General features: G+C 35.7%; 1 protein-coding gene across 4 annotated transcripts; it reads right to left on the bottom strand.

Moving 5' to 3' along the window:
- Positions 1-27340: 27340 nt before the first annotated feature.
- LOC121996343 lies at positions 27341-54548 on the bottom strand. 4 transcript variants are annotated; one of them, XM_042550278.1, is made up of 14 exons: positions 54072-54548; positions 53906-53992; positions 53095-53151; positions 52851-52924; positions 51910-52081; positions 51471-51776; positions 51157-51360; positions 50595-51074; positions 50287-50496; positions 49497-49688; positions 35120-35283; positions 32227-32379; positions 29418-29496; positions 27341-28015 (listed from the first exon to the last, which is right to left on the bottom strand). In XM_042550278.1, exons 1-14 carry the CDS (start codon positions 54483-54485, stop codon positions 27578-27580), a joined length of 3030 nt encoding a protein of 1009 aa, XP_042406212.1. In that variant the 5' UTR covers positions 54486-54548; the 3' UTR covers positions 27341-27577. The 4 variants fall into 4 exon arrangements, with proteins under 4 accessions (XP_042406212.1, XP_042406210.1, XP_042406211.1 ...); XM_042550276.1 differs by having other exon boundaries at positions 52851-52901; positions 53042-53151; XM_042550277.1 differs by having other exon boundaries at positions 49497-49685; positions 52851-52901; positions 53042-53151; positions 54072-54547.
- Between the last annotated feature and the right edge of the window lie 17541 nt (positions 54549-72089).

Below are 72089 nucleotides of genomic sequence, written 5' to 3' on the forward strand. Positions count from 1 at the left end.
CAAGCTAGCTTGGAACCCAAGCTAGGGCCGGCCAAGATCAAGTGGATGAGTCATGTAGGTGGCCGGCCAAAGCTTGGGTCCCAAGCTTAGGTGGCCGGCCACTAGAATATTAAAAGGATTTTTATTAAAATTATTTCTTATGTGGATATCATGATTTTACAAGAGAGTTTAAAAATTAAAAATTTCCTTTTATAGTTTTCTACAAAAGATTAAGAGAAGAGATTAATCTCTTTCCTTATTTGTAGTTTAAAAGGATGGTTTTAATTTTTGGTAAAAACTTTCCTTATTTGTAAATCATCTACATGTTTAAAAGAGAGTTTAAAATTTGAAATCTTTACTTATTTGTTAATTAAAGGAAGATTTTAAATTTTAAGAAAACTTTCCTTTTTAATCATGTTCATGATTTAAAAGAGAGTTTAAAATTAAATATTCTCTTTTATAAGTTTCTACAAAAGATTAAGAAAAGATTTGATATCTTTCCTTATTTGTAGATTAAAAGAGATTTTAATTTTTAGAGATAACTTTCTTTTTATCCACATGTTTAAAAGAAAGATTTTAATTTATTAAATTTCCTTTTTATAAACCAATCATGAAGGGATAAAAATTATTGGAGAAATTTTTTATAAATTTCTGGAGACAAATTAGGAAGTTTTAATTAATTAAAACTCTCCTTGTTTGTAGCTTTTATATGGCCGGCCAAATAAAATTGAGAAAGAAAATTATTTTTAATTAAATAAATTTTTCTTTTCAATGGAAAAAGAATTAAGGAAGTTTTTATTAAATTTTCCTTATTTGCCAAGACCAAGGATTATAAAAGTGGGGTAGAGGAGGCTTCAATGCTAACGACTCTATTCTATTTTTCTTTCTCTTTTCTTTGGTAGTGTGGCCGGCCCTTCCTTCTTCTCTTCTTCTTCTCTTTGTGGCCGAACCTCTTCATGCTCATGGAGTTTTAATTGGTGGCCGGATCTAGCTTGAGGAAGAAGGAGAGAAAGCCTACATCCCTTGGAGCTTGGTTGGTGGAAAAGATCTTCATCTTTTGGAAGCTTTGTGCTTGGCCGAAATTTGAAGAAAGGAGAAGGTGCTTTGGTGGTTTCTCATCTCGGAAGATCGTTGCCCACACAACGTCCGAGGTTAGAAGAGGAATATGGTAAAAGATCAAGAGGTTTTTCTAAAAGGTATAACTAGTATTTTTCTTTCCGCATCATACTAGTTATTTTTGGAAATAATACTAAATACAAGAGGCATACGATTCTAGTGTTTTGAATTTGTTTTCGATATAGTGTTCTTTTGTTTTTCTTTTCCTTGTGATTTGATTGTTCTTTTCGGTTAACCTAAAGTTATTTTAGGAAATTAAATATTAGATTTCTATAAAAGGTTTTGTCTAGTCGGTGGTGGTTGCTCCCATATCCAAGAAGGTCATGTGCCTCGCCACGTCAGTACTGGGAACCAATTATGGAAATTAATATTTAATGGAATTAATAACTTAAGGTGATTTGGGTCGAACGTGTTAAGTTCCGCAGGAGATCCAAGTCAAAACCTAAAAGAACAAATAGATTAAGTTTTGGATCTTACGTGTTAAGTTCCGCAGGCGATCCAAAATTTAATTTAAAAGAACACATGGTAGCTAGGAAAAGGTTCAGACCTTTGTACAAAATTTTTGTACAGTAGAACCTCTAGGATTTCCGAGTAGCAACCAACAGACTCCTTACTAGTAGTCGAGCATAGTAGTGTCATAGTAGAGTAGTAGTAGGAAGTCGAAGCAGTCGAAACTCCAAACGGATGCGTACAAGCTTGTAGAAGAGTTATGTCTTGAATACTACTCAAACAGAGCTTATATAGGTTATGGAGGGCTCCTTCAACCTCCTCCAAGGTGCCTCCACAAGTAAATTGTATCCCCCAATCTTCGATGATGATAAAATCTGCAAACTTTAGGGTTTATCCTCTAGAAGGTGCCTTCAAAGCTCTTCAAGGTGCTTCCATCAAGTTCAAGGTGCCTCCAACTACTGGTTTAAACAACAATCTTCTGAAGGTCATAACTTTTGATTATGAATCAGAATCAAGCTCTGTCAGTTGCCACGCGTGTAGAATTCGAAGGTCTATGCTTGTCTCTATAACATAGAGTTAGAAAAATATATGCATGAGTAGTTTATAAAGATTTATGAGTTAGATCTTGTCTTCTTGAGACCAGAATCTAGTCAGGGTCTTAATTTAGGTTTCCAAAATGGACCTAAATTGGACTGATGTCTACTGTCCCCTCAACCGGGATGTGTCCTCATTGAGTAACTCTCCTCTTGTGACTTATCTTTACTTACCAACTTATAGTCAGTTAACAGCCTCTTGACCCACCAAGTCTTCATGCTAGTTATCATGTTCACAGACCCAACTGAACTTCTACCAGTTGTTAGATCCCACGGACCCAACCAGACTTACTTCCAGATATCAGGTCAACCCTTTGACCTATTTGGGCTTCACACCAACTATCAGGTCCTCATACCTAGATTTCAACCTAGTGTCAAGTCCTTCAGACCTATCAACTCATGCACACTTGGTAAAGAGGTTAGACAAGCACCACATCTAACTTTAACCAATTTGACATATATCAAAACTTGATTATCAGTGCAACCTGCACCAAGACTTTTGAGTAATAAACCTAACAAGTGGTCATAGGGTATACATCTCCTCACAAGGAGCGATGAATCCTCTATGGGATATCCAAACACCCTTAGGCACTTCGACTTATACCCAATCATCTCGGGTCCATATCTCCAAAGATATGCTTGCTTAAGATGTCAAAGTATAAGTCTTCATAACCAAGATGACTTGAATACCTCAAGTCGAATGAAACTCGCACTTAAGCTACAGTAAAAGCTATATTGATATATCCATATATGTAAAGAATCATATGAAGTCTTACAGTAGGTTACTCTAATAAACTAGTTACCATAACTAGCATCCATGTTTAACTCTCGACATCCCAATATCTCCAGCCAATGAGGAGCAACTGCTTGGATAAACTGTTGGAGAAATCCCAATGGTCCGTGCGACCATGTGTTTTAGTGTTTGGGCAAAGGATTTAAGTTAGGTTCAACCTTGTTATTTGATATGTGTATGTGAGTGTGTAGGTTTGCAAGATACACATATGACTCATCTTGATGGCTTCGAGTCCGATAAAGAATGGAGCATGCAAGGGACCGTAGACAAGGCAGCAAAGACAAGGGCCGAGAGAAGCGACTTCGAGGCATACACGAAAGATAACATTGGGGACGAGCCACGGGCTTGAATACATCTGAGGGGCAAGAGCCAAAGGAAGTAGGCTTGAAGGCAAGAGGTCCAAGCTGTGAAGAAGAGTTGAGTCGTGAGGGTCCAACTGCGAGAGAAATATACTCGGGAAGGGAAACCCTAAGTTTAGGGTTGTGCCAGACAACTGGTATTGGGACCAGTCGACTGGGGGTGAGCACAGAGAATTTCTGTGCCTGAACAGCAGGGATCAGTCGACTGGTAAAGAGTCGTTGGTCAGGCACCAGTCGACTGGTGCAAGGACCAGTCGAATGGTAATGGTAAAATAACCTTGCTGTTTCTTCCCAAGTTCTATAAAATGGAGCTTAGGATGACTAACTAAGGTGACGAAATTAGACTTAGTTAAAGCCTAATTAGTAGTCACTAAGTGCTCAAGGTTTCCATTGTAATCCAAGAGGTCTTAGTTGGTGTTGTGGTGAGGTTTCACCACCCATAAGGAAACTTGAGATAGCCAGAGTGCTGGAGGCTAATCCACCGACGGATAAGGATCGCCCATCTTACGAACAGTCGTGGAGTAAGAGCCCTAATCTCCGAACCACATTAAAGGAAACGTGTTAGTGGTTTGCTTGTTCTTTCTCTTATTGTCTTTAGATTAGCTTTTGTATTCATATTAGTATTGTATTTTCGTTGCGCATGCTAATGAATATGTAGGGAGCAATCAATTTGGGGGCACCATCTATTCAACCCCCCTTTTAGCCGGCCATACATATCCCCAATATAAACTAAAGAGTATAACATGTGTTAGTCTCACAAAATCGATGATGTTTGAACTCATCAATTCACCAACTAGGGATTATTTCAATATATTCATAATTACATATGTAGAGATGCTCATAAGTTGTGATACAATTATAAGTTCTCTCATGCTATGAATCGTATTACGGACATTCAATAAATGAATTTAAGATCCAATTATACACATAAGGAATACACACTCAAATAGTGAATTTTATTTATCTAATAAATGATATAATATCTAAGGTGATTGCCTTGGGCACCTCTTAAATATAACAGGTGACTAGCACTAGCTAGCTCTGGTCTTTCAAGATCAGCACCAGCACTGGTTTGAAACTAGCATTAACGTGATGGTCACCTTGGTACTGGTTTTTTAACGTGTGTTGGTTTTGAAAGACCAACACTAACATGATGCTAGCTAGTATTGGTTTCAAACTAGTGTTGGTGTTAGGCTTTAAATATCAGCACTAACGTGATGCTGATTTGAAACTAGCGTTGGTGTTGGTCTTTAAAGACCAACACCAACGTATTACTAGCTGGTGCTAGTTTGAAACCAGCATTGGTGTTGGTATTTAAAGACCGGTACTAATGTAATGTTAGCTAGTGCTAGTCTCAAATCATCGTTGGTGTTGGTCTTTAAAAAGTAGCACCACTTTGCATGTAGAAGAGAGACTTGCATGCAGGAGAGAGAAAATCATTATATATAGATGAGAGAGGGAAATAAAAACATTAATTTTGGATGTGTCAGATGATACACGTCTAATGTCGCCTACCATTTTGTAGTGTAAGTTGTGCGGGGCATATTCTTTTATATATATATATATATATATATATATATATATATATATATATATATATATATATATATATATATATATATATATACTTTTACTAAAACTCATTAACTATTTTTATTGAGGTTAGGAGTAAGTTATATAGATATGTAATCTATTTTTCAATTATAATTTTTTTAAGACAATGTTAGCCCTAATATACTTTTATTGAGCGATGATAATAATATGGGAAAAAAAAATATTAATATAGAAAATGTCTGATCTTTTAATGGATTTGGGTATGAAGATCAATATTTAATACCTGATAGATATGGAAATAGATGAAATGAAATCCAATCTAAATTTGACTTATTATCATCCCTACTCAAAATGGGTTGACTACATTGCACGGGTTGGTCCGCCCATTTACTTGTTGGGCTAAAGTATGGAATAATATTAAGAGTGCGTTTGGTTGGAGGTTATCCTTGATAACTTTGGTTATCCATCCAAGGTTATCAACAAAAACCCTGTTTGGTTTAGGTAATCGATGATTCCCGAGTAATGTTCCATGTCCGACATGTCAGCAAAAGGGGCATGCAACCAGGAATCGGAAAACTGAGATTTTTCTTGATTCCAGGGTTATCGAATTTTTTTTATCCAAAATACTCTCGGATAAAAGAAAAATGGGGGGGAGGGGGGAAAGTAAAATGTAAAGAAGAAAATGAAAAATATAAAAAATAAAATAAAAAAACGTAAAAAAATTTTTTAAAAATAAAAAAAATATAAAAAAAATAAAAAATGGTAAAAAACTTTAAAAAAATAGAAAAAACATTAAAAAGACAAAAAAATATACAAAAAAATAAAAAAAATAGAAAAAAACATAAAAAATTAAAAAATACCAAAAAACATAAAAAATAAAATAAAAAATAAAATAAAAAATGTAAAAAATTTTAAAAAGTAAAAAATAATAAAAAATGTTTAAAAAACATTAAAAATAGAAAAATGTAAAAAACCCTAAAAAATTAAAAAACCTAAAAAATAAAAAAGTAAAAAAGTAAAAAAATTAAAAATTAAAAATTAAAAATTAAAAAACATAAAATAAACAAAATAAAAAAATTAAAATATATATATATAAAAACATGAAAATGTAGTAAAATATAATAGAGTTTAAATAATAATAATAATAATAATAATAATAATAATAATAATATTATTATTATTATTATTATTATTATTATTATTATTATGTATAGTTGGTTTTGTAACTAAGGGTAATCTAGTAAAATACTAAATTAGGTTATTCATTAAAACCTTCAAACAAACATATTTTTGTTGCATTACTTAGATTGAACCAAACAACATTTGATTATGTTTTATTCCCCATGACTTTGGTTATGTGATTACTTGATAATCATATAACCAAGATTATACATGATAACTTGAACCAAACATATCCTAAGGATTATACTCGTGGTTAAGGATTACAGGTCTAGCTGATTCATGCTCTGGTCTAAACCCAATAAGTTTGATATATATATATATATATATATATATATATATATATATATATATATATATATATATATATATATATATATATATATATATATATATATCTTAGTTTTAAAATAATATTAAGTAATAATTTTAAAATTATTTTTTAAAAAAATTATTGGATTAGGCAATGTCTAACTTAAACACATAGGAATATCAAAATGTAGAGTCACTAAATTATACCTAACTTAAACTTATTTTATTAAATATCAAAATAAAAATTCACACCAAATCACTTAATGCACAATTGCATTAAAATAATAATAATAATAATAATAAATCCAACTACTCCTGGATGACCAATCCGACTCTATAAAATTTTTCCACCAACTATTAGAATAAATTAAGAAGTGTTCATGATGGACAGTCTAAAAATCCAGCATCCTTTTGTTGCTCATCTCATTTGGAAAAAAAAATATTATAAATTCATCATAACAGAGGATCGAACCGATATCTGGATGATAATTTAAATACCTTACCATTATACCATATTTTCAAAGATAAAAATAATAAAAACTTAGCTAGCCTTCAAGTGACCGAACAGGTCCCACAGATTTTTTTTTTTTTTTTATTAACCACTAGGTAAATAAACATTCACAACGGGTGATCAAGAAATCCACAATTTCATTAACACTTTCGTATTTAGAGGTGCCCTCAAGAATATTAAAACTAGAAGGCATCTACAACTGTGATTACTAACGTGGCGGAGACAATAGGGGCATTTGGCAAGTGCTGGACTACAAAGGGGAGCCACATTGGTCAAACTCAACAAAAGGCTCAAAATCAGGTCTGTCGACATAAGGGCGAGGTCACATGACTGCGTTCTGACCTGAAGTGGGCATGAAGGAGGGCTCGGCTGAGTGGATGGGTGAGTGGGAGCAGTGGGATGGACACATTCTGCAGGCGTGGGCTAATATCTGAGGAGTGTGCAAAGTGCATAATGAAATCCTCTCCCACTCTCAGTTTGGCCAGTATAAAAGAATGTCTAATAGGTGGATGTAGGTATGCCACTGTTTCTACTAGTTAGCTACTTCGTTTTGTTATCTTCTTCTTCCCTATATCTGACTGGAGCATTAGAGGGGTTTCACCAAGGTCCATCTTGACCTCCCTTCTAATTCTACAAGTGGTTCTAGCTCGTCCATCAATTGTAGGAAAAGTTCTCGATACAATTTTTGGCGATCACCACTTCTATCAAACCTCATCGGAGCTAGACCTATCTTTAGCGGTCATATTTCTTGTTAGAGTTAAGAAGATAAAAGGGAACCCCTTCTCATTCATCTTCTAGCCTATTCAGATTTCTCCGATAATAGAGGAAGAGGAAGAGACATCTTCCTCATATAAAATTGCATCCAAGGTCCAAGAAGTAAGCCACAAGCTACGTGTGAGGTTTGTGCAAGGTCAATGAGAAAGGGTTCGTCCCGTGTGTGAAAGGTCTCTATGCAAGATTCATCTATGTGCGCAAAAGATAAAGAAGGGGTTATTGCGCAAAAGATAAAGAAGGGGTTATTGCGAAGAAGTTGGTTCGTCCGTTTACTAAAGAGAGATTTGGTTTGTAGAACCTTAAAGAGTTTTTTGATTCATTCATGATCGTTCTTCTGACAGTAAGTTATTCTTCGATTCCTTCTTAGACTTCTTCTCCAAGAACACTATAAGTTTTTACATTTTATAGATTTTTGTATCTGTATTTCAAGTATTTAAGAACAATAATGGTATTAGAGCAGTGAGGTTCTAAATTGCATGAAACCTGTCGTCTGGAAATCACGACTTTGTATCGGTGATTTCCTTCTGAGCTGGCAAGCGCCTTGCGATCGCCGCTAGAATCGACGAATGCAAAGCGCGCTGGCAACCACGTCGTGCGCCGATTGCTATGTTGTGTGTCGGAGATTGGGTCGGAAGGCCAATGATTGGCCGCCATGGTTGGCGATCTCACATTCATCGTGACATAGAAAGAGTTTGATTAATCGATTGGCCACCATCATAGGGAGTAGTTGTGATGTAATTGTTGATGTAAACACTATGTATTTAATAATTTCCTATTCTATGACATGTGAGTGCCTTGTTCATATTTGATTAAATATTTGTGTGAACTTTGATTATGAGTAAGTGTTGTTTGATGAACATGTTGTATAGATTGGCTACCACGTCGAGGGAACATTTGAGATCGTATGACTTGGGGGCCCTTCTTGATAGAGGGTATCCCTTTAACCGGACATCTCAAATATTACTTTGAAATGGAGGTTAATTCTCTACAAGAAATTGTCCATATTCTTAATGGGCTTCTCCTTATCTAGTGTTAGAAGGAATTTGGGTAACCTAGAGACGCATGACCGGGGAGCCCTCATATGAAAAGGGGTATCCCTTTAACCGGACTCTCTAAGTTACCCTCTCTATTTTGGACATTTGATACTCATGAGGAGAGGCACTTCGGAGCATCCATTCAAGAGGATCATGCTGATACATAGTAGGGAATTCCTACAAGTCATACACGTAAAGGGTAGGGGCTTACCAATACTGGGGTACATCAACTAGTATTACAATAAAACCGAAGTCCTAAAGTTGTCTTCCCAAACCAACCACAATCACTTACACCTCTAGATCTCTACCTATATCTCTCTCTCTTTCTCATTCCTCAGTACTTAGGGTTTATAATTAACTTTCGTGAGTCTAGATTACTTTCTTCATATACTCGACTAGTGTTTAACCACAGTCCCTATGAATCAATATTTTTATTATCGACGATGTAGCTATGCACTTCCAGCAACGTAATAAGTTTTTAGCACCATTGCTGGGGATTATACACTTAACATTAGTAGAAAGGGAGATTTAGTTACTCTAGGCATTCTTTTTTTCACTTTGTAAATCCGTTTTCTTTTATACATTTCTCATTTCTTTTCTTTTAAATTTCTGCATTTCAATTGTTGCATTTTTTTTTTATAAAAAAAACTAATTGAAGCATTGCTCTTTTATACGAAGGTCTACTGCTACGGGATATCTATTGCCTATCGATCCTGAGATTAATAGAACATTCAGAAGAAGAAGAAATCTCCAAAAATTAGCAGAGGAAGAGCAAGAACACTCGGAGATGGCTAATAAACCATTAAAAGACTATGCTGCTTCATACTCCATAGGCCTCAGGTCTAGCATCACTAGACTTGTTAATGAGACTAATAATTTTGAGATCAATTCAGCGGCTATATCTATGGTACAGAAGAATCAATTTGGGGGAGGATCCATAGAAGACCCGAATCAACACTTGGAGACTTTTTATGAGATCTGTAGTATAATGAAGATGAATGAAGTACTTCCCGAAGTAGTTAAACTATTTTTATTTGGGTTTTCCTTTAGAGATAGAGCCAAAGCATGGTTGAATTCCTTACCTCCTAATAACATTACCTCATGGGAGCAATTCGAACATATGTTCTTAGAGAAATTCTTTCTTCCATTGAAGACAGCTCACATGAGAAATATGATCGCCATCTTCTGTCAAAATGAAAGTGAGTCATTATATGAAGCATGAGACATGTTCAAAGGAATGCTCAGACTCTAACCCCATTATAGTTTGGAGACATGGTTAGTTATACATGCATTTTATAATGTCATTAATTTTCAGACTAAAATGTCTCTAGACTTCACATCTGGCTGGGCACTAATGAATAAATGACTTGATGATGCTGAAGAAATCATTGAAAGTGTAGCACCAAACCACCATCAATGGGTGTCTGAAAGAAGTGGAAATCCAATCAAAATCCCTGGAAAGTATGATGTTGATGCTATGAACTTTATTTCTACAAAATTGGATGCTCTGACAAAGAAGTTTGACACAATGGACGTCAATCTGATGAATGCAATTGTTACAACATGTGAAGGATGTGGAAACACTGATTATAACAAGGAGAGTTGTCCCATTGGAGCTTTCTATCCACATTTGACTCAAGTTGAACATGTGGATGTAGTGGGCAACTACAACCAAAGGCAGAACAATCCATTTTCAAACGCTTACAACCCCAGTTGGAAGAGTCACCCAAACTTCTCATACCGAAACAATCAAGATCAAGGGCAACTAGTAATATTTTAGCAAAGTAATCAATCATCAAGAGTAGAAAAGCTCCTTAAAGAAATACTTGCAAAGAATGGAGAAGTGAAAAATAATATCAAGAAACTCAATACAAGATTGGACAACACTAATAAACACTTCAATATGCTTGACATTCAGGTAGCACAATTGGCAAGTTCTTCTTCAAGAACACAAGAAAGTTTTCTAGGAAAGCCCGAACAAAACCTAGTGGAGTACCAAATAAAATTTAGCTGAGGAGTGGATGGACCTTGGGGGAGACCCAAGTGACCGCTAAGAACAAGGAGAATGAACATAATGAGGAGCCATCCCCTTCTACCTCTATTGATGGAATTGTGCAAGAGGAGGAGGAGATTACCAAGCTGGTTGAAGTGCCTCCATCAAAGAACACTATTCTACCAATCCCTTTCCCTTAGAGAATCTCCAAAGCTATAAAAGATGCAGAATTTGATAAATTTCTAGAAAAAATCAAAGAAATATGCATCGACATCCCTCTCTTGGATGCTTTCCAACAAATACCAAAATTTGCAAAGTTTATGAAGGAGATCATATCAAACAAAGGTAAAACAGAAGGATATGAGATGATAGCCTAGACGGAGGAGTGTAGCACTCTACTTATGGACACGCTACCTCCTAATTAGCTTCAAGATCTGGGGAGCTTTTGGATACCTTGCAAGATAAGTACAATAATTATTAGTAAGATTTTTTTCAACCTTGGTGCTAGTGTAAGTCTTATTTCCTACTCCATGTGCAAGAAATAAGGATTTAATGATTTAAATCTCACCACCATGGCACTGTAGTTAGTAGATCATTCTTGTAGATACTCTTTGGGTATTATAGAGGATGTACCGGTGAAAGTAAGGAGCCTCATTTTTCCTACTGACTTTATGGTCTTAGAAATGAAAGAAGCCCCGAAGATCCCCATTATTTTGGGAAGGTCTTTCCTTGTCATAGCTGAGGCAGTGATTGATGTTAAAAATCATAAATTGTCTTTAGGTATAGACGAGAAGAAAATAGAATTTATTTTACCTAAGGCCAATAACAAACTTTGTTAAGAATGCTTGGTTCAGATTAGATGATCTCCAATTGCAGAAAAAGGAACACAACTCAATTGGAAGTCCACCGGATGCTACTCCAAGTCTGATAAACAAGGAAAAGAGACCCCACAATGCGAACACAAAATATATCATTATGGTGAGAGCCTGAAAAAAGGGTGGGAGCATAACTTCAAGTTAAAGGAGTCCGGATCAAATTCTGACCTTAAATGAGCGTTGCTTGGGAGGCAACCCAAGAGTTCCTTTGCATTTTCTATTCTAGTTTATTTTACCTATTTTCATAGTTTAATTCGTGTTTGTTTATTTTTGTTTTCAAGTTTTTTGTCTCCATGAGCTAGCCATGGAGTTATCCATGGTGTTAGGACCAAAAGTAGCTAGAGGGGGGGGGGGGGGGGGGAATAGCTCGTCGCGTTCGCTCGGTGCTTGGCGTTGCTCGGCGTTGCTTGTTTCTTCAAGAATATGCAGCGGAAAATACAGAAACAAATACAACCACGCTAACACTAGGATTTTACTTGGTATCCACCTCCAAAGGAGGTGACTAATCCAAGGATCCATACCACGCACGCACCCTCCACTATGAAACACTCCTTTTCGGTAACTACCGAGGGCGGAGAAGCCCTACAAGACTCTCGGTACAAGAAGAAGGAAAGGGAAACAAAACACAAGCACAAAGCTTACAATGAATGCAGAAAACCCTAATCCTAACTTCTCTTCTTGCCTTTGATCCGCCTCTTGACTCGGAGAGCTTCCAAGAACCTTCAAGAACTGGCGATCACGAGCTTTGAGAGTGCTGTGGAGGAGCTAGCGAAGATCTGAGATGAAACGGTGAAGATCTACCGAAGGAATCGCACGCCAACAGCTATAAACGACGCCAACGGTCGAATCCCAATCGATTGGATTGCTCCCAATCGATCGAGGAGGCTTTGGATCGATCCACGGATCGATCCAGAGCGCCTCTGTGCTCTGGAAACATGCCTGGATCGATCCACGGATCGATCCAGCGCTTATCGCGCGAAGCAGCCGCGTCCCAATCGATCCACTGATCGATTGGAACATCTCGATCGATCCACGGATCGATCCAGAGGCTCTCTGTTCGCTTAGGAGAAGCCTGGATCGATCCACTGATCGATCCAACACTTGGTTTTTGCCCAAAACCAAGTTCCAAGCCTCTCAAACTAACATCCGGTCAACCTTGACCTGTTGGTACATCATGCCTAGCATCTAGTCACTTCTTTGACCTGCTAGGACTTCCCACCAAGTGTCTGGTCAATCCCTTTGACCCACTTGGACTTTTCTATTCATGCCAAGTATCTGATCACTCCCTTGACCTACTTGGACTTCCATCAGATGTCTGGTCAATCCCTTTGACCTATCTGTATTTCCTCGTGCCAAGTATCCAGTCAATCCTTTGACCTACTTGGACTTCCTAACACCAGATGTCCGATCATCCTTGATCCATCTGGATTTTCCCTTGCCTGGCTTCACTCACCAGGACTTTCACCTAGCTTCACTCACTAGGGTTTTCCATCCGCCTAGCTTCACTCACTAGGACTTTCCTTCTGCCTGGCTTCACTCACCAGGACTTTCACCTAGCTTCACTCACTAGGGTTTTCCATCCGCCTAGCTTCACTCACTAGGACTTTCCTTCTGCCTGGCTTCACTCACCAGGACTTTCCTGTCAAGTATCCGGTCAACCTTGACCTACTTGACTCTTCTTCAATCAATTTCTTATTGTCAAACATCTAAACTCAAACCAAGACTCAGCTTGGTCACCCAGGTCATCCTTGACCTGAGGGATGTTGCACCAACAATCTCCCCCTTTTTTGATGTTTGACAATACCACAATTTCACTTACAATACCACATGTAAGTTAGGCTAATCCTATAGCCTCAATCTTCATGCCACTAGGTAATGAACACATAAATTAAGCTCTTCATTCTCCCCCTACGAGGGCAAACTCCCTCTAGGTAATGAAAGTCTAACTTACACCCATTCATAGGTCCTTTCATTCTCCCCCTATTGGCACACATCAACCCATCTTTGGGCACACTTCAACCCATGCCCCAATTTTGGTTACACATCAACAAATCCATTTGTTGACGACTCTCCCCTTGAAGAGTTGCTCATCGTTGTTCACAACATCACTCGTTGTGATCAACACGATAATGAAGGTCCCATACCCTACATTTATCCTTAACATCTCCCTCAATGTAGACAAATACCCAACCTTGAGCATTTTCTAACCACTTGAGTTCCCACTTGAAACAATGAGGATATCCACTCCCCATTTCAAGTTCAAAAGCTCATACATGAGCATTTTCTTAACGGAAGGTTGACCACCTTCCAAGGTTCATGAAAAATAATTTTTCATGTCTTTAAAGAGTCCCTCCCCCTAAAGACATGGTGGTAACTTCTGTCATTGCACCAACAATGACTTGGAATTCCTAAACCTTTAGGAAACCCAAATTTAGAAGTTTTGAGATTCAAATATTCAAAATTTGAAACAAACCTCAACCTAAACTTCAACGAAGTCTTTCTTAACCATTCCATCCTTGTTTTCAACACGAAAACACCCTTGTATTGTATACAAATGTATTTTAGGGGTTTGGAATGGTTGCATAGACTAACCATGGTTCAAAGATGCTGAAATCAGGCCTTCCCAGCCAAAATCAGCAACTTGGATCGATTGGAGTTGGGATCCAATCGATTGAACCTACCGAATCGATCCACTGATCGATCGATCGGCTGATCGATCCAGCGAGCTTCTGCTCGCGGGAGACTTGCCTTCTGAATCGATCCACGGATCGATTCAAGCACTCCAATCGATCCATGGATCGATCGGAGCTCTGATAGTTGCTGAAATTCCATTTCAGTCAACTTCAGAAACCCATAGAAAATTCTACAAAAATTCAAAAATCATGAGATTTCGTGTAGACATTATTTAGGGCATATACTATCAAAGAAAAATAGTTTTCTATGAAAATACTTCATATTTTCAAAGATTGACACAAACTTGAAAACTTGCAAAAACCTTAGTGTTTTCTTCAAGTTTGTGTCTAACTATTCAATGGTGATTATTATCAAAAGATAGCCTTCACCAAGGTTTTTCAAAAACATTTTAAAAACCTTTTAAAAACCAATATCCCATCATGTTCCTTGGGCTTAATGCACATGACTTGTACATTAGCTTTCCCAATGATGGGAACACACATAACTATGTGTTTTGATGAACCTAAAAACTCAAAAGAATGCACTAAATCAACATCTTGAGCTTTGTTCATCATCCTAACATCTCACTTGTATCTAATGTGCACTAATCACATACAAGTCACCTTATAATCTTTGTGAGATGTAGATTTTGGTTTTTGCCCTAATCTAGGGATCATGCATATCTCTAGGCATTTTAGAAATATTAGACATCCACCTAGGATGTCACTTGTCAATAAGTGTTGTTAAATGCCATTTGTCCTTAATTACAAGGAATTAAATTTAACGCATGATTATGTTATGGCATACATCAAAATAAAATAATTTTCAAAAGAAAAATATTCTATGATGTATGAATGTCATGACATGGTATTTTTGGATTTTTCATAATAAAACATGAATGCAAAACTAGACATGATGTCATGGCATATGATGGGCAAACAATCATGGCAAGATTTAGCATAAATAAAATATACCTAGATTAACTATCTAAGTATCCTTAAAGTCTTAGCTAAACTTACAACTTAAACCTAGATTGCCCTAAAGTGCTTCAAGAGAATGCCAAAGCCTAAATTGGCATTTCTAATTTCCTTGATTTAATGTATGCCAATTGAAAATAAACATGTCCTCAAATGTTGGCATATTCCATTTTTCTTCAAGAGTGATTACATAAATCAAGGCCCGGATTGCCTTAAATTTCCAAGAGAATACCAAAATCCCAACTTGGTATTTCTCAAGGTTTTCCCAATTTGTGCCATTTTAAGATAAAATCAATTTTTCACCATTAGACACATTTTACTCTTTCAAGGAGTAATCAATAGGTCCATTTCATTTTCAAAGGTTAACTAAAACCTTGAAAATGCTCCTTGAGTGTCAATTTCCTCAAAGTTGGGTTAACTACCCTTCTAATCGGAGTTGACACTCTCTAACCCATCTATGGGGTAGAGAAGATGCTCCTAGGAACCCAACACCTATTGGTGCTCCTTGGATGCTCTAGGTACTCACTAGGGATAACTTCCCTAGATACCTTCCTAGTGACCTTGTTGGGCTTCTTAGAAGCCTTGGTCACATTTTCTAGGTCAACTCTAGGGATAGCTTCCTTGTGACCTTGTTAGTGACTTTCTTAGACTTCTTAGAAGTCTTAGTCACTTTGGTTGCAAAGATACTTCTAGGGATATCTTCCCTTGTATCTTTGACTTGACCTCTAGACTTAGGGTTTGTTTCATAGCTATATGGAACCCTATGATAACTAGGCACATCCTTTTTAGCTTTGGGTTTGTATCCCAAACCTCTATAGCCATTGGATGACCTTTGTGCTCCTAGCCCTAGGTATTGCTCATTTTGCCCTTTAAGGATATTCTCCATCCTTTTTAGGGTCTTTTCTAGTTTGTCAAGTCTTGACCTCAAGACTTGATTTTCTATCATTAAATCCTTAGGTTTTGGTCCATGAGCATTTTTGATCTTGGGCATGTGTCTATTTTCCTTAGTGTTCCCGCCCAAGTGTCTATCTACCTTCCTAACCTTAGGTTGGGTAGTTTTGGCATGTAGGGCCACATGTTTTTCCTTAAAGCCCTCATGCTTTCTATTCTTATGATAAATTGCATTAAAATGATAAAAGTTAGAACTATCATGCTTTTCACCATAATGTAAGGGGGTAGGCTCAATAAAAGATACCTTCTTCTTTACCTTGGAGGCTCCCCCTTGACTAGTGCCTCCTTGAGCCTTGACCACCTTCTTCCCCTTGGGGCATTGACTTCGGTAATGCCCCTTTTGATTGAAAGAGAAGCATATAATATGCTCCTTGCTCTTCTTTGTGTTGGGGATGATCTCCTTGGGCTTCGCCTTGCCCTTTTGTGCCACTTGGCCCTTCTTCTTGGCCAATTTAGGACACTTGCTCTTGTAGTGCCCATGTTCCCTACACTCAAAGCATATAATATGTTTTTTATTTTTAATTGAAATATTTATACCTTTGCTTGTAGGGGTGGCATCTTTTCCTTTGGATCCAGAGGTAGAAGCTTCCTCTTGATCCGATCTTGATTCTCCTCCATTTGATTTTTCTTGACTCGTGGAGGTAGAAGCTTCTTCAATCTCTTCATCTCTTGACCCGGATGTAGAAGCTTCTCTTTCTTCTTGATCTGGCGTCACCAAGGATTGCTCCCCCTCAATCCTAGAGGTGGAGGCTTCATCATCTTGGATATGAAACAAGGAGTATGCTCCCTCCTTGTTCCCTTCGTTGCATTCCCTTGAGGATGAAGCTTCTTGGATTTCCTCTTCTTCGGAGGTTGAGCATCTCTCAACCTCGGAGCCCTCCTCTTGGTCTTGCTCCAAAGAGTCACCCTCTCTGGATACTTCTTGCTCTTGTACAGTGGAGGGGATCTCTTCATGAAGCTTGGCCAATTTGCTCCATAATTCCTTTGCATCTTCAAATTCTTCAATTTTGCAAAGGATGGTGCTTGGCAATAAATTTACCAAGAGCTTGGTCACTTTATCATTGGCCTCGCACCTTTGGACTTGCTCTTGGCTCCACTTGCTCCTCTTGAGAACTTTGCCCTTTGAATTTCTTGGAGCCTCGAAGCCTTCCATTAGAGCAAACCATTGCTCTATCTCCATCATAAGAAAATTTTCGATTCTTGATTTCCAAGAATCGAAGCTTGTGGATGTGTACGGTGGAGCCACCCTTGTGTCAAATCCAAGTCCATCTTGGAATTGCATCTTGAAGTTGAGCTTCTTGAAATCTTTGACTTTTGATGAATTTTTGCTTCAACTTCTTCACCCTCTAGCTTTCCTTGTTATGCTTGACCCTTCCGGTGATGATTCCGGTGAAGAGCGGCCTTGCTCTGATACCACTTGTTAGGACCAAAAGTAGCTAGAGGGGGGGGTGAATAGCTCGTCGCGTTCGCTCGGTGCTTGGCGTTGCTCGGCGTTACTTGTTTCTTCAAGAATATGCAGCGGAAAATACAGAAACAAATACAACCACGCTAACACTAGGATTTTACTTGGTATCCACCTCCAAAGGAGGTAACTAATCCAAGGATCCACACCACGCACGCACCCTCCACTATGAAACACTCCTTTTCGGTAACTACCGAGGGCGGAGAAGCCCTACAAGACTCTCGGTACAAGAAGAAGGAAAGGGAAACAAAATACAAGCACAAAGCTTACAATGAATGCAGAAAACCCTAACCCTAACTTCTCTTCTTGCCTTTGATCCGCCTCTTGACTCGGAGAGCTTCCAAGAACCTTCAAGAACTGGCGATCACGAGCTTTGAGAGTGCTGTGGAGGAGCTAGCGAAGATCTGAGATGAAACGGTGAAGATCTGCCAAAGGAATCGCACGCCAACAGCTATAAACGACGCCAACGGTCGAATCCCAATCGATTGGATTGCTCCCAATCGATCGGGGAGGCTTTGGATCGATCCACGGATCGATCCAGAGCGCCTCTGTGCTCTGGAAACATGCCTGGATCGATCCACGGATCGATCCAGCGCTTATCGCGCGAAGCAGCCGCGTCCCAATCGATCCACTGATCGATTGGAACATCTCGATCGATCCACGGATCGATCCAGAGGCTCTCTCGCTCAAGCTCCTGGATCGATCCACTGATCGATCCAACACTTGGTTTTTGCCCAAAACCAAGTTCCAAGCCTCTCAAACCAACATCCGGTCAACCTTGACATGTTGGTACATCATGCCTAGCATCTGGTCACTCCTTTGACCTGCTAGGACTTCCCACCAAGTGTCTGTCAATCCCTTTGACCCACTTGGACTTTTCTATTCATGCCAAGTATCTGGTCACTCCCTTGACCTACTTGGACTTCCATCAGATGTCTGGTCAATCCCTTTGACCTATCTGTATTTCCTCGTGCCAAGTATCCAGTCAATCCTTTGACCTACTTGGACTTCCTAACACCAGATGTCCGATCATCCTTGATCCATCTGGATTTTCCCTTGCCTGGCTTCACTCACCAGGACTTTCACCTAGCTTCACTCACTAGGGTTTTCCATCTGCCTAGCTTCACTCACTAGGACTTTCCTTCTGCCTGGCTTCACTCACCAGGACTTTCACCTAGCTTCACTCACTAGGGTTTTCCATCCGCCTAGCTTCACTCACTAGGACTTTCCTTCTGCCTGGCTTCACTCACCAAGACTTTCACCTAGCTTCACTCACTAGGGTTTTCCATCCGCCTAGCTTCACTCACTAGGACTTTCCTTCTGCCTGGCTTCACTCACCAGGACTTTCCTGTCAAGTATCCGGTCAACCTTGACCTACTTGACTCTTCTTCAATCAATTTCTTATTGTCAAACATCTAAACTCAAACCAAGACTCAGCTTGGTCACCCAGGTCATCCTTGACCTGAGGGATGTTGCACCAACACATGGGTGTGGTGGCATTGGGTAAGAAGACACCATGAAGAGAGGGCGAGGCAAAGTTGAGGCGGATTTTCACATGGCCTGCCCGTGCCTGTAAGGCATGGGCTATGCCCTCAAAAAGTGCCGAGGTCGTGCCTATTTTGTTCCCCAAATTTTTCTCTTTTCTTCTCCAATCCTTTGATCTCCACCTCACCTCCAACCTCCCCTTTTCTCTTCCAAACTCTCAAATCTACTCCTACAAGTCCTTATCTATACACTCTCCACCTCTAGTGACAAAATTGGACAAACACTCCCTTAAAATCTCATCTCTTCCACCTAATTCTTCTTAACCCCCTCTCTTTCATTCCCCTTAGCTTGTGACCATGTCCAACATTCTTAAAAAGTTCTGAAAGAGTGGAAGCTCAAGTGGCGGTGGCAAAGATCTCGGTAGAGACAAAGGCAAAGGGGTTGATAAGGGCAAAGGGCAAGCGATGTAAAAAAGTAATGGCATCCACCAAGGGAAAAGGGGTTTCACATGATAAAGGTATCGATGAATGTTATGATATTATTTTTTGTAACAAAAGTAAAAAATCTAGATATGATTCTCTTGCTAGTCGTAAACTTATTTGCACCCGTTATCTTGATCATTATTCTATGGACTTGTTGGGGATTAAGGATGACATAGATTGGATCTTAAACAATATAGGTTGGACGGAAATAATGAATATAAGTTATCCAACTTACCCTCAAATCACTCTTGAATTCTTTAGTTCCATCGAAACTCACTTTCGGCATATTTATAATGATAAGGGTAAAATAAATTTTCGATTGATAAATACTAAGTATGAGTAGACCCTTCAAGAATTTAATACTTATTTTTATTTGCCTATCAATTGCACCCATGAGTTTGATGAATCTTTTGATCCTAATGAATTCTAGGAGGAGATAGCTGTATCTAGAGAACCCTATGACCCATCAAAATCTAAGGCATCATTATTCCAAAATCTAGTCTTTCATTACCTACATCACACCATGAGTAAAAGCATCTTTGGTAGAGCGGAGAGCGATGGTGTAGTATGAAAGGTAGAACTTTATTGTTTGTGGGCCATGTTGAACAATGTCTATTTCAATTCTGGCTTCTATTTTTTGCAACATCTAACAAGATCAAGCAAGGCTTCTTTGATAAGTTTTAACTTGGGGGGTTGATTATGCACATTGTGATTTATTTAGGTTGCGAGTTGCAAGGGCTAGAGGTTTTGCATGGCAGCCCCAAAATTGACATAGATACATGCTTAGCGATGAAAATGATTGCTAAAGAGGATGGAGGCTACAATTTCATTAGGAATAATGGATTTCCTATCCTCTTACCTAATCTTGAGCATACCTCAGTTATAAACCCTGACAACTAGATCATTAAAATCCTCATGATTAACCTTGCACCTACTCTAGAGGCTCATCCCAAGTCCTCATCTCATGGACCTGAGACTTACTGAGAGTTTGCTAGGCATTCATGTTCTTATAGCGATATGAGGGGCTCTAGATTCAATTTTTTTTATTTTTATTCATCTTTGGATACTCTTCATGATGAGCATAAGACCTTCCACCAAACATTAGAGGGTCATACTGCCTTGACTTAGGAGCAGTTCTAGGAGATCCGTGAACACTTTTAGAAAACATCAAATTTTCAAGGTCAAGTCTTGGAGTTTGTGAGTGATTGGTACTCCGAAAGGGTTGATAAGAGGAATTTTAGGCACTCTATGTTGGTTACTAGACAATAGATGGCTACTTTATATGAATATCATGAGCTTCTTGGCCATCTTCCAAGGGTACCTAGATTTCTTCCTCGTGCACAATCTACCAACCCTTGAGACTGACCACCTCCCCCGTTTTATCCTCAGGGTCAGCCATCACCTAGATATCACCCCCACTGCCTTACTGATTTCATTAGGACAATGAAATGTCCATATCTAGGGAGAACATTTTATAGTGTACAATATTATCTGACTTCTTATAGTTGTTTTCTTTTGTAGTTTCAGTTCCTATCAATTTTAGTTGAGTTTTGTTGTCTTCATGTTGAGGCTAGTGTTACATCATTGATCATGTTATTGTTGACTTATTCTTTAGTAAGAATTCTAGCACATTGATTTTTTATTCATGTTGTTTGACTTGAGTGCTAGTATGTTTGATGATTGACTTTTTTCTATTGTTAGTAGCATGAAATCAGCATAACTTTATTAAAACTATTTGGATTATGGCCTAATCTTAGGATCTCTCTTCACTTTACCTAGTTTGGATAATTGATAACTTTGTAAATAGGCATGATTCATGAAACTTGTTAATATTTATGGTTCCATGGTGATTTCTTAAACTATATTTTAGTTACTGGATAAAACTCGAATCACGTCAACTCACTCAAAAAAATAGTTATCCCTACATTTATATATATATATATATATATATATATATATATATATATATATATGCATTTGTGTAAGTGCTACTCTCAAAGTACTCATGAAAATAAATAAATAAATAAGAGATTAAAAAATAGTTTCATGAGGGAAATTTAACAATTTACTCCTTTAAGACCGAGTTAGATTATTGAAAAAATAAATACTAAACGTCTCTTGATACTGAGCTTGCCTTTGAGACTATGGGTAGTTCAAGAGGGATAAGCTAAGCATGTGACAGGTAAATGTCTATCGTCAAAATCATGGGAAATTTAGTTGGATGACGACTTGACTAGGCATAGAGTTTGAAACTTGTGAAACTTAGGTCACTCATCGTACTGCGCATGGAGAACTAATATTTAGGCCACTTTCGGATTGATTTGATATCATACTAATCAATGAAACTAATTGATAGAGTGGGATTATTTACTAAAGATTATGATGCACTTTATTGACACATGAGTTTAGATTGTAAGTTTTTACTTGAGGGCAAGTAAAAGTTTAAGTCTGGGGTGTGATGCGCATAGTTTATATGTGTTTCTAGATACTATTTGACATACATTCACATGCATTTCTTATATATGACTTACATAATTTCACGCATTTCCATCATTTATCGACATAATTACTCTTGTTTATTCAAAGATCTATTCTTTCTTGGTTTACACTTTCAGGGCGCAATTGGGAGCTTAAACAGAAAAAAAAAATCCATCGAAGTAGCTTCGAACAAAAAGAAGGACAAGAATGCTGGTGCACACTGTTTTAAGCCACAAACTGTGTGTACCAGACACAGTTGTGCCATGTATCCTATGGCGAGGAGGAACAAACGACCACTATTTTGAGGCACGACCCGTGTGTACCAGACATGTCATGTCGTGTATCCTGTACCGAGTGAACACATGGTCGTGCCTCCTTCTAGAGACCCCAAGATCATAGAAGAAGTCTTACCTAATCATGCTTGGATCTAGTAATGCAAGAAGAACTAGACTAGTTTGAGAGAAATCAAGTGTGGGACTTAGTACATGTGCCAAACAATAAATCAGTCATTGACACTAAATGGGTCTTTAGGAATAAATTGAATGATAAAGGAGAAATTATTAGGAATAAAGTCTGATTGGTAGCTAAAGGATTTAGTCAAGTAAAAGGACAAAACTATGATAAAATCTAAGCACCTATAGCTAGACTTAAATCCATTAGGATGTTTCTAGCCTATACAGCACATTAAGGATTTAAATTATATCAAATAGACATAAAGTATCTATTTCTTAATGGGTTCATTAAGGAAGAAGTCTATGTAAGCCAACCACTCGGATTTGAGGATCTAGATTATCCAAATCATATTTTTAGATTAAAAAGACCCTGTATGGATTAAAACAGGCTTGATATGAAAGGTTGTCAACCTACTTAATCTTAAAAGGGTTTAACTAAGGATAAACTGACTCAACCCTATTTGTTAAAACACTAGTGATACGAGTTATGTTGAGCGAACCCTTTAGATAACGGGGAAGGCTAAGTCGAGAGGATGGGGACGCATCCAAACCTAGTCGAGCATAAGACTCTTTGCATATGCCCGGATGGGAAAGGCTGGTTGGGCTCAAAGATGCTTAGCCTTATCAAGTTTGTGCCATACAAAGGGATAGGTAAAGGCTGACTGACCGAGGGATTCTAAGCATCCACCCGGACGGACATAAATTTGACTAAGATAAAAGGCATCCAGCCTTACAAATCTTCTAGCATACAATCAGCTGAGTGAAGACCAAACAAGCGTAAGAGTGCTTGTATGCGCTCGACCGAGCAAAGCCTGGCCGAGCTTAAAAGCACTCAGCCTTATGAAGTTTCTAGCATACGTTCGGCCGAGCAAAGACCGAACGAGCGCAAGGGTGCTGGTATGCATTGGACCGGGCAAAGCTCGATCAAGCTTAAAGACACTCAGCCTTATAAAGTTTCTAACATACGTTCGGCCGAGCGAAAATCGAACGAGTGTGAGGATGCTTATATGTGCTCGACTGGGCAAAGCCCAGCCAAGCTTAAAGGCCCTCAGCCTTATAAAGTTTTTGGCATATGTTCGGTCGAGTGAAGGCTAAATAAACATAAGGGTGCTTGTATGTGATCGACCAAGCAAAGCCCGGCCGAGCTTAAAGGTACTCAGCTTTACATGAATTTTAGCATACGACTGGCTTAATGATCGACCGAGAGGTATTCAACAGAAGGTGTTCTCAATATATGATCGGCTTAATGACCAGTCGGGAGGTATTCAATAGAAGGTATTCTCAATATATGACTAACTTAAGGACTGGTCCGGAGGTATTCAATAGAAGATATTCTCAATATATGACCAGCTTTGGACCGATCAGAAGGTATTCAACAGAAGGTGTTCTATCATAATTCCCTGAAATTTGGATAGGTCTGTAGAACAGACATTATTGGTAGCTTCTATTGAACAATAGGCTAATCTGGAAATATAAAGTGGTTAGAGGACACCAATCATTCTATTCTTGCAACAGGGCATTCTATCCACTGATGGAGAGCAAACGCATTACTCAAGAAAAGAGTTGGATGTTTTACTATGATTGGAGATCATCTTTATAAAAGGGCTTTCTCCTATCATTTACTTAAGTGTATAGGACCCGATGACAAACAGTATATCTTACAAGAAGCACATCAAGTCTCTTGTAGTAATCATATGGGAGGTCATTCTCTTGCTAGAAGAATATTATTAGCAGGATATTTTTGACTCATTTTGCAAACAGATGCTGCTCAACTTGTGAGAACATGTTTATCTTGTCAAAAGCATCAGAATATTCCTCATGACCCCACTGAATTATTGAAGACCTCTATTGTATCATGTCCTTTTGATCAATGGGATATGGATATAGTAGGACTGTTCCTTATTGCATCCGCTCAGAGGAGGTTTTTATTCATAGTTGTGGATTATTTTTCAAAATGGGTAGAAGTTGAACCATTGGCCAAGATTACTAAACAAGCAGTAATTAAGTTTTTATGACAACATATTATTTACATATTTGGTATTTCACAAAAGCTAGTTTCTGATAACGGAAGGAAATTCCAAGGTAGAAGAATCTGGGAATGGTGTTTGGGATATGTCATTACACTAGCTTTCACCTCTGTGGCATATCCACAGAGTAATGGGCAAGTTGAGATAGCCAACCGAGAAATTATTAGAGAACTAAAAACTAAGCTGGATCACATTGGGGGAAGTTGGGTGGACGAGCTACTAGTGTATTATGGGTATATCGTACAACTCCTTGGGAATCAATAAGTATTAACTCCTTTTCATTTAGTATATGGTGGTGAAGCTATAGTCCTGATTGAGATGGGCATGGAATCTGATCCGATATGTTTATATGATGAGGATAATGATGACCGACATCTTATGGAGCTCGACCTAATAGAAGAAGTGCGAGATAAGGCGACAGCTCAGCTCATGTCATATCGCCAAAGAATGAGCCAGAACTATAATAGAAGAGTTATTCCTAAATTCTTTCAAGTGGGTGATTTGGTGTGGAAGCATGTCAAGCCAGTCAAAGATGTTAATAAATTAGAGCCATAATGGAGAGGACCCTTTAGGGTGGCACAAAAACTCGCCTCAGGTTCTTATTATCTCGAAGATGTTGAAGGCCAGAGATTGGATAGAACTTGGAGTGCTAATCATTTCCAACCTTATAGAACCAAACAATTACGCATTCATGTATTTTGTTCTATTTTCCATCAACAGTCGATCGATCGCTCAGATGGTCGGAGACTTTAAACTATCAATAGTCGATCGGCGACCTTAAGGGGCAAAACCATCAATAGTCGATAAGTCGCTCGAATGGTCGGAAACTTTAAACCATCAACAGTTGATCTGTCACTTAGACAGCCGGAGACTTTAAACCATCAATAGTCGATCAGCGACCTTAAGGGGTGTCCGGATAGGCAACCTTAAGGGACAACTGGAGACTTTAAACCATCAACAGTCCATCAATCGTTTAAACGGTCGGAGACTTTCAACCATCAATAGTCGATTGGTCGGTCGAACGGTCAGAGACTTTAAACCATCAATAGTCGATTGATGACCTTAAGGGGTGATCAGATAGGCGACCTTAAGGGGTGATCAGTGACTTTAAACCATCAACAGTAGATCGACGACCTTAAGGGGTGATCGAATAGGTGACTTTAAGAGGTGACCGGAGACTTTAAACCATCAACAATCGATCGACGACTTTAAGAGGTGACTGGATAGGTGACCTTAAGGGGTCACCAGAGACTTTAAACCTTCAATAGTTAATCAGAGAATTCATTATCAACTCTGCTTATATTATGTATGACTGGCTTATTCTGTTCGGGATTATATATCCGATCAATCTATTATGTAGTCCGAGAATTCATTATTAACTCTGCTTATATTATATCCGACTAACATATTTCGTTCAGGATTATATGTCCGATCAATCTATTACGCATTCCAGGAATTCATTATCAACTCTACTTATATTATGTCCGGTTGGCTTATTTCGTTCAGGATTATATGTCTGATTGGTCTATTACACAGTTCGGGAATTCATTATCAACTCTGCTTATTATATTCGGCTGGCTTATTGCGTTCGAGATTATATATCTGATCGGTCTATTACGTAGTCTGGGAATTCATTATCAACTTTGCATATATTATGTCCGGCTTGTTTAGTTCGTTCGGGAATATACACCCGACTAGTTTATTATGTAGTTTATGAGTTTATTATGGAATGTTTACATGATATCCGACTTGCACATTTCATTTAGCCCTATATGCTTAGGTGGTTTATGATTCAATCAGGAAGTCATCATTGATTGCTTATATAATATTCGACCTGCTTATCCCACCTGGTAGTTTATATTCATCCTGTTCATTATTTAATCGAGGAACTCTATGAGTGGTTGTTTGTTTAACGACCAGATATTCAAGATTTCCTTATGTTATCAAACATTTTTGTATTAAGTGTATCTATATATATATTCAAGACTTCAATTTGTATCATGAGATATGGATGGTTATGAAGATACATGAAGGTACACAGGACAACGGGTGATAGGTACTAATGCGGTGATAAGGAGGGGCCCCACCCCGTTGCCACGGTGGAGGTCAACGAAGGTTAGAGTCAAGACGGTCAACGGACGGAGAGTCTTGGCCAGTCGGGTGGAGCATAGCCCGACCGAGGGTTAAACACCGACCCACCATCTCCGACATGAAGTAATCAAATCGACGCTCAAGGGATGCGTAGAAGCCGAACCGAGCGGCTCTTCCGCTCGGCGCGACGGTAGACGACATGGATCCAGGACTTTCAGCCGAGCGGCTCTACCGCACGACGCGACAGTGGGCTTCCGGCTGAGCGATCATCTCGCTCAGCCCAGCAACGGATGACACTTGGATAGGGGACTTTCAGCTGAACGGTCATTCCGTTCGGCCAAGCAGCAGACACAGCAGGATATTCTTCGACATCTTTTTGAGAGTTAGTGCCGCCGACGAACGGCATGGTCTGAGGAAGAGGAGAAATTTCAAGAAAAAACCGCGACAACGAAGAAATGATGAGGTCATCAATTGCTCTGGATCTCCGCCCTAATTTTGTGAAGAAGAGAGACGAAGGAGGAGAGATGCGAAAGAAAGCTTGTAAATTGCGAGGGAAGAATTTTTGTATCCACTCAGACCAATTCATTTACCTACTGCTGACTTGGTCTCATCCACATGGGTCTCCAGCTGGATCACGGATGCAAGTCACGGAGAAGAGTAGATGCAAGTACCATTCCTCTAAAAAAATCATAAAGAGAAGTACCAATTTGAGGATTGATTTGGACATTTTAACTGATGAATTTCACTGAAAAAATTTAATTACTTATTTATTTATTACAAATAGTAATAACACTTGGTTAAGTAGAGACCATTAATTGTCTAATAAACAGGCCAACAGTTGATAGGCTAACTCGCTAAGATCCCAAAGCCAAAAAAAGAAACAAAAAGAAAAAAAAGAAAGAAACAGAACCCACAATGAACAGAAAAAAATTTGGCAAAATAATAATAGCCAAAATGGTTTCTTCGCATGACAATGGTCACCGGACTTCAGTAGTGTTGGAATCGACGACGTCATCCGGAGATGGTTTGATGTACTTACCGAGTGTCTTTTGCCTCGCCCTCTTCTTTATTCTTTGAATCTTATCTCTGCTCTGTTGTTTTCGCCGCTCTTTCTGCTTGTGCCTCATGTTCCGCTCGCGCTCGTATACACCCTGCCAAACTACCTCACCAGTCGAAGGCCACAGCCATCTCCGGGAAGGACGGTCAGAATCGGCTTCCTCTGCGAGATCCTCATCCATGGATTTTAGAGTGGCATAGGAGAACCACTTGATCCACATCTGGCCTCTCCTGTTCTTCAGCCTGTGCTGTTCCTCCATAGCACCAGACTCCGGGTTTACATACACCATCCGCCGAGCGCTATGATATGCCCACACATTCACAAGCAACTCCAGAAGGCGAGAATAGCAATGTCCGTCCTGTAGAGTGCAATGTTAATGCATTTATCCGAAAGCTTGCAAATCATTGGCAACTGCAAGCATTATAGTACACGCTGATGGATGATATAAATAAAATTAATTGGATTCCCCAAAATGATTAGTAACTTGCCACTTTGACAACGTTGCTGTTAATTTAACCTCCTAAACTTGCACTCCTGCATCAGCCACTAAGGTATTCATCATAATCATGGCAGGCAAGCATTTTTCAAGTGAATAGATATTGCTTGAGACAGCCAAAATACCACATGGACCCGTATCCATATTGTGTCCGCACAAGAAGATTTCACTCTGTTGTTTGTGCTAACACAGTTTCAGCTATTCCATAATAGACAAGGCCTATTCTTGGCTGATACCATCTTGAATTGGACAATTTTCTTTTTAAGCATCATCATTTTCTACTCAAAGAAGGAACAAAACACTATAAAAGAGAGGTACAAGCCAAAGCAACAGGAAACAGCAGTGCCATTGAACTTGAAACCAAGATGTACCACATCCTACATTTGTTTCAATTTAATTATGTCAGACAAATGTGGCATAAGTATCTAAACTCTTGTAGTGCTTTTGCGCACCATATACTTATAAACAACATAAAAATTGGAAGGTCATCCTAAAGAAAAAAAAATTGTTTATTATTTCTTTAGGGCAAGTGAAATTTATCGAGAGGTTTTTTAACTTCTCAAGGGCATCTAGAAGTTTGTATCAGTTTGTCTTATAATCATTAGCTAGAAGGGCTCTAGCAGCGATGGGATCTCACCTAAATAATCCTAATAGGTTGCAGAAAATGAACACATTATCAGCAGGTCACAGAATGAGCACATCATCACTGGTGTTTTTGGTTAACCGAAATATATTTATTGAGATATGTGAGACCAATTCGAACAAAAGATGCATTGAGAGCATTAATTAATTTAGAACTTGTAAGTTTATGAGATTGAGCTCACTAAAATACTACAAAAATCAATTCTTTATTTCACCTCATGTATTGTTGAATACATCATCATAAGAATCCCATTAGAAAAAGTGATTTTTGGGATCTAGCTACCTCTTTGTTGATGTGCTATTTACAGCTTACATGCTCTGTCAGAGTTTGGTTTCGCATACATGCAAATTTTATGTTTTTTGCACTCATGATGGACGTGTTAATTGTTTGGTTTGTGAATACTAATCTAGTTTATGTAACAAACCATATATAACTTAAAAGGCGTGTTAAAGAATCATTCGAGTTGTTAGGTTACTTAGTCCAATTAGAGCGTTTAGATATATTAGGTATAAATACGTGTTGTGTCTCTTCTATGATGATGCTATATTTTTTTTCCTCAAATTATACAATTACATAGAGATTAGCAGAATAAATGATTGAAGTTAATAGACCAAATATTACCTTGGATATGCTCAAAAAACAATGCCCACTAGTGCGGTGTTCATCATAAATCATCCTATCCATTACATCAACAAACATTCTGAAAATTTACAAGAAACACATACAGATCAGAGAATGCCATTGGAATTTGTATTTAGAAATTCTTGTCTACCAAACTTCTATGTAATAACTTATATGGCTCAACAATGGAACAAAAAGTCCTACATGATTTAGAGCGAACTAGTTCATAGATGGACATAAATAGATGTATCAGCTCGAACTGAAATTTTAGTTATTCATGAGAACAGAAACTAGTCAGAAACTGGGAATTTTGCTTGATAATCTACAAAATATTAGTTAATACAATAACAGTAAGCAGGATCAGTAGAAGTTCCAAATTCAAAGTTTGGTTTTGAACTTTCATGTGCTGACTTATAATTTGGTTAAAGTATGAGCTTGGGTAAACATAAAATTAGAAGATATAGTATTTAGTTCCTATAAAAGCACTACAACTTTGTGACGCAAGTGTATGTAAAAGAACTCCTCTATTAGCGTGCTGGAAATGTGGGATTTCTCTATAATCGCATGAAAATTTGAATGTTGGTTCCTACTAATAATCATGGATCAGAACGAAAAAACAATACAGCCCGTAACAGAAAAATGATATGGCTCAGGATCTAGGTCATATATATAGACCCATGCTATGAGTCTAGCAGCCATTACTGTATTTTTTTCAAAATGATTTCTGTTATTTAGGAAGCAATGCTGACATAGTTGGGACAAATATAACAAGCAGGGTCCCAATCATTTGGGATCAATTACATGGTGAAAGGAAACAAATATTGGCAATCAAGTGTAATCAAGAAAGCTGATTAGAAATAAGTTACAATAAGTTCTTAAGATGCACCAACGAATATGCACTCTATATGAGGATTTCTTACTTGTTTGCATTTATGTGGATGATCTCATATTTACAGGAAATAATCAAAAAATGATTAAAAAATTCAAGATAGTCATGAGTTATGAATTTGAGATGATTGATATGAGACTTAGACTTATTTATTGGGAATCCAAGTAAAACAAATGAAGGATGGAACTTCTATTTTACAAGAGAGTTATGCAAAAGAGGTTCTTAAGAAGTTCAATATGTTCAATTGCAAACCAATTAATACCCCTATACAATTTAGAGCTGAACTATCCAAAATGAAGAAAGGAGAAGAGAAGATTGATCCAACTACTTTTAGAAGTCTTATTAGGAGCTTGAGATACTTAACTTGTACAAGACCCGACATTTTATTTGCAATTGGAGTTGTGAGTCGATCTATGGAGAATCCAACTGAGTCTCACATGTTGGCAGCTAAGAGGATACTTCGTTATATTAAAGGTACTCTTGATTATGATATTCTTTATTCATCCTCTAGCAACTACAAGTTGACGGACTATTGTGATAGCGATTTTGCAAGAGACATTGATGATAGAAAAAGTACAACTGGTTTTATATTCTTTTGGGGAAATAATGCAATTTCGTAGAGTTCAAAAAAACAAGCTATTGTGACACTTTCCAGTTGTGAAGCTGAGTGTGTTGCAGCTACTTCTTGCACTTGTCATGCTATATGATTGAGAAGATTGTTAAAGGAACTTCATTTCAAGCAAGATGCTATAAGGATCATGATTGATAATAAGTCAACTCAAAGTTTGGCAAAAGAATCCGGTGTTTCATGAAGGTAACAAGCATATTGATACAAGATATCATTTTATTCGGGAATACATTGCAAAAAAAGTTGAACTTGAGTAGTGAAGACTATGGATCAAGTTGTTGATATTTTTACAAAGACACTCAAATATGATCATTTTCAAAGATTGAGGTCCATACTTGGAGTAAGGAAGATTCATGTTTAAGGGGGATGTTTAAGGGGGAGTGTTAGAAGTTGAATTAAACTTGAATACATGAACCATAAATGTTTTATGTACATGAACCAAGTGAAACATGAATCTTGTAATTCATGTATCTAGATAGAATAAGTTCATGTATCTAATTAATGATGTATGGTCTAGTAGTTTCTATTAAGTAGTATAAATACTCATGTAATGTGAAGTTGCAAGATTAGAAGTATTTTTTTCAATAAAAAGTCATTATACTACAACTCCTCTTCTTTTCACTACAACTCTTCTTTTCCTAGAAAGTTTTTGAGAGCCCACCACCTTCCAACAAAAAATTCATGGCAATCAAGTGCAATCAAGAAAGCTGATTAGAAATAAGTTACAATAATCAAAAGCCAATCATGATCATAAAAATAAAGTAAATGATTATTTGATTAGATTTGATTTTACATTTCATTATATTGAAAAATTCATGCTTGGACATTCACCTTCATCCATTATTGTTTTAGAGGTGAGGGTCCATCTCTGTACCATGTTAAAGTCTAAGAGAGAGCTTTTATAATCTAAAAAAAATGACAGAGCATAGGTAAGAGATCTCCTGTTATCTAAATATATTGTATGAATCCCCATTTTAAGATGCAGAATTAAAGAGTAGAATCTACATTGGAAACCAATACCACTTATTCTCCAATTTTCCTCTTCTTTGTCATTATCTTATTAGCATGGATCTTATAATATCCAAATAACTGAAATCAATTTGAATAAGTTAGTTCTGATACATTGATCATGTAAATAAAAAAATTGAATTGTTTCACCTCAAAAATAAGAAAGAAACTTGGCTTATTTATCACCATGAAGCATTTAGTAAATTGGTGATCAATCATCATTTGCTAAATGTGCATTATGCACATGAAAATAGGAAAAGGAGTATATTCACATGAACCCGTACCTGGAAAACATTACGAACTCCAGGAAGGACCTTGTAGGCAAAACCCAGCTATTTGTAACAGACCATGAATCCCCATCATTTGGCATTTGAGGTAATGAATTCCAATCAGCTTGTATACCATACATCTTCCGAAGAATCTCAGCAACAGCAAACCTTTGTTGAATAAGAGAAGAGTTGAAGATAATTTTTGCACATAACTAAGTTCCATCAATAAAGTAAATATAGATTTAGTATAAACTGAACCATAACTTGATTGTAAATTAATAAAATAGAAAAATAGAAAAAATCAGAATGAGAATAACAAATAGAAAGTAGAAATCTAACAATTGCTTTTATCCAAATGCCAGATCTCGGGTCTTGTATGGGTTTTGATTATTATTCTACACCCAAAGATAAAAAAAAAAATGTTCCCTAGTATTCAATAAAAACCATAAAATAGCAGTCATACAAACCATAATGATCAGTTCAATCAGATCAGATATGCATTCAAACCAAGTTACAAACCAAAAGAACAAGCCAGTTTTTTTATCAAATCGGGACAGCCAACCAATTCTATAGAAACTCGACCAATTTTGTTATGCTCCTAAATTTTTTCAAAATGTCCATTTGCCTACTCTAATATTAGATAGGACAAGATGTCTTATGTAGGACAACCAATAACAAAAAACAAAAGACCTAATTTTCATTCAACTATCCTAATTATCTACCCTTAACATTAGATAGCCTAATTAGCTACTCTAATATTTGATGGTAAAAATGTCTTCTTATTAATATTTACATTCTAGGTTCTAGTAAATTAGATATATTTATATTGGTCGTGCAGAGATATAAATATTATAACTAAAATAGCAATTGGGCAGGTTACAAAGTTTGTCCTACCAAATAGCAAGTTAGGGCTGTAAACCCTTGATATGAACGAAGACAAGCCAAAGCAAGCTTAAAATTAACCAAGGTGCAGATGCAGTTGTTCAAGCTTTTTTTTTTCTTTCTGAGCTTTGCCTTGGTTCATACTTGGTTCGTTTAGATATTATCAAGATGTTAATTTGAGTTTCTATGATTGTTTGAAGCTTTTATATTTTTAAGCTTATTTGATTTATTAGTGAGTTTCTTATTACAAACTTGTTTATTCGTTTAGAAAGGCTTTTTGTTTATATATAAGATTATTAATAAGCTTTATTTGTGAGCATTATTCATAACTGAACACGTGTTCAAGCTTATCCATTTAAATTAATGAGTTGTTCAACCTTGTTGATTTAATTGAACTTGAACATGTTGAACGAACATAAAGAAGCTTTTGACGAAATGATCACAAAGCTTGCTCACCAACATTTAGTTCGTTTAGAACTCTACAATCAGCTCCAATTCTCTGTTTGATTTACAATTTGACCAATTGACCCTCTGAAATTTTTTTCATACTTTTAATCTAGTTTTATAACTATGAAAAATAGGCAAAAAAAAATCAACCACAAGAGTTATAATCTCAGCCATGTGGATGATGCAAATGCCCTGATAACCATGCATCAATAAAATTAACTAAAAACAAATGCACGCCATATTAAAAAAAATCAAATTTAATATGTAGATTCATTTTAGTGTCATTAAAAACTTCAACACCCCAACTTAATATATTATAGATAAAGGAGTCTCCTAGCTAGCCCACATCAAAATTGTCTGTTTTTGAGCAGAAGAAATAAAAATTGTTAACTATAAACACCAAAAATAAATTTTAAAAAATAGAACATCTAAACTAAGACAAGATTGAAAGCACAATGAAAGGATATTAGTGAACCCAGTTTGTTAATGTTCATGAATAATTTATGAATACACTTATTTATTAAATTATGTAAAGTTCAATTATAGATTTATTTCTTAATTTTTATTTAAAAAAAATATAGGATTTTATAAATTTTACAATCTTAAATTATTCATAATATGTTACAAAAAAATATAATATTTTATAAAAAAATTATAATCTTAAATTATTTATAACATGTCAAAAATAAGAAAATAATATAACTTTCATGTACCTAAATTATAACACAACAACATTGTTAATGAAACTTGATAAAAAGCTTGAGTGAGCTTGATAAGATTTTTAATAAAAAGATTAATAGGAAAAAAAAACAAGATTAAACACAATTAATCTTGGCTTGACTCAGATTGATTACACCCTACTCCACAATAATTAGCGGCCATCAAATTATCATATAATATTTGACTTTTGACTCAATTAGCCCGTAAGATTTATTGGCCTACTTTCTTCCTATTCTAGCAATTCTAAAATAATTTAATCATTTTCTGTACTAATATTTCTCTAGTCATCTTTTATTTCTATCATGTTTTATAAATTTAATATATCATCTTTTGTAGATGAGCTGCAAAGTACAAAATAGTCATATTTGATTTTAGTGAAGTATTTCTTCAAAATTCCTTGTCAAAAATACAATTGAAATTATAAAATAAATGATGTAATACTATTTTATTGGCATGGAAATTATTTTATTATTGATTTATATGTTGGCAACTATTCATTATGTGAATGAAAAATATATGAATCTCTTAAACGTAAATATAAAAATTAATTAATGCATTTTTTTATTATCACACTTATGATCTAGTGTATTTATTCTTTAGAATTAATAATTTCATTTTATGTCTTTCTCCTTGATCAATAATTCAATATTAGTATAATTTCCATTATTCAGCTCATAACAAGCATGTTATTAAATTCAACTTGGTTGCCTTAACTGCTCCAAAATGGCAAATTATCTTTATAAAAAAAGCATGTGAAGTAAATAAACACTTACTAAAATAAGCAGAGGTTGTCTTATCTAAGCATTTTATTTTGCATAATAAAACAACTCAAGGAAAAGAAATAAATACATCAGTCTACCTGCAATTTCCAGCATTTATTGCATCACAAAAATCCCAAAAAGCCATTTGTTGGCTATTTCTTGGATCTTTGTCCATCCCAACCCAAAAGTAGAAAGCATCTCCATGCCTTTGTGTTTGAATGGCCTTCAAGAGTTTTGTTTCTGCTTCTTTAGATAAACTAAGCTGTGGACACAAAATTGCCAAATTAACAATGTTATCATTAAAATAATAGAATTACAGATTTTTAATCTGCATGTTCACTGACACCAAAAATGTTTTAGATATTAGTTATAATTAAGAATATTACCCCATATTTGAGTAAAAATCATTCAATAAATAAAGGTACATATGCAAGTAACAAAAAGTTGACCAAAGCTCGAGAGAGAAACTACAAAACCAATGACACAAGCAGTTCAGATGAGATGTTCCTAAGGAGATTCAGAGAGGGGAAAGGACAAGCCTAACTGATTTTACTAAAAAAGAAGTAAGAAAACTAGGGTCTATTCCCTTGACTGTAAAATTGGGAGCATACCCATGCTTCTGTGCAGTTTAAACTAGGTTTTGGGTAGTGGACTTGACTGCAGCACTGGTAGAGAAATCATGCATTTGAGCAGTGTAAAGAAGGTTACAAAGTAGATTTGTTTGATTGTGCACATTTTAAGCAAGTTGAAGGTTGTGGTATCTATTTACCACTTGACCATGAAGTTCCTGACTCCAAAAGGAGCAAGTACTTAACGGAGCATTGACTAAGTCAACAATTGCTATAAATACTTGAGATGGAAAGCCTTGTCAGATAGAGGTGGAATAGCCTGGAGTCGAAAAACACCTCAAACAAGCTAAAGGGTGAAAAGTTGGATAAACTAACCTGATTGTAGCTAAAATTTGAAAAAGATAAATATAACCTTCAGACAGAGCCAATGAAGGGCTCAGAAAATGGAAGCATGGAGCAGCGTTGAAAACTAAGGACCACTCATGGTATTTTGAAGTCGTGTAGTTTATTAAGGTAGATAAATTTAATCTTCAGAAAGCGCCAATGGAGGACTCAGAAAATGGAAGCATGGAGCTGCATTGACAACTAAAGAGACTCATGGTAATTTGAATTTGTGTAGTTTATTAAGGGAGATTCTGCATGGTCATGGAGAACATACTGGGAATTCCAAGAGACCTAGCTGAGCACAAGTTGAACCTCCAAGTTGGAAAATAGCCAGGATAGCAGAAGGGTCAAAAGGTTGCTAGTGAGAGAAAGAAAGCACTAAATAAAGAAATTAATCAGATGTTGAATGTGGCTTCCCTACATGACTTACAAATGTGGTAATGGCTCAAAAGCCTTACAAAAATGACAAATATATGGACGACCTGAGAAAAGCTTAGCCAAACGAATATTTTTCTTGTTATTGTGCATAAACAAAATAGTGTATACAGCACAGCTGGATCTAAGCTATTAAGCTTCTTGGGAATTTCTGTCCTCGTAAAACCAGATGGACCACACATATTTTCTCAACATTTGAAGATACTGTCTTTTGGTCTAAAAAATGTAGGTGCTACTTACCAAAGGTTGGTGAATAAATTGTTTGAATTGTTGATATGAAAGAACATGAAGCTCATATCGATGGCATGGTGGTGAAGAAAAAAACATGAGAGGGTAAGATGAGGTTAATCCCATTGAAATGTAACTTTTGGGATAGAGTCATACAAGATGAGCTATCTTGAAATGTAGTTCTAAGAGAACAAGACCAAGGTACAAAAACTTAATGGACTGAAAACACCTAGGATTAGATTTATACCAAATTCAGCTAAAAGTTGCGCTCCAATCTTCAAAGTGTCAAAGCCCAAGCATTTGGTGTTGTGCCCGACAGCAGAAAGCATTTGAATGGTTAAAGGAAGTCTTTAGTCACATGGATGATGAAATCATGCAATGAGGGTGATATTATTGAAAGAAAAGGCCAGTGTGGAAAGGCCCGAATACTATGTCAATCATGAACTGGAAGGTTCCAATGAAAGGTATACACCCAAACAGATCTTGGCGTATTAATTATAGTTAGGAACCTCGGAGCTTATTTATAAGGCCATGCCATCTGGGTGTTTCGACTTCAGCAAATTCTTTACTAGCCATATGTAGCGGGAAGGAAGTGTTGGGCAACAAAGTTGAATGAGTTTGACCTAGTGTTCTGGAGGTCAACCATGGAAGGACAAGTACTCAATATTCTTGCAGAGAAGACAAGGAATTGGATGAATCTGAGAAAAGATAAGAGTTAGGTATTGTATGTGGATGGTTTATCCATTCAAAAGTTTAGTCATTAATAAGCCCAAAGGGATCCAGTGGAGAAAGTATTGAGGTTCCAATTTATAGTTGCTACTAACAAAGTTTGAGTACGAGGCTTTGATAATGGGGTGGTTCTTAGCACTAGAAATGTTGTCTAACAGATAGGATCCCAGTGTTCAGCGACTCACAGCTTGAAGAGAAGTAACAAGGAAAGTGGAGTTTAACAAAGCAATCATGATAGCATATTTGGAAAAGGCTCCTGCCTAGCGACCCTGTTTCTTAAGGCTGGAAAAAAAAGAGATGCAAAAAGTGGTCCAGGGGAGAATTAGCCAACAGCCAAAAGAATCAACTTTTTTGAGAGGAAAATATACAGGAAATGTTTTCACAAGGCAAAAGAATCAACTTTTTTGACAAAATCAGACCGGGCCCAACAGCCAAAAAAAAAAAACAGCCCATGACCCTCACATTCCTAACCTGTCATGTTTTTCTCCAGCAAGGGGTGGCAATGACAAGGAAAGGACAGCACACTGAATTACCCCAATGACAAAATGGCAGCAAGTGTCCATGATGGCGAAAGGGATAGCGTCAAGCATTGTAAAAAATACCGCACTATGCCCGTCAGAGCTAGTGTACCGTCCAACAACACAAAAATGGTCTCATTTTTTATTTGGCCGTCCAACAACGCAAAAACGATCTCGCGAGGTCATGGAGATCATCCTCCATGAGCTCACGAAGGTTGCAGCAGTGTCACAACGTCAAGGAGTCCGTCACAAGGTTACAGCTTCCACTATGTTTTATTGTTATTATTTTTATTTTTATTTTTATTTCTATTTTTATAAAAATACAATAAAATAAAAATAAGAAGAACAATACAAGGTTACAACTTCTTTTTTTTAATAACTCCTATCCCAAGTCTGGATAAAGGAGAAAGATTGTGTTAAATTGTCAGCAAGCGTTAAAACTATGATAAATATTTAATAAATAGATCCATTGTGTTAATGCTAGGTTGTTCGCCAGAAGGAACGCGGTGCGGGTCCAACTGTAACTTCTCAGCAAGGACTGTTACATTTCCAGAATTCGAGTGTAGTGCTAAACATGCAAGAGTTCGCGTTGCGGGGCCCGACTTGAACGTATCAACAAAGACCACTACAACTCCATGAGAACTTGGGTGTAGTGTTAAATAATAGATAAGAGTTCTCACACCATAAGTTGAATAAGAAAAAATATAATAAGAAAACTAATAATCTAAGATTTGGAACATGAAACATAGGAACCCTCATTAATAAATCAATGGAGATAGTAGATACAAAAATTAGGATAAATATTAATATTTTGTGTGTACAAGAGGCAAAATGGATAGACGAACAAGCAAAACTGATAGAGAACTCGAATTTTAAATTATGATACACAAGAAAGAGTAAAGCAAGAAATGGAGTGAATATTGTTATAGATAGTTCGCTAAAGGAAGAAGTTGTAGGAATAGTTAAAAAAGATGATAGAATTATAACCTTTAAGATAATAGTGGCGAAAGAAACTATGAACATAATTAGCAAATATACACCGCAAGTAGGATTAGATGAAACTATCAAATTAAGATTTTGAGATGACTTAGATGACATATTACAAAACATTCCGCCAAATGAAATAATTTAATATGAGATGATCTAAATGGACATGTAGTGAAAAATGCGGAATATGAGAGGGTACATGGGAGTTGTGGGCTTAGAACGAGAAATGAGAAAGAGAAAACTATATTAGATTTTTTTCCCAATAGCAAATGACCTTATATTAACTAATACATTTTTTAAGAAAAGAAAAAACACTTAGTCTCGTTTAAAAGTAAAAATAATAAATCACAACTTGATTTTTTTTATGATTAGGAAGAAGAATAGAAAACTTTATAAAGATTATAAAGTCATCTTGGAGAAATCTTAACTACCCAACATAAGTTAGTAATATTGGATATATGCCTCAAATATAGTACCAATAGAAAAAAATATATATATGACTCCTAAAATTAAGTGATGGAAGTAAAGGGATGGGAATCAAAATATGTTTATGGAGAAGATAAGAGCAAGGTTTAAAATTTCGACTCATGCCGAGGTTTCGATCTCAGATCGGAACGATACGATTTCAGTATCGTATCGTGCCATGCCAATAGAGGTTCGATATTTTTTATTTATCTATAGTAATTATAAGATAAATATATTTATTATGTGTATAAAAATAAGTTGTATATTGATTTATTATAAGTTCTCAATTATTTAATAATTTAATATTGTTAGAAAAATAATTAAAAATAGTTTTATTTAAACAGAATTGATATATCAATAATTCAAATTAAAATGGAAATATCTATAATAATAATAATAATAATAAGTATATAAATTAATACAAGATATTACTTTATATTAATAATAATTATATAAATTAACTATTTATTCATTTAATTAATTATTAATTCAATAATATATATTTTAAATTGTAAAAAAAATCAAGTAAAAAATTTTAAAAAATAAAAAAAAATCTCAGAATATAAATATAATTTATTAAAAAAAATTAAATGGAATTTAAAATAATAAAAAATATATTAGAATATTTTTAAATGAAATTTAAAACATTATTTTTCATAATATTAATTAATAAAATTTATTTAATTTATTTTAATTTTAAATATATTTTTATATATTTTATTAGGATAATTTAATTAGGGTTTATAAAAATCTCTTCGAAATATCACATCCTCCTTAGGAATTGTTTAAATTAATTAAATAAAATAAATAATTATTAAAAAAAATTGTGTACCTGCATACGTGAGATCGCCCGCGATCATCTCGAGCGATCCCGCGGGGGGCGTCCGGTAGTGCTGGAAGCAACGCTGGACGCCTCCGATGACGCCGAAAGGGTCGACCCTGCCGGACGCTTTAGGCGCCGCACAAGGCGTTGTGCACGACGCCTTCGGCGCTGCAGAAAGCGTTCGCCAAGCCGGCTCTCCTCTCCATCGACGAGGATCGCGCCACGTGCTCAGCGTCCTTAGGTTAGGCGATTCGGACAGGATCAGGAAGCAACATATATTTAAGAGAACATAAGAGTACAAGCATTAGGTGAAATATACGATGATTCTAATACGACATAAAAAAAATGGTATCAAAATTGAAAATAATATCTAAGAGTGTACTCGGTGAGTCAAAGGGACATGTACTATTAAATATAGAATCTTGATGGTGGAATGAAAAATTACAAGAGAAATTGAAGAAAAACAAATATAACTTATAAGAAATTATATATTTATAAGAACGAGGAAAACTTTAAAAAAAATATACAATAAACAAGAAAGAAGCTAAGAAAATAGTAAATGAAGTAAACAATGAAACTTTTGAACGATTATACCAAAAATTTGATACAAAAGAAGGAGAAAAAGGCATTTATAGAATAGTTAGAGTGAGAGAATGGAAGACAAGAGATCTTATCACAAATAAAATGTATTAAAGATAAATATAATAGAGTACTAATAAACGATGGAAAAATAAAAGAGCGATAGAAGTATTTTCATTAACTTGTTAATGAAGGTTTAAGTGACAAACTTAACATAGGTAATTTAAGTAGGTCAAATGAGCATATAAATTTAAATTTTTATCATAAAATTCAAATTTCAGAAGTAGAATAAGCTTTAAATGGGATGCACAATGAAAAAATCATTGGGCTAGATGATATTCTGATAGAGATATTCCGATAGAGGCATGGAGGTGCCTAAGGAAATGAGGTATTGAATGACTTACAATATTATTTAACATGATATTGAAAATAAAAAAAAAGTATGATCAATAGAGGATAAGTACTCTAGTTCCCTGATATAAGAACAAGGGAGACATACAAAATTATATAAACTATAGAGATATTAAACTAATGAGTCATACAATAAAAATTTGAGAAAAAGTAGTAGAAAAAAGATTAAGGAAAAATATCACGATGATCGAAAATCAATTTGGATTCATGCCTGAAAGGTCGACAATAGAAATTATACATCTTCTTAGACAATTAATTCAAAAATATCAGGAACAAAAACAAGATCTACACACAATATTCATTGACTTAGAAAAAAATTATGAGTCTCTAGAAAAATTATATGGAAAATTCTAAAAAAGGGAGTTGTTAGCGTAACATATATTAATTAAACTAATTAAAGATATGTAAGAGGATGTAACGACTAGAATAAAGACTTCATACGGAGTAACAGAAGTATTTCTAATAAAGATAGTATTACATCAAGAATCAACTCTAAGTCCCTATCTCTTTATACTAATTATGGACTAACTCATTGCATACATTCAAGACACGATACCGTGGTACATATTGTTTATCGATGATATTATTTTGGTAAATGAAACATGTTTAGGAGTAAATGCTAAACTAAAAATTGGCGAGAAGCACTAGAAGGAAAAAGTTTTAGGCTTTGTAGAATAAAGACAGAATATATAGAATTTAAGTTTAGCAATATTAGACATAATAAGACAATTGTTAAGATAAGAGATGATGAATTGCCCGGAACCAATAACTTTAAATATTTAGGATTATTTTTACAAATTAATGGAGAGATTGAGAGAGATATCTTACATAGAATACAAACAGGATGATTGAAATTAAGAAGAGCATCTGATGTTTTACATGATTGTAAAGTACATTTAAAACTTAAAGGAAAGTTCTACAAAATCACAGTTAGATCTATTATGTTATATGGAGCTGAATATTGAGCTATAACTCGAAGACATAAGCAAAAGATGAGAATTGCTGAAATGAGGATGTTAAGGTAGATGTATGAACATACAAGAATGAACAACATAAGAAATGAGAGCATTAGAGAGAAAATTAGAATTGCATCAATTGAGAGAAAACTTCAAAAGACACATTTAAGATCATACGAGAATATACTTAGACGACCAACAAATGCTCTAGTTAGGAGATATGAAACTATGACAAACATACATATCAAACGAGGAAAAAGAAGACCAAAAAAAAGACTTGGTTAGTAACAATAAAACAAGATAAAATTTATTTATGTATAGATAATGATATAATAGGAGATAAAATTTAATGGCGTAAAAGAATCCATATAACCGACCTCACCGAGTGAGATAAAGCTTAATTATTGTTGTTATTTCTATTTTTTATTTTCATGGCATTTAATTCAAATTCTTTTCTCTCTTATTTTTTTTCTCTTTTATTTATTAATTCTTTTTCCTCGATCATTATTTTTTCCCACTTTTTATCCATATGTGACGATAAACAAAAAAATAAAATAAAATAAACCTTTTTACCTCTTTAGGTTAATTTTTTTCCCTCTTCTCCATCGAAAAACTATTAGAAAAAGTAAAAAATAAATAATATAATTTCTAATTCTATAAAATTTATTATTATGAATTAATTATTGTATATATAAATTTGATTTAATTTTAAAATCATCGTAATAAATCCAAATTAAATCCATGTTAAACTTAATTTTGTCATGTCTACTTGGTAAACTTTAAGTAATCCTAAATTGACTTTTATTCAATAAGCATCAAACATTTTATAAGCCAATATCAAAACTTGAACTCAAGATTTAACATCTCATAACACAATAGTAAGCATCTAAATCAATATAATATTAGTAAAAAAATATATAAATATATTTATATTTAAAAAGTATTGAAACCATATCGATACGGCAAGATAAAGCACCAAAACTGTGTTGTTTCAATCATAAATTGAAACTTCAGCATGGCATAAAATTTTAATCCTTGGCTTCAAGCAAAATTGTAACTATGCACACACGAGAAGCTAATGATGATGTGGTCTATAAGGGGAAAGAGTTGCAATGCTAAGCAAAATTGCAACTAATATGCGCGCAAGCAACCAACAATGTAAAATGTGAGTGAACTAATAGAGGGGCCATTAGTAGCAAGATAGACAAAAGAATTATGATGTCGAGAGAAACCATGTGACTAAGAGATAGGGATCAAGAGAAAGAAGTTAATATCCTTATTGGAAAAGTAAGATTGGTTATTTTTTGAGAAATTTATCCGCGATAATTATCCATGAGAATAAAGTTTTCCTACCTTTTTCATTTTCTTCCTTACCAAGAATCACAACCTAAGAATAGTTTACTGACAATACTAAGGTTGCTAATATCTCAGAGATTGCTACGATTGAATATAGGTGCAGTCTAAGAGAGGTCCTCATTGACGACAACCCAATTTGGAGCACTAAGGAGGATGAATGTGATTTATGATTACTTGCACAAGGAAAAATTGACAAAAGAAAAAAGTTAGCCTTACTACATAGCTTTGCAAATCAAAGCTACTAACTACATGTTAATTGGTGGGACTTTATATAAAAGTCACTTTCTTTTCCTTATCCAAGGTGCCATCATAGAAGAAAGCTCCTTTGTAGACTTTAAGATAGCAAACAATGATACTTTTAGCCAACCATACATTCCAAACCTATAAAACTTGTGCAACAAGTATGAATTTTGATAGAAACTATGGACTCAGCAACCTATAGTTGAGTTGTCACAGCTTGACTGTGTTTAGCCTTGCTACCGATGGGAATTTGATATATTGAATACTTTTTTCCAAAAAGAAAAGGTTAGATGTTGTTTCAAGTAATGGTGAATCATTTCTCAAAATAGTAAGAAGCAGAACAATTTGAAATAACTAAAAAAGGGAAGGAAGATTTCTTTTGACAGAGTAAACAAGTTTGTTTGCTAGAAGTAATGGTGAATGATAATTGAACACAATTCACAATTACAAAGTTCAAAAGGTAAGGCTCCGCCTAAGAGATTGATTTGAGATTTTCATCAATGGCCAACACGAAAACTAATTGATGCAAAGAGAACCTTACAGTTCTAAAATTTTAATTTATAATTAAATTTATTAATCATCATATTTAAGGTGTCAAAAATTTAGTAACTTATTATTTGGTAGTCTCCAATCTAGGAGAGAGAATTTTTAACTTGTTATTCTAGTATGGTGGAATTTTGGTAGGAGTTTATCTTATCAAATTATAGAACTTTATTTCCTAAGTTATCAAGTCCTTTAGGTATGGGGGTGTGTTTTTACAAATTTATTTAATTTTATTTCCAATTTTGGTTCGACTGAAACGTCAGCCCAACTCCCTTTGTAATTTAAGTCAATAACTATTTTATTTTGATAAATTTATTGTTGCGGAAACTTGGTGCTTCGTGTTCATCACTTCTCGCAACTTAGTGTTGTGTCAATTGGTATCACAATCAAAGCCTAGTGATTCAATTCAATACTTCATCATCATTTACACCAGTTAATCCTAATTCCTTTAAAGTTGCATCTATAGCTGTCGTTTTTATGAGCATGGATCGAGTCTAGTGAAAAAGGCTCGGGATCCTAAAGCAAGGGAGGTATGGCTCATTTTAAAGTAATGGATATGGCATAAGTAAGGATGGGCTCAATCGCATGCTAGAGGTAAAATATGTACATGTAGTTAAGGGATCTACCATCTGGGATCAAGGCGGGTAATGTAATAGGCCAGTAGTCGAATTACAGGTTGACTCTTTATCTTGGCGGATTAGAAAATCCTCAACCTAACTCAAGGCGGGTCAATCCACGAGCCCACCAAAAAATAAAATTATATATAAAAAATTTAAAATTTTTAAATTTGGATTACAGATTAGGTGGGTCAAACCCACGATTTAGCACATAGATGTGATGAAGTTAAATATTTTCATATCCAAAGTTCAGTTGGGGTTGTGGACGTCGCATTCTTAATTTAATACTCTCGTTCTTTTGACAATCGTTCTTTATTTGATTCGAGTACAAAAGTTGGTAGAATCCGATCCGATTCAAGTTAAGAGTTCCATCTTCAAAGTTGTTGAATTTTCCATTTTAATTTTAAGTTTTGCGGATTTTTTTTTTGTCCTAAATCTGAATTCGGCCATTGTGTAATTGTCAGGTGATGTGTTTAATAATGAGATTAATTTCTAAATAAGTTTTGAAATTGCACCATCTTTATTAATGGACATGAAGATGGGGAAAATGTTGGAAAGCATTTAACTACAGAATGTTGTGTGCAGATTTTGCATGTTCTAATCACAATCCTTTGACACTTCTACCGATCCTAGGGCTCTTGCTGTCGCATGCTATGATCTTTCTCAGTTTATCAAGTATGATCCAGCTAGAAGAATCATCGTTTCAGACCTGATGGCCAAGGACAGAGTGATGAAGCTCATGAATCATGAAAATGCTGAGGTGACGAAGAATGCCCTTCTATGCATCCAAAGGCTTTTCCTTGGGGCTAAGTATGCTAGCTTTTTACAATCCTAAGCCAGTGTTCCTTGAGTTGGAACTCGGCCTCTCTGTTACCATCTCTCATGTTGATATTGCGAACCTTGGCTTGTATCCCCAGAGTCATGGTGATTTCTTGATAAATTTGGGGTGCTCTACACTTGGTTGGCAATGTTTCTTGATAAATTTGGGTCTATGCATCTCTTTTTTTTTGTTGTTTCTTGTAATAAATTGTAAGCTCAATTTTATGTAACCGGGTAATGTTTAACTCGATGAGGATACCTGAAATAAACGACCAGCATAATCTTGTGTTCATTGTTTTGAGTTACTATCAAATATTGGATTGGCTTTCAATTCAGAAATATTTAACCCTAAAAAAAACCGCGGGCCAACCCAAGCCCGCCATGGGCCGACACGCATGGGTCGCGGGCCAAGCGGGTTGGCCCACCTGGACCTGCCTTTAAATGAGTTGATAAAATTTCAACTCAACCCGTTTAAATTGTTTGGTAGGATAGGCCAATCTGACGGTCCTAATCCAAATTGACAGTTCTAGTTGCATCCACCATTCACCACCTCCTCTCTCGCACCAGACACCTTTCATTCATAACGCCAAAATATGTCACCATCCATCTTGTAGCCACTTCCATGCCTTCCATCACAATTTCCCTTCACAACACCTTCAGCTTCCATTAATCCCTCTAATGGCACCAACACCAATCAACCCTTCTTGTCAATGCAATATTAATTTTTTTTCAATAAATTTATCATCGTGAAAGTCTAGTGCTTGATGTTCATCACTTTCAATTGCCTAGGGGCTAAGATTTGGTAACTTTATATTTGGTTATGTGTTATCTTTCCAATTTGGTAAGACTTCATTTTCAAGTTGTAATTATTTATTTCCTAAGTTATTGAGTCCATTAGATAGTGGAAAACTCTTGGCCATTTGTTTAATTTAATTTTAGAATTTGAGGTTGGAACATTTATAATGACCCTAACTAGCCTTGTAGTTTACTTTGAATCAATAATATTTTCTTTCGATAAATTTATCATTATGCAAGCACGATTCTACATATTCGTCTCTTAACATAGCCTAGGGTTGCATCACTAACGGTGAGACCAAGCTTACCAATAGGATATTAGTAACAAATCCACATTTAGTAATACGCATTTAATTTAAATTGAATAAGATTTTGATATGTAAAAATTGAATGTTTCAAGTGGAAGATCAATTATTGAGTAGAGGCAAAACTGTCTATAGAACAAGGCAATATGCTTCCTATCAAAGAAGCGATAATGAGTGGGAGGAAAAGTTCAATCTAGAAATTTGAAGCTAGCTATGATGGAAGGAAAGTAAGTCCTTAAGGACATGGAACTTACCAACTTAAGGTTTTGCGCCTATCTTTTCAATATTAGAAGGTATTCTGATTGTTAAATTGAAAAAGATGCTTGGAAAAAAATTCAAAATGCCCAAGATTGAAAGTGAAATTACAGGTTTGAATAGGCAATTTGCATGATTTCAAATCTCATATCATGCTAGTGACATAATGAAAATGCATCATTTTAATAAATTATCAAAGTATTATACCGCTTAACATAATTTATCCTATCTATTGTGTTAGTCATTTCATTGGGTATCAAGTCATATTGGCCTAGGTTCAAAATTTCAAACCATGCCAAAGTTTCAATATTTGAATAAAAGGATGTTAATTCAATATTATACAGATATTCTGAAGTGTGGACCCAGTGAGAAATTATAAGTGGAAGAAGGAGATGCATAACAAGAAAACAAAACAACTATATAGTTAACTTCAATCTTTGTTTTGCATTTCAAATGGTACGATCTTAATATCAAGTTGAATGAGACAAGCTAAAAAGAAATAACAATATTATTTCAATTCATCTAGACATGTGTCTTGGTATGCCTTGGCCATTGACATGAAACAGTACTCATCAACATGATTGGCATGACACAAGAGACACTATATATTTTGATAAATGAGTGAAACACAATATTATTCGACACAGATAGTGTCTCTTGTGTCATGCCAATCATCAAATGTATCAATAAGAATTGAAATATTATTTGTTATTCATTTAGCTTATGTTCAAATGGGGTGAAATAGGCAAATTGTTGTCGTGTGACAATAAAGGTTCGAGTTCGGAAACAATCTTTTGCAAAGCAAGATAAGATTGCGTACAATAGAACCTTCTCCAAGATCCGCATGGACGGGAGCTTTGTGCACATGCTGCCCTTTTTTTTTCATTTAGCTTATGTTCATACAATACAAAGTTAAAATTTTACCATTATAAATGGGACACCAAGGTTAAACTTTGATATAATGTTCTCCTTTATCTTCTTGTGCAACTTCTTTATCCATCCCCATTGAATTCCACACTGACACTATATGTCAAAACACTAGCATAGTACCAAATTGTTCCCGTCAAAATTCAAAACTGGCATGCATTGAGATTTTGATCTTGCTCGGCTCACAATCACAGCCACTACTGCCTTGCCAGAAAAGTACCTTATCAATCGGGCCAGATCAAGATGGCACATTGAGAACATCCTTGTTTATGACGCAAGCATCAAACTGGTCAATTTCATGAAGCTTTCTCAAAGGTTATTTTACCCTTTCCAAAATGAATCTTGTTCTTCAGGACATAGCTTCAGCTTGCTTTGGGTTACAAGCATTCTGCACAAAAGACTCTTCTACACAATGTCATTCCTATTCCACTCCATTTCACCTTCATTACAAATAAACAAAAAAAAGGACCTCTATTCCCTCAACAGACCTATTCCTCTTCTGTGAAATCAAACCTGCCCCCTCCATATAAATGTGCCCCAACTATCACTAGCAGGGTCATCTGAATAGAGACAATAAAAAGTTACTCTCAAAAGCCGATAGGCAATACAGCATGCTTCTGCTTGGTCATGATCATTAGCCCTATCGCATGGCACCACTACAACCTGATTCAAGTAAAGAAGAAATCTATAGCTAGATGTTATTTCGAAATTATATGAATCTATAGCTAGATGTTATTTCGAAATTATATGAAGCAATGGCTTCAACAATAATCCAATACACGTAATAATACTGGTAAATGAGTTTCAACCATGTTTTAAATATATCTGTAGGCTTAAGTGTACCTATTTACCAATCAATTATCTCATTGGTTAATTAAAAATAGATCAACTGAGGTACTAATCTCTCCTAATTCCTACCCACTCATGGCATTCTTGTCATGTTCTATCAAGTGGCAGAATATTCTTATGTAATAAAAAATGGTAGACCCAGTTGATCAAAACAAATTCAGGTATGGCTAAGCAACAAACAGGATCATTTATTTAATTACTCATCCATGGTTTACAAATAGGCAAACAGTTGGAATGTGGATGAATCAACAATTTGGAATTCAATTGTACTGATAAATAGGAACCAAAATATATTCTTATTTTTGTTGATAGAGAAATAAAGAAACAGAAAGAAATCACACAGCCAGGATGCCTATTTCAAGACCAATCAATTGATTCATCTTATGGTATTGTAGCCATCCAATGGTATTGTAGCCATAACCCTCTGAGGCAATGATTTATAACCTACAGGTACCTGATTCTAGCCATTGCAGAAGTTAGACAAGGAAGCCTATTTGAATTGTCAAATAATGAATCTGTTAGTTGAACATAATCACCTTATAATTACTGGAGACACAAAAAAGTAATTAACCACAGTGAAAAAGTGACTACCACAAGCATGACAAGGGCATTGTTCTGCAATCAACAAACTAAATGGCATAAAAATAGACAAAAAATTGTGTAATAAACAGTAACAACAAAAAACCTTTTTAGCTGAAGCTCTCCACGACTGGAAACCAATCCAAGCATTCTTATGTACACGATCAATGTGGTAACCTAAAGCAAAGAATGCTCCATATTCACCAAGCACATCTCTGTAGTATGAATCACTAAGAAGTGGAAGACGTGAGGAAGCATCTATGTCATCAGCTCCAGGTCTTCGGCCTTTCGAGGACTGCTAAAAGGAAATTTTGTGGTGAGGGAAAGGTTTCATTTAGCTACTAAAAACTAAGATTGATGAAATGAACTCTTCGTGCATATAATACATTCATGCCAAAAACCCCAAGAAGATCATCCTCGTTGACATGGCAAGAAGTACCAAAAGTGGGTGATAATTTCTGATAAAATCATATTTGAATTTTCTACTAAGGTATCACAAATATAAAATTGATCAGATTAAAGAAAGCATTGAAGAGCAAGCAACTACTTGAGGAAAAGGTCAACATTAATTTGATATCTAAAGCAGTTGAACAAGATATCCAAATTTTAATTCACATACACTGATATCTCAAGTAAAAGCTTATCTTTGTATAAATGCAATTATTATTCAAAGATGTAAAAACATAACTTCCAAGATTTGCAAGTATAACATTGATTCTCATGCACATTTAATAAGATAGATATCAATAACTACAACATTGATGAAAGTTATCAGTGTAATAACCACCCAGCTGTCTGTTGAAATAATTGATACACGAAGGACAGGTATTATTTCCATCTTCCATTATGATTGTATGAATGATCAACGGAAACAAATTTATCATACTAACACTTACTAAGCCAATTCCACGGTAAAGTGAGGTACGACGAAGAAAAGGCCAAGCCCCTTGACCAAAATAAGGTTCATATATGCACAGGGGTTGACCTGTTCGCTCAAGCTCCCTGTCATCTCGCTCATGCAATTCATTTCTAGCCCTATCAGCTCTTTTAACGCTCCTGTAAACTTCATCCCATGTTCCATGAGGTTGATCAGTCCTATCTTTCAACTGCATCGAGTTTCAACAGAATATGCTCTGAGGAGAAGTTGTTAAAGTCAATATTAGTAGTCAAGTGAAAGAGCAAAATATATCGACCTTATTCTCACCTCTTCTTCTTGAATCCGTATTTTGGCAATCACCATTTCGATTTCTTTCTCATCCTCCCACACTATAGAGGAAAATATTTTGTCAGCATCTGCAGAAGTATTACCAAAACTGCCATGATTCAGTGGCTCCTCAAGCCCTTCCAACATTTGGTAACTTCTAATGCTTAGATTGAGATTGCTGATGGTTCTTACATTCACAAAAAGATCCCATTGCCATTCTTTTTGTAGTCTTATAGGAATCTCGTCAACAGGTTTAGGAATTGCAATTTCTGATGGATAATTGAGAACCTTTTCCAACAATGAAACATACCCTAGAATAGTTTCAGATGCCATTAGATTTCTGGCACGTTCCTTTCCTAGTGATGCAACTTGTTGTGCCAATGGAGACAATTTTCCATTTGAAACCACTTCAAGTAGTATCTTACTCACCATGCCAACTTTATCTTTGGGGAAAAGATATGCATTTACCCCATTGTCAACCTAAACCATAAAAAATATTGCAATCACTGGCTGCAAATAAGATAATAACAAAATAATCAGAGGAGTCTAAATGTCTACTTACATATTTGCTAATCATGCTCAAGTCAGGAGCAACAACCAGTTTTCCCAGAGACATAGCTCGTATAAGAACAGTAGGGATGGATTGTTCCTCAAGAAAAGACCCATATAGCACAATATCTGCAGCATTGATGAAGTCGTTCATGTTTCCATCAGCAACAATATTCTCCATAATGATGCTTGAAAAACCACCATTCCTAGCAATTGCCTGGAATTATTCATGACATAGAAGTTAATTTAAAAAAATATATTTAAAATAAATAATTAATTCATATGAAAAATGAAGAAGATAGATTATCATGAAAAAAATGAAATTACCTCCAAAATATTCCTATGCACAGTTGTTAGATTAGCATTCAGAATGCAAATTCTCAAAGAAGAATTCACATGCTTAAACTGTTGGAGTAGTGGTTTTATTGCTTCCAAAATTAGAGCATGCTCTAGCAACAGGCCACTATATGAAAATTCTCCGCCAACAATAGCAATAACAAAGTCCTCTTGTGTATAGCCAATTTTTGGTTCATTATGTTCTTTCCATGTGACTAAATTATCTGCTTCCCATGCTTCAGTAGGACAACCAGGAATAACCATAAAGTTACCAGCATCTAGTGATGAGTACATCATCTGAAAAACATAGAAATGAACAAGCTATATTAAAATCTGAATCAAATAACTAGGGTATTGGGCATTTTGGCAATTAATATCAACAAAGTTTAATAACAAAAAAACCTGTAAACAGCTTAGCGAAACATATTACCGGCATTATGTGTGTTGAGAACACTATAACAGAAGCTCTGCTGAAAATTTGTTTCCACTCATTCCAAACCTTAACTTGACCATTCTCACCATATTTACGTAGATGAAATGCCAGGAATTTTTCATTGATGGTCCAGATGACAGGTACGTTCCTAAAAGGCTCCTGCAAAAGACTGTAAACCAGAATAAAAATTCCACACGGAAATCAAATATTGTATTTGTCCAGTTTATGCTTTTGTTGGATGTGTATCCTGCATTGTGATTTAAAGTGATGTGACAAGTTGTAAATAAATTTGAGACATAGCTCACAATAAGGAAAATAAAAAAACTTGTAACTACCATAGACATAACATATAAATACAGAAGAAACAATTTAATTGAGTTAAGTAAAAAACCAATGTAAGACTTAATGCTTTAATCTATAAAGTAAATTATTCTATTTTACCTTCAAGACCCTTTCCAAGTCAGCATCTATTAGAATTATATTGGCAGATATAAATAGTGGCTTTTGTAATATGCAATTAGAATGACATTGATGAGAGTAAAATTGATTTGATAATAAAATAGTCTATCTTAAAATCACTGCAATTTTGAGAGCAGCGAAATCAGACATGAGTTAACAAATTATTGATTGGCAGAGTCAACTTGGCGATAAGACAAATGGCGACTAATATTACAAGTGGTGATTTTTATAATTTACAGTAACGAACATTCTATCTACAATTCCTGTGGATTTAGAAGCCTAAAAGATAATCATATGAAAATGACAAGAATCAAAATGCACTTAAAACACACACCTAAAGATAGATAATGACAAGGTAATTAAAGAATGAGAAAAGATCTTGCAAGGTAATTTGACTGATACCATAAGGATACACAGTAAGAAAGTGTAGGATTTAAGTATAAAGTGAATAGTATGGGAGAGAGGAAAGTTGAATTTACCATGAAATCACCGGTTTTGAAATCATAGAATTCACAAGAATGCCATCATAGCTGTACAAAGGATGATAAAAAACCTGATCAGAAAGTAATTTATTTAGCAAGCCATAAATAATTTGCCTGGCTACACAAAAACACTTAAGTACATCAAACAATTAAATATTTAACTGCCACATATCAACTTTATTATTTACTTTAACCAATCTACAGTGGTTTCCTGAATCGTTGTAGTAGGCAGGATTCTAACCGATAGCCCAATAGTACTCCAAACAGACTCAACAGGACCATCTTCAAATGAGAAAATCTGCAGAATTTGGAATACAAAGACTTCAAGAATACTAGTAAACAGTAGGAACAGGATAATGTTAAAAGATAGTAAACGGAATTTCTAATAAAAAAACATATATTCCATCGTTCCAACTAACAAAAATAGGTTCTTAAAACTACAAAATGAACAGAAGCAACTGAGAATAAAAGCACTACAAGGGAATAAGGAAGAACGAAATGAACGTTTCAGCTGCATTAGGCATAGGGAAAAATATTAGCTTTGTGTTACAAATTTTATTCTCAAAGTAAAAGATAATTGCAGCATGATGGAGAACACTCGATTTTGCAATTGTTAATTTTGTAATGTAGAACTCTTTAGAATTACTACTGGCCCCAATGCATGACGTAATCAATTCATGACAAAAAAGACAAACTAGATATATAAGAGCTCCATTTATATCGTTCGGTGACATATCACCAATCATCATACAAAAACTAGGCAGAGAGAAGAATGCAGATCAAACTTGTTGGAAATGTGGCTACAACTTGCAATTGGGTGTCAAAACATTTTAAGACGAGATACCAAATAATTTGGCATTTCATTTAGGAAAATTTGTAAAAAAAAAAACAAGCAGTAAAAGATGTAAATTACTTAGTAAAAAGACTATAAAGCTGCCAACATCAACAGGATCGATAAAACTGAACGAGAACCAACAACAATAGTGAACCACCAAAACAAGCGTCAATCTTTTTTTCTACCAAAGAAAACACCGATGTCTCTTCATACAGACCTGGATATCGTAGCCGATCTCCTTAAGGACGACAGCAATGCTGATCGTCTGCAGCTGCATGGCGTCGGGAAAGAGATTCGGAACCACCTAGGAACCAGGAAAAAAAAGCCATCAGACTCCCCACATACACGGCAGTTAAAAAGCAAGAAACCAGTCAAAAATCCACCAAGGCAAGCAGCGGCTTTCTCAGCCCGTAGGTCCGTCGCGACCTTCCAGCAAAACCTTCGATCGCTGACAAATTCGCCTCCCGTCTCTCCCTCTCCCACCTCTCCAGCAGCTTGGAGGGAACGAACCGGATACCATCCCCGAACTCCAGCCTCCCGATCTCGCCCAGATGGGGCGAGCCCGTGCCCCCATCGGGACCCTCGTCCGGAGATCCGGGGAGGAAGGCCTGGAAAAGCGCGACGACGAAGAGAAAAGCGGCGACGGTGAAGACCCAGTGGAGGTACCCGACCTTGTCGGAGAGAAGAAATCGGGTGAGGCGGTGGAGGGAGGATGTAGCAGGCGCGGATGGGCGGAGGTGAGGGATCCGCTTCGGCGGAGTCGCTCCGCCTGCCGCCGCCTCGAAGAGGGAGCCCATTCCACCTTGATCTTTTCCACTGGCCGAGCAGCTGGACAGGAAGCTTATAAAAAGCCGTTTGGACTGACGGAGGAGCCATGGTGGGAAGCAGCGTTGAAATACGATTTTAATTACCGACAATAAATACAACTATTATTTAATAAAATACAGCAGTAAAATAAAGCACGACAACTTTATCATATATTAAAAAAATCTTAAAAAACAATAATGTTAGTGGCATTTTTGAGAACTGTGAAAGAAGGCACGTTACAGTGTTACTTGTTCCGTGTCGCATTGCTTTTGCTTTGAAATTACAAAATTAAGGAGGTATTCATATATGTGCATTTATGATTAGAATAGAGCGGAGGAAGACAGACACAACAGACCACACTCGTGTCACGTGATCAAGTGGGCCCTTCCATTTTCAAATTCCAACGCGTTGTGTTTTTTCTAAAAAGAAGAACATGCTTACGTGTATTTATGTGTTGATTCGATGCTGTACAGTGTCTTTATCTCTTTATCATTCCTACGTGGACGAGAGAGATACGTGGATGCGAGAAAGGGGAAGGCAAGAGGAGAGATAGAGAGGACACTGTCCGTCCATATAGCATCGAATCAAACGTAGATTCACCGTCGTTAAAATCTCTTATCTCTTATCTCGTTGTAGATCCTATACCTCTTTCCATTCTAAAATATCCTCTCAATAATTTCTTATTTTTCATCTCTTTAATATTTTAAATTTTTTATAATTAAATTTTTTATAAAATTTAAATTAATAATAAAATAATATTATTTAACTTTTCTAAAATATTTTAATATTTTTATATATTTAAATAGAAATAAAAATAATAATAACAAAACCTCAAGTAACGACTCAGAATTTCAAATCAACGAAAGATCTTCTTCCCATCTTTCAAAGCATTCTCAGAGGATGTGTTTGGTTTGAGATTTGAGATTCTTCGTTGATTTGAGATTTTAAGTTGCTACTTCATATTTTTTATTAATTTTTTATTTTTATTTAAATAAATAAAAATATTAAAATATTATGTATAACTTTGGTAATCACATAACCAAAAAGATATTACATTTCGTTCAAGTTATCATGTATAATCAAGGTTACATGATTATCAAGTAATCACATAATCAAGATTATGGGAAATAAAATATATTTTTTTTGTTCAACTTAGGTAATACAACAAAAATTTATTTATTTAAAGATTTTAATGAATAACTTAGTTTAATATTTTATTATATTACTCTTAGTTACAAAATCAACCATATATTATTATTTTTTAAAAAAAAAACTCTACGTTTTTTTAATATTTTTCGTTATTTTTATGTGTATTTTTTAAAGTTGTTTACATTTTTTATTTAAATGTTTTTTCTATTTTTATTTTTTTTTACGTTTTTTAAATTTTTCCCTTTTTTTTTATTTTTTATTTTTTTTATGTTTTTTCTATTTTATTTTTTTTGTTTTTTATGCTTTTTACATTTTTCTATATTTTTTTGAAGTTTTTTATTTTATTTTTTATTTTTAATTTATATTTTCCTTTTTTATCCCATTTTTCTCTTATTCAAGGGTATTTTGAGTTTAAAAAAATTATTAACCCTAGAATAAAAAAAAATCTCAGTTTTTTGATTTCGGGTTGCATACCCCTTTTGCTGACATATCGGGCATAGAACATTACTCGAGAATCATCAATTACCTAAATCAAATAGGATTTCGGTTGATAACTTTGGATGGATAATCAAAGTTATCAAAGATAATCCCCAACAAACGTATGTATATGGATATGAATATCAATCAAATAAATTTTAATAAATAATTGGATTTGAAATTTAAAAAATATATATGTATAATTATTAATTATTAAAATAAAAAAATATTCATTTGGTTTTAAAAAAAAGAGTCTAGACAAGAATCCATCAACTCAATCAATCCATTTTTTTTAAAAAAAAAAAAGATTGACTAATAATTTTATTGATCATCATCAAATCAAATATTTATCATTTATACATTTTATATGATTCATTTTAGATTTTAAGACCACATCTAATAATCAATTAAAACAACGTCGAGATTTCTACTAATTGAGCAATAATAATCAATTAAACGTCACTTTTGATACGATGAGGGAATTGGTAAAAGGAAGTCGGCAGTGTAAATTGATATTATTTAAATGGTACTGGTACATATCAATCAATGCCAAGGAACCATATGCATGCTCATAGCTCCTCAATAAATGCCTTGCTATTCTCGCGCCAACATAACTTTGGAAAAGTACACTTCTTTTCCTTAAGTATTCAAAATATTGAAAAAAATTATCAGATTTGGTATTATCTAGGCAAAAATCACAAACAGCCTCTTTTATTATCTTTGTAAAAGAATACCTATTTTTTAAAAATACTAAAATAATACTTTATTATACTTTTCATTTTGAAAATATTCAAAAGAATACATAGTAAAATTAATATAAGTTGATTAAAATTACTTCATATCAAATATATTAAAATATTTTTTAATTTGTTAATTAATTAAAATTATTTCAATGATTGGGAAAAAGCCTCTTTAAATTATTATATTATAGAATTTTTTGCAACATAAACAACTATTATTATTTTTATTTTTGTTAATTTAAACAGATATGAGGATTTAAGGTATTAAATGGAAATGGATTTGGAAATTTTCCCACTTGTATATTGTGTCCACATCGCACATGATGCTTGTCACCTTTGCCCCTGTCACCTTGCTCCCACCCCATTGATTCCATGCCCTCCATGACTATTGGAGACACATGATATTTATTTTTTTATCTATAGTGTAGATCCAACTCCTTATGGACCACTATGTTTATTTACTTTTCTTAAAAAAATACAATGTGAATTAAATTTTTAATATTTTACCCTAGGTTGCCTTCAATAAGTGACGTTCTCTAAATATGATATGCAACTAGTTAATGTTAAGTTTTTAATTGTCCGTACAAATATTTTTTAATTTATCTTGATCGCGATGGAAAAATTTTATAGGGCTAAACTCGATGTCTCAAATTTTGTATTACTGGTTCAATTTTTAAATTTTTTTTTTAGAAAATTAGAAACTCAATACCAACCCTGGTTGCTTATGAAGTTGTGGCATGTGGAATTATCAAGCTAACAACTCTTTTGAACTTTCTTGTTCATTGACTTAAATTTCTAGATGACCTAAGGTTGGAAAAGCTTGTAGTCAAAAGGAAAAAGGCGAAAATTAAGAGGCCTTATTCTCTGTTTCTTTTTACTAAAAAAAAACAAGAGGCCTTATTTTCATTATGATGAAAAGGATGCCATTTTTTTAAAAAGAAAAAAAATATTAAAAAGACAATGTTGTCGTGGAGTATTGGTTAAAATTGTTTCAAATATATTCAAAGTTATTTTATGTTAGAACAATTTTATATAATTTTGATCAATTATTATATTAATTTTAATTTAGTTTTTTTAAAAACAAAAAACCCACTTATGTTTTTGAATTTTGTAAAAGACGCACTATACTTTTTTAAAAAAAACAAACTAAGGATCACACTTAATTTTAATAATACTCTCCCTAATACCGACCAACTCCCACCATGAGCTAATGGAGGAAGGTTTTTTTGTTTTAATCGTAGAAGTGGCTCTATAGTTATGGAGTCACTTCTTTAACTTATTTTTAATATTATTTTTTTAAATAATTGTAAAAAAAAACATAACAATGACTAATTTATGTTGTTGAACAACGGCTAATTTGTTCAACGGTTATAATTTAATTTTTAAATTTATAAAAAAATCTATAAATATAGGATCCATTTCCTTTTTTTTCATTCATTCCATTGCTATCTTTGCTCTCTATTCATTTCTTCTTTTCATTCCCTATTTGCATTCGAGATAGATGAAAATCTAAATACTTCCTTTACAATTTTTTTAATTCTTCAAATACGGAAGGAAATACATCTTCTCAAAATACTCATATTCCTCCAAATATCCAATATACTCATGTTTTCTCTCACACACATGCAATATCCTCTAAATTTTTAAAAATTTTCATATGCCCCATAATATTCTCCAAAATTTTCAAATTCCCAAAGTTCTCAAAAATTTTTAATGAACCCAAGTAACACCGCCCCAGCTCCATTTGGTATGTATCCACATCAAGATTGGCCAATCATGGGTAGCCAACTTAGGATGTCTTATCTTTACGTATTTTCTCCTACCCAACCACTTGTCATACTTTCGAATGAATCAAGAAGGGTTACTATTGATCCATCTATCAGCGATAAAAAATCTCTAATACCATCATCTGTTCCAGCAACTCAGTTGTCACCACACTCATCACAAGAATAACATGAAGTTGAGCTGGATGAAAATGAATCGAAATGAAGATTTTGGTCCTTACGAAGTCATGGGCAACTATAAGCACTAATGTAATCATTGGTAATGACTAGAAGGATCAAGCTTTTTAGAAACGTATAGTTGATTACTACAACAAGCATCGCCCCACTGGATCTATGACGAGAAGTTATTGTTGAACCCCGTTGTAGTTTTAATGTGATCAACCAAGTTTAGGTTAGGTCCTGCTTTGTGTTTGATCCCTGTGTCTAAGTGTGCAGGAGCTTAGGAACGCAGGAAGTCGAGCGGAAGATGCAGCTAGCGAGAAGGACGGCACGGGAAGGGAGCCGATGGGCTCGGTGCGTCCGAAAGACGAGAGAGCTGCGGAAGAGTACACCCGGTGGGCGTGAAGAACATGCACAGTGTTCGAGGGGCATAAAGCCGGGACGGAAGACTGCTTGAAGAGAAGGTCGGGAACTGGGTTCAGGTGAGCCCTATTCTAGATGGCCGAAATCACCCAAAGAAGCCGAACCAGAGCAAGTCAACTGGAAGTTGACTTGTCAATGGTTCGGTCGACCGAACCTACTGATCGGTCGATCGAACCCTTCTCAATCAGCAGCCAACTGTCACTGCCATGTCAGAAGCTGACCGTTAGTAAAGCTGACCGGTCGACCAAATCTCCTAATCGGTCGACCGAACCAGAGTTGATCCAGAGACGAAGTCGAGCAAGTTAATCGGGCCAACTCAGCTGGAGACCGTTGGTCGATCGGTCGACCGAACATAAGGATCGGTCGACTGAACCAAAGCTCGATCCTCAGAGACTGCACCTGGATGGAAGACTGGGCAGGTACAGCAGGTTCGGTCGACCGAACATGGGGATCGGTCGACCGATCCCTCTCAAGCCAAACATGATCCCGAAGGTTCAGGTTATCTGATAAGCTCTAGAACCCTTATATAAAGGGGGTCTCGGGTAGTTATTCAAAAACAACTAATCAGAACAAAATTCAACTCTTGTAATCTCTGTGTTAAGCAACCTCTGTGCTCTCAAAGTGTAAAAGGCTTCTCCGCCTTCAAAGAAGGAGTTTTTTACTGCGCTTTCCATCGCCCTGGATTAACAACCCTCTTGGTTGTAACCAGATTAAGATTCTGTCTTTACTTCTCTTTCTGTTATTAAGTGTTGCTTTATTTTAGAGTTGAAAAGCTTTAAGGAGGGTAACTTTTATTTGCAGGCAATTCTCCCCCCTCCTGTCGGTCCCCGCTACGCCAACAAGTGGTATCAGAGTCCAACAGCCTCAGAGGGACTAATCACCATTTGAAGCACAAAGATTAGAACAATGGCCGGCGCGAATATTCATCCCCCAAAGTTCGACGGAGATTTCGCTACATGGAAACGAAAAATGGAGGTATTCTTTAAAACGAATTTTGATATTCTTATTACAATGAAATATGGTTTTGTAGCGCCGAAAGATAAAGAAGAAAACATGTGGAGCAAGAAGAAGCAAGCAGATTTTGTCGCCAACGGAAAGGCAAAATTCCACTTGCTTAGCATGCTACCACCACAAGAGGTAAATCGAATCGAAAGCTACAACTCAACGAAAGATCTCTGGGAAAAATTCCTGGAGCTTCACGAAGGTACCTCAGAAGCTAAGCTAGCAAGGCGCAACATCCTTCGGACCTAGTTAACGAACCTCCGGATGAACCAAGGCAAGAAGGTAGCGCAACTCCAAGCAAGGATCAAAGAGCTGATCACGCAACTAACCAATCTTGGAGAAGAAGTCACGAACCGGGACTCAATCTGATACGCGTTCAACGCCTTCCCTAGAACTCCAGAGTGGGCCTCCTTAGTAGATGTAAAATACCGAAATTAGGCGAATATTAATTAAGGGAATTTTCCGAAATTTTTGAAAATTTTTCGGAGCTCGTACGGACAAGTTAACGGGGATAAAAACGGGGCTCGGAAAAACCTGTTTAGGTTACCCCATTTAAGTGAGGAAATGTTTATAATTACATTTCCTTTTTCTTTTATTTTCCTTTATTTTACATTTTTATTTCTCCTCGTCGAAGCCTTGCGCCCGAGCCCTCTTCTCCCTACGCGCCCGACGCCTCCGAGCCCTAACCGGCGCTCACGGCGGTTTTTCTCTTCTCCTCCCGCATGCATAAAATTGAGACAAGAGAGCCGGATGTTCTCTTCTCTCCTACCCGAGCCGAAGTCCTCCTCTGCCGACGCCGAACCCAATTCTCCTTCCCTTCATGTGACGCCGATGCCACTGCCGATCCACCGCAGGCGCGTCTGTGCCCTAGTGTCTCCGCCAACGCCGAGCAGTGCCGGCCATCTCTCCTCTTCCTCCATTCCGAGATTTTCCAGCCGATTCTTCTCGGACGCCCTCTGCCCTAGATTTGGGCCACAACCGACCAAGCTCCTTGCCCTAAATCTGCCGAGCCTCACTTTCCTCTCTTCTCCTCTGCCCTAGTTTCCTGGTGTCGCTGTCTTGGTACCACACTGCCGTCGGCCGTCAGGTTCAGCCGAGTCTTGTTGATTTTGGGAGGTAAGAAATTGTGTTATGTAATTAGGATTTCTTGATTGGTGATTTGTGTATCTCAGTCTGATCCGAGTAGAGGGAAAGGTTTCCTGTAGGGTTTGCTTTGATACGGATTGATCTTGGATCCGGCAAACACACCTTCCAGTTTCTTTTGATTTCTAGCAGCAAGATCGGCTGTGGGAATTGAGGTAAAGAATTTGGATTTTATTTGATTAGTTGAATATGTATTGAATTTGGGCTAAGTCGGGTAAGATACTATGCTTAATTATGCTTATTTCAAGTCCTAATTCGAATGGAATCATTAGAATCAATTGAGGAGTTAAATGATCTAATTAGGGTTTATAATTGGATCAGAATTTATGATAGCTTCTCGAGGATTTAATTTAACTAATTATTTATATGAAATTAGCTAAATCTGAATATCTATTGGATACAAGACTTTGACGCGAGACGAGTATCTCGATATCGGATTTGGACATTCCTGTTGGAGGCGGGTACTTTTGACTTTATGTCTTTGATATGCATAGTAGTGAAATTTACAAGTAGCAATAATTATATTCTCTTATTTGTTTCAGTTAATCATTACCCGATACCTATTACCTGCTTGATTGATTGTTTGTTTTGCATCTCGTGTTGTTATGTACCTGGTTACACATGCTTATAGGGGTAGTGATATAACCATACTTCACCATGTTCAGGACTTAGGTTTGATACCTTATCTGATCAGTGTACTTTACTATGATTTATTTACTATGGTGCACATCATGTGTGTATGTAGATTTGGTTCTGTATATTACCATGCTTAGTGTCATGCATCATTCGCATGATTACATGCTGTGTGATAGATTGCTCCATTACTGTCGAGCACATCGCCAGTTTCATCACTGTTCGGTGCTTCGTTGTGACGCTATGGATAGCGTGACGCAGCGTGGTAGCACGTCAGTTTGCTCTTCCGGTGCTCCGTTGGTCCGCTCATGGGTAGTGTGACGCAGCGTGTAGCACGTTAGAGATCCCTCCCCGTCATAGTGTACCGGGAGATGAGAGCATTGCGCTCCCCCATTTATGATTTGGGGTAGGAGTATGTGTGTACTGCGACAGCATCCCGTCCACTCGGTCACTCATTAGGGGTAGTGATGCAGAGTGCACGGTCGTCACAACTCTACCCACTCGGTCCCACTTTTGGTTGTGAGTTGGCTGACTGGCGAGGGGTGACCATGACATGGGCATCATATGCATGATGCATTTATTGCTTGTGTTTGTGTTTGCTGCATTTATATGCTGCATATTGTTTAGATACCTATGTTTGACATGCATACAGATCTTCTATACCTTTCGGATTGTTTGTCCTTATACCCAGGTCCTGGTTAGTATAGTTTCTCTCCTGTTTACTTCGGTTTGCATTTACCTTTATTTTTATTAGGAGACTGTATGCATGATTAGTGCTAGGTGTTATTTCCTTACTTTGTATATCAATTGTACCTGCTGAGTGTTGGACTCACCCCGCCTCCATTGTTGTTATATTTTCAGGTTGAGGCTGTCCGGAGCAGTTCCAGTCGCTAGTCCCCATCTGCACGTAGTGCTAGTTCTCTGCTGGTCTTGAGTTGTTATTTTATCTTAGTTTCTCTATCAGACTTTGTTTTTAGTCTTGTATTGTTTTACTTGTGGATATTGTATGGATTCATATCGTTTGATGGATTTTTGGTATGATTTGGATTTATTCTACTACATACCTGCCTGGACGGCAGAAGAGGTGAGTTCATCGGATTTGAGCTTTACGAGTGTAGTTGAGTAGGGTTGATTTTGAGTCATGGTATTACTGCTTTGGTTTGCTTATATTTATATAAACTGCGTGGTGATGGTTTATTTACATGTTATTATTCTAGCCGCATGTGGCTGAGGTATATGAGGATGTAGAAAAGTTTCAGATTGTCCGCCGTACAGGGGAGATGCTGCCGAAATTTTCTCGGATAGAGACTCCTCCGGGGCGTGACAGTAGATGCGTACTATATCTCTAAGGACTTCGAGATAAGTACTCTAGAACAACTGTTTTCCACTCTTGAACTTCACGAATCTCGAGTTTCAGAGCCCAATGGAGCAGAGAAGACTAGTTAGAACATTGCTTTAAAGGCAAAAATGAATAGTTCTGACTCCGAAGCCTCGGTTGACGAATCAGAAGCGACACTACTGGTAAGGCGCTTCAATAAATTTTTTAAATCTAACAAATTTATTTCGCAGAGGCATGAGAGAAAAAGAAGAACGACTCGTTGCTACAACTGCAATGAAGAAGGGCACATCAAGGATGATTGCCCGAAATTGAAGAACAAGCAAAAGGAGAAGGCAAAGACCAAGTACAAGAAACCAGATTCCTCCAAACACAAGAACCTAAAGGCCACTTGGTCAGACTCATCCTCCGAATCAAACGTCGAAGAATTCTCGGGGATAGCTCTAATAGCTAACCATCAGCTAGAAGAAACGTCTAGCTCAGAAATGAGCATAGATAAAGGGGGAGGAACAACAGAAGAAGAAGAAAGCTGTGATGAAGGGGGAGCATCGCAAGACGCGGTAAGTAAGGTATGTGCCCTAAACCCTAAACAGTCCTTTCGCTTTATTAAAGCTCTTTCTAAAGAATTAGATAAAGTAGAAAAGGAAAATGAATATTTGAAATCAGAAAATGAAGTTTTAAAATTAGAAATTAAAAAATTGAAAACTGATGCATGTTTTAAAAATGTTTTTCCATATTCAAAATTAAAGGTATATGGAAAATTAAATTGGTACATAAGAAAGTATCAGGGTCAACTTAGGAAAATACCAAGAAACTATGTACCCCCTAAGTTTTTAACCAACCCTGTAGGTAGGAACCTTTATTGGGTTCCAAAATCTTTACTGGTTTAAATTTCTCTTTTAGTTAAAAGCTTACATCATTGAGGTTCTTTATGGAAACTTTATCTAAGAAAGTGGTTGTTGCTCCAATAACCAAGAAGGCCGAGTGCCTCGCCACGACCTGAAAGCCGAAATATCGAAACAAAAATGTTTAATTAATTTTCTGATAAAAGCATTAAAATTAGAATTAAACAATGCTTTAAAAAGTTTTTAAACATTTCATTAGAAAATTCTTTAATTCTCTAGAAAAACTCTTTCTTGAAATTTTTACTTAGAAATCTCTTTGGAAAATTCTGAAAAATTCATTTTAACTTAGAAATTTTTGTTAAAAATTAAACCTAACTCAATTTGTTTGCACCCCGTTTTTGCTATGATCAAAGGGGGAGAATAACGATAAGTTCAGTTAGTTAGGGGGAGTTAGTTAATTATGTTTTTTATTTTCATATTGCAATTTCTTTTAAAGTTGCAAATTTATACCCGAATTGTTAGTTTAGGAATTTCTTTAAATTACTATCTCTTTGTTTTGCCCTAACCTGAACTTGGGTTGATGCACATTAAAAAGGGGGAGATTGTTGAACCCCGTTGTAGTTTTGATGTGATCAACCAAGTTTATGTTAGGTCCTGTTTTGTGTTTGATCCCTGTGTCTAAGTGTGCAGGAGCTTAGGAACGCAGGAAGTCAAGCGGAAGACGCAGCTAGCGAGAAGGACGGCACGGGAAGGGAGCCCACGGGCTCGGTGCGTCCGAAGGACGAGAGAGTTGCGGAAGAGTACACCCGATGGGCGTGAAGAACATGCGCGGTGTTCGAGGGACATAAAGCCGGGATGGAAGACTGCTCGAGGAGAAGGCCGGGAACTAAGTTCGGGTGAGCCCTATTCCGGATGGTCGAAATCACTCAAAGAAGCCGAACCAGAGCAAGTCAACTGGAAGTTGACTTGTCAATGGTTCGGTCGACCGAACCCTTCTCAATCAGCAGCCAACCGCCACTGCCATGTCAAAAGCTGACCGTTGGTAAAGCTGACCGGTCGACCGAATCTCCTAATCGGTCGACCGAATCGGAGTTGATCCAGAGATGAAGTCGAGCAAGTTAATCGGGCTAACTCAGCTGGAGACCGTTGGCCGATCGGTCGACCGAACATAAGGATCGGTCGACCGAACCAAAGCTCTATCCTCAGAGACTGCACCTGGACGGAAGACTGGGCAGGTACAACAGGTTCGGTCGACCGAACCTAGGGATCGGTCGACCGAACCTAGGGATCGGTCGACCGATCCCTCTCGAGTCAAACCTGATCCCGAAGGTTCAAGTTATCTAATAAGCTCTAGAACCCCTATATAAAGGGGGTCTCGGGTAGCTATTCAAAAACAACGAATCAGAACGAAATTCAACTCTTGTAATCTCTGTTTAAGAAACCTCTATGCTCTCAAAGTGTAAAAGGCTTCTCCGCCTTCAAAGAAGGAGTTTCTTACTGCGCTTTCCATCGCCCTGGATTAATAACCCTCTTAGTTGTAACCAGGTTAAGATTCTGTCTTTACTTCTCTTTCTGTTATTAAGTGTTGCTTTATTTTAGAGTTGAAAAGCTTTGAGGAGGGTAACTTTTATTTGCACGCAATTCTCCCCCCTCTTGCCGGTCCCCACTGCGCCAACAGTTATCAGTCATTGAAATCACATTATTATAGGTTTGCACAGATGGGTAAATGAATTTTCTATAACTTACAATAATTTTTATACTCGTCGTCAAAGCGGTTAGAATAATGAGAATGTGTTGGAGAATGCACTGAATATGTGGAAAGCTAACAACAATAACAAAGATTTTAAGTATATGCATGTGTGAAGGGTTCTCAAAGAATATGAGAAATATACTCCACAATCAGTTGCTCATTACTCTAACAAGAAAGCAAGGATATCCGAATCAGGGGATACACTTCAACATCAAATCCAGATACAAGTGTTGATTTAGATGACTCTAAAGTTCACATTCGTCCGATAGGACAAAAGGCAGCGAAGAGTTAGGGCAAATCTAAACTAGAAAGGGTGACACAATGGAACATAGCATTGACAAAGAATGACAAAATATTAAAAAATATCAAATGCAAAAAATAGCTTTGCGGAAAACCGAGATCTTTTATAAGGATTATGAAATTCTTATGAAGGATACTAGTGAGATGACACCAGGATAACTTTATTTACATGAAAAAATGGTGGAAAAAATTAAACAGAGACATGACCTAACGTAGATGAGTTTAAGTTTATTTTTATATATTATTATAATTTATGTCTTTTTATTTGATGCACTATAATATTTATATATATTTTTAATTATTAATGTTATTTCATGTTAGCAATTTATAAATTTAAATTTTATAAAAATTCAATAATGTATAATGTAAAATATGGAGAGATGAGAATTAACTTTTGATGAAAAGTATGAGACTCATGAAGGAGTTGTTGAGAGGTATTTTCATAGTGGAGAGAGGTGTGGGGTTTTTAACTTTTGATGTGACGCAAATATGGCAACGAAGGAGCTCTCATAATAATAATTCTCTATAATCCAACGCCCTCATCTCGCTAGTTGAAGCACTCTCTACAAGTCTACTATGCCAATCTACTCTTCGACAACCTATGCTCTATTCTTCTAAGTTATTGTCTATAACTCTTTCATTAGTTGCATTTCATTTAAAAAGATGGTAGTGTGTTACTATTGTCTTATTCTTTTGTAATGAGCTTTCCTCCATCTCTGAAAGCTTTTTAAAAAAGGAGAGCAATAGTGAATTGTCTATCTAAAAATGATACAAGAGATCGTAGACTTTAGAGTAGTAGTCGTTGGACTATAAATCAAGTAATCACTTAAATTCTTTTGTTTTTCCACTGCACCTCTATTTTATTTTTATAAAAATAAAAGAATTAAAATGAGTGATATTCACCCCCTCTATTTCGCTTTTCGGTCCTACATCTTCTTCTATTTAGAAGGGGAGAGCTCATCCATCTTCATCCGGTGATTCTATAGCAGCCATCTTTTATAGATCCGACCATATCTCCATCTATTAGTGTGGGCCCTAAGAGTCAATCGTGAGTTGATTGACTTATATTATATCATATTTATCAATAAAAGATAATATTTTATTTGTTATATTTACTTCATATTTATTCTAGTTGAATAAAAAAAATAATGCCCTATAAATAGTGGGTTATAATCTAAAGTATATTGAATGGTTAAATTGATTATGGAAGGTTGTTAATATATATGGAACATTATTCTTAAACATTCTTAGTCAAGTATTAATAAACAAGGGGAATATTAATATATTGAGATTAGCATGTAGGTTGATTGACATCTTAATCTCACAAGTCATGGATATAAGATATTAAGTTAACACATGGGTATATATTAGAGAATATTTACTGAATTGTGTTGGTGTAGGTTGCACTAGAATCGAACCCAAGTTTTGATGTTGTCAAAGGTTCAAGTTAAGTCTTGTTGTGATCTAACAAGTTGACTGAGCGTGCATGCTGTTTACTCAACCGGAGAAAGTCTTAGCAGATCATGGAAGCCAGGCAGAAAGCCCAAGTGGGTCAAGAGGACCCGACATTTGGCAGAGAAGCTCGATAGGTCTGGAGGATCGTAGATTGAGGGAAAGTCCAAGTGAGCTGATTCGATGTTAAGTGGTAAAGTCTAAACAGGTCTGGATGATCAATGTTTGGCAGGTAGGTTGAGGTAAGCAACTGGAGGGAGCGACAGTAAGGTCGTGTTCTGGAAAGGAACAAACCCTAGGTTGTTGATCTAACTGAAGAAACCGGGAAGGTTTTCAAGTTGAGATCAAGACAGTGTTATTGTTTATTACTACTCATGTATCTTATTATATACTGTGCTAACCTTTATTTTACAGGGAATTATCTAACTCTATTTTGCAGGGAACGACTTGATCGGTCTATTGAATACAGGGATCAACCGATCGAATAAGGCTAACTCAGACCAGAGACTAGTTCAAACCAAAGCAGAGCAGAACCCGATCAAAGCTTGATCGGTCGACCGAACCAGATGATCGGTCGACCAAACCTTGATGATGTGGTAGAGATTAGACCAAATCGAAGCCAAGAAGGAAATCTCACTGATTGGTCAACCAAATCAGTGGATCAATTGATCAAACAATCATCTCATTAAAGCAGCATTAAGTACAAATCTCGGCGAACAGAGAAATTCACTGTTCGGTCGACCAAACAAGGTGATCGGTCGATCGAACCATTAAAGATCATAAATGCCTGAAGATCATATCTTAACGAAGAAGTTAGGGATTTCGTGTTTAGTCAACTGAATCCGAGGATCGGTCGACCAAACGATAATGATGCTCATAAAAAAAGAGCTCGAGATCCAAGGATGATTATTAGTTTCCAGTTCACCTCTGTGCTAAATCCTTGTTTGTGCAACTGCTCTGCAACACTTCTTCAAGTAAGCTACTACTATGATAAAGTGCTGACGATCTGCAATGCTTCTTAATTGTTCAGTATACTTTTATTAGCTTGCATTGTACTTATTTCCTAGTAAGATAGTAGGCTGTTACTATCTTACATCTTTCATTATACGAATTGCTTATTTTCGGATATTTTAGAAAGAAGAATTATAGTAGATTGCTCAACGGTGCGATCAAGAAATCACGAATCTTAGAGTAGGAGTCGACCTAGACTCCGAACCAAGTAACCAAAATGAGTCTTTTATTTTGCGTTGCACTGCTCTTATTTTAACGGTTCAGAAGAAAAGTTTTTTTTAAAAAAGCGATATTCACCCCTCCTCTATTGCTCCTTCTCGATCCTTCAATTGGTATTAGAGCCTGGTAGCTCTGAAAATACTTAATCATTTTTTGAGTAATTTTTTAAAACTTTTTCTTTTCTTCTTAAAAAGATTTCTTTTCCTTTTTTAATTCTTTATTCAACACTACTAATCTCAAGACGAGAGTCTTGGAAATTCTCTTATTCTTTTTTCTTTGATAACAAGGATGCCGAACTCCTACCAGGAAAGGTACAACATCGTTCGCCCTCCTTTATTTAAAGGAGAGAATTTCATCTACTAGAAGAACATAATGGAGTGCTACCTCAAGTTCAACATCGAGCTCTGGTTCACCATACTCAAAGGATATACTCCTGCGATGGTAGATGGAAAGCTGGTAGAACCAGAAGACTAGACCCCTCCGATGATCAAGAAGGCGCAACTAAACTATAAAATAATCAACACAATACAGTACAGCCTGACCATGGAAGAACTGAATTGAGTCAGGCCCTACAAAAATGCAAAAGAACTCTAGGACCATGTGGTAAAGATGCATGAAGGAACAAATGAATCCAAGGTAAATAAAAGAGATTTATTATTAAATAATTTATTTAATATTAAAAATGCTTTCTGGAGAGATGATCACGCAACTACACGCTTGATTGAAAGATATTCTCAACGACCTTCATCTAATTAGACACAACCTGGAGAATCATGACACGATAAGGTACATACTAAACACCTTCCCGAGAAATACTTTGTGGGCATCAATAGTAGATGCATACAAAGTTTTGAGGGATCTTTCCATTCTTAAGTTAGATGATTTTTTTGTGAATTAGAATTACACGAACAATCTAACTTGAGTCAAGTCGAGAAAGGGATTGCTTTGTATACGGGATGAAGCAAAGAAACAAAGACCAGAACCAAGGATGAAATAGAAAGGAACTGGTTAACATGGTCCAAAAACTACTAGCAAGGAAGAAGTTCAAAAAGAGCATCAAGAAGACACCAATCAACCAGAAACAAAATAAATCATAAATGATTTGTTACGGATGCAACAAGAGGGGACATTTCAAACACAAATGCCAAAATCGAAAGGAGGAAAGACCAAAATCAACGAGAAGGAAGAAGGCCCTCCAAGCGACATAGGACGAGTCATCTTTCAAGGAGTCCGATGCGGAAGAGCTGAAGCACTCGAGTAATCTTGCCCTTATGGTAAGAAATGAAGATTCCAAGTCCAAGGAAGAGTACGAGTCTAAGACCGATACCGAGTCAGAGAGAAGCCACATATTCGTATCCATTTCTAAAGATCCCGATATGGTTAACTTTTATTCCAAGTCGAAATTACTTAAAGTAGTTAAATGTTTGTTTAAAAAATTAACAAAATCCAAAAAAAATAAAATAACTTACTACTTAAGGAAATTGACCATTTTAAGGAGCAAGTTAACTTGAGTGACGCGACTAACCAAGTTTAAGTTGGAACTTCAACTCAAGTCGCAAAACTTGAGGAAGAAAATTCCAACTTGAAAGGTCAAGTCGAGCGACTCAAGAAAATGTTAGAAAAGTTTAAATCGAGATCCAAGTATCTAAATATGGTACTTGGGTCACAATGAGCCGTGTGCAATAAATCAGGACTTGGCTATAACCCAAAGAAAATCAACAAACCATATCTATCTCTAAATTAGTCAAAATATTAGAAATCAAGTCCAAGCATGGGTCCCTAAAAATTGTTTAACTAAACCAATCAAACCAAACTAATATTTGATCTCTAAGAATTAAATTCATTACTTAAATAGATTATATCTAAGCTATGACTCAAGGGGAGCAAATAGAAAAATGGTTCAACCAACTTGATCTACTTTGCATGCTTAGGATTAAGTTATTTTTCTACTTAGCTTAGAATGATTAGTTAGAAAAGTTTACCAAACCTTAATAACATAGCATTGGAATGGATTGGGATGATAGTACGTCAAGGAACCTTTGCCAATGACATGTCTAGGCCGAATCTTGTGTATTCTACATGATGCACTAGACTTAGTGGATATGACAGAAGCTACCCGGGTCAAACATGGGCTAGTTAGACCAAAACCTAGTATTAATTTTTTTGGGCAGGACTATTTTGAAAAGTATTCAAAAAGTGATCCACTGTTGATACATAAAAAGACCATATGCCTTGCCACTGACTAAAACTTATCCCTAGAAAGTTTGCTTGATTAACCTAAAGCTAAGTTTGAATCTAACATGTGTTAAACAACCTTTTTAAATAAGTTTTAATAAAACTTAAAAAAATTAAAACCTAATTAAAATTAATTAAAATAAAAATATATTAAAATTTAATTATAATTAAAACTAATTAAAACTTAAAATTAATAATGAAACTTAATTAAAATTAAAACTAATTAAAACTTAAATTTTAAAAAATATATATTAAAACTTAATTAAAACTAAAACTAATTAAAACTTAAATTAAAAAAACCTAATTAAAATTAAAACTAATTAACAACTTAAAAAAACTAAAATTAATTAATACTTAAATACCAACTTAAATTAAAAATTAACTTAAAAATTATTCAAATTATTAAAACTTAAAATTAAAATAAACTTAACATAAATTAAATTTAAACTTAACTTACAAATTATTAAAATTATTAAAACTTAAAATTAAAATAAACTTAACTTAAATTAAATTTAAAATTAAATTAAAACTTAATTTAAACTAAATCTAAACTTATATTAAAACTTGACTTAAAAATTATTAAAACTTAAAATTTAATTAAAACTTAACTTAAAAAATTATTAAATTTATTAAAACTTAAAATTAAAATAAACTTAACATAAATTAAATTTAAACTTAACTTAAAAATATTAAAATTATTAAAACTTAAAATTAAAATAAACTTAACTTAAATTAAATTTAAAATTAAATTAAAACTTAACTTAAACTAAATCTAAACTTAAATTAAAACTTAACTTAAAAATTATTAAAACTTAAAATTAAATTAAAACGTAACTTAAAAATTATTAAAACTTAAACCTAAACTTACCTTAAATTTAAACTAGAACTATTAACTTAAATGAACTAAAATTAAAAGTTAAAAACCATTACTTAAAA

The sequence above is a fragment of the Zingiber officinale genome, chromosome 6A (genome assembly GCF_018446385.1).
Source record: "Zingiber officinale cultivar Zhangliang chromosome 6A, Zo_v1.1, whole genome shotgun sequence".
NCBI classification, from domain to species: domain Eukaryota; kingdom Viridiplantae; phylum Streptophyta; class Magnoliopsida; order Zingiberales; family Zingiberaceae; genus Zingiber; species Zingiber officinale.

Coding starts and splice junctions, on each gene's coding strand:
- LOC121996343 (XM_042550276.1), bottom strand. CDS start 54,485: ATGGGCTCCCTCTTCGAGGCGGCGGCAGGCGGAGCGACTCCGCCGAAG. Junction 53,152..53,905: donor AGATCGGCTACGATATCCAG/GTCTGTATGAAG, acceptor CAAATTCTGCAG/ATTTTCTCATTTGAAGATGG. Junction 28,016..29,417: donor GTTTTTTGAGCATATCCAAG/GTAATATTTGGT, acceptor TGCACTCTACAG/GACGGACATTGCTATTCTCG.